Source organism: Anas platyrhynchos, chromosome 5 (assembly GCF_047663525.1).
Source record: "Anas platyrhynchos isolate ZD024472 breed Pekin duck chromosome 5, IASCAAS_PekinDuck_T2T, whole genome shotgun sequence".
NCBI classification, from domain to species: Eukaryota; Metazoa; Chordata; class Aves; order Anseriformes; family Anatidae; genus Anas; species Anas platyrhynchos.
Genome location: NC_092591.1, coordinates 68,275,589 through 68,347,677, shown reverse-complemented (window position 1 = coordinate 68,347,677; position 72,089 = coordinate 68,275,589).

Here is a 72,089-nt window from a genome sequence, read left to right as displayed (position 1 = left end):
GAATTGTGTCACCACAGCACTTTGGCAACAGCTGCCTCTGTGCACGTTTAGCTGGGAGGCACAGAGAAGGGTGCTGGATGCGATGAAACCACGTGAGGATTTGTGGATCTCCCCTTGAGGTGCACAGAGAGGGACCATGCCCTTCTGTAAGTGTTTTGATGCTTGGCTGCGGAAAAAAATGTGGTTTTGTTGTGAATGCTTCATTGTAGTATTCTGTAGTTTGTGTCAAGTCCTTACAGAAGCCTCAAGGTTGGTACTTTGCTCAATGATGGAGCTGCACAGAGTGAGAACAGACCCAATGTACGGGTGAGGGCCTCTGCACGTTCTCTTCTTCCTACAGACGATCAACAAATAAGGGGAGACAGAGAAGAGTGTGCTGTGGTCCTCCCATAGACCGCAAGTACTAAAGCATAAACAAGAGGCTTAAGAGTCCCCCTGTCATGTTAAAATTCAGGACAGCAATGGACTTCCTCACACGGGCTGGCCTGTCGACTAGTGTCTCAGGCTGTGGCGTATGAAGATGCACTCCATCTGCTTTCAGGGTAGCAATGGAAGTGGGCAAGCTGCCTGACCTTAACATTTGTCATTTCTTTTCTCACCTGAGTTTTGGTGGTTCTCCACGGTTCATTCTTGGTCTAGAAAAAAAAAAAAAAAAAAAAAAAAGTGAATTTAGATCAAAATAAAAGGATAAAAGGATTTCCTTTCCATTAATTACATGTTCTTAACTTAACTAAAAAAAGTGAACTGTGATTAAAATAAAAGGATTTCCTTTCCATTAATTACATGTTCTTACCTTTGTAACAGATTTGGTTATTGACTTAGAAGGCAAATATCTGGCCAGACTGCAAGACTTGTGCTCGCAGCGTGGGACAGCTCTCGTAAAGGTGATTCAGGGCAGTTTCTGGAAAACAAGACATCAGATCTCCCAAACAGCTTTCTTTGTGCTAATGTAGGAAGGGTGAGTAAGTGTAAAGGTAAGAGCCCAGATACCGTAAGAAGCAGAAAGTGTGAAGGAAACTTCCTTCTGGCTGATACAGCTCCATATCTAGTTGTCAAGTATGAAGAGAGCAGTGCTAAGTTTCTTGGGGAGAGGTAAAAAAGAAGAGACTGGGAGATTGTAAAAGGAAAAAGTGGGATTCCCTTGTCCTGGTTTCAGTTAGCACAGAATTAATTTTCTTCCTAGAAGCTGGTGGAATGCTGTGTTTTCGCTTAGGATGAGAAGAGTGCTGATAACACCCCGATGGTTTAATTGTTGCAGAGCAGTGCTTATACTAAGCCAAGGACATCTCAGCCTTTTGCTCTGTCCTGCCAACGGGCAGGCTGGGGGTGCAGTAAGAGCTGGGAGGGGACAGACCCAGGACAGGTGACCCAAACTAGCCAAAGGGGTATTCCATACCATCTGACGTCATGCTAAACAATATATAGGGGTGGCTAGCTGGGGGGAGGGGGCCGGACTGCTCGGGGTTAGGCTGGGCATCGGTCAGCGGGTGGTGAGCAATTGCATTGTGCATCACTTGTTTGTACATACTATTACTTTCGTATTATCACCATTGTATCATTATTATTATTATTGTTATTATTATTTTTGTTATTATTATTTTCCTGTCTTATTAAACTGTCTTTATCTCAACTCACGGGCTTCACTCTCCATTTCTCTCCCCCGTCCCAGAGAGGGAGGGGGGAGGGTGAGCGAACGGCTGCGTGGTGTTTAGCTGCCGGCCGGGTTAAACCACGACAGCCTTTTTGGCGCCCAACGTGGGGCTCGAACCCACGACCCTGAGATTAAGAGATTAAGATTAATTCTGTGCTAACTGAAACCAGGACACCCTATTTCAGGAAATCCTAGGAACTGGAAATAGAGATTGGAAGAGTGCTTTAAGCCAAGACAGACATGTTTTAAAACTAAAACCTAGGAGTTGAATGAACCAAGAAATGAATCCCTTTTGATTATGCAGTTGTGTCCAGTGTTATCTTGGGAAATATGGTTTCCACATAAAACGTATCTGGGGCTTGAAGTTCTCCTAAGGCCCTTCTCTGTGTATTCCCTACTGTTTGGTAAGCGCTGAGGTCACACTGCAGACAGCAACACGTCCTCTCCCCACTACTTAGCTGTCTGTTCTCACAACACGTCTAGGAACAGAATGGCTTGGACACAACTGCGCCTAGGACCGAGTTCATTCAAGCTGCTGGACGAGGTAAAAGCTCTGGACAAGCGAAGGGGAGGGAGGGATGGGTGGACATACAATATGATCACTTTAATCTCATTTCTCTAAGAATCCTGGCTGAGAAAACAAAACAAAACAGAATCAAAAAGAACAGAACAGAACAGAACAGAACAAATGAAGCAAGCAGCTAGCTTGCTGGAGACATTGTCTGGGAAGCAGTGAAAACACTTGCAAACAAAAACACGTCAAAGGACTAACTCTTTGAGCTTAATTCTAATCCAACAGCATAACCTCAAAGTCCTGTTTCTGTTCGTAACAGGCTGGTCCAGTAACATGTCCCATTGGATGACTTTGCAGCATAGATGTCAGGAATGCAGCTTGGGATCCCCTCCTTCTACTCAGAGTTCACTTTGAAGGGATGAGCAAGTAATTCTTCCTGGGTTGACGGAAATCTAAAGTCTGTTTTCTAACACTCTTGCAGACGCTTCTCTGTCCATCGGCCTGTCCTGCCAACTCTGGTGTGAGTGTGAAGTTGTGGCAAGAGGGATTTCCCATTCCTATTTGACCTGATGGACACCAGCTTTCCTCGGAAATGGCTGATGTTGCTGAGGAGGCAGCAGTATCAAAGCCCTTGCTGATGAAGGTACAACCAGCTGGGGAGGCTTTGGCATTTCTGCACAACGCTGCTCCCTGACTGTCACTCCAGACTCAGATTCGGAAAGAAGCAAAGCAAGCTAGAGGAAAACTGGATGTCCTGCTAATTTTCTTTTTCTTTGATTTCTTCATTCTTCACTTGTAAGAAAATCTAAATCTTAACCCTTTGTTTGAAAACACGGCTTTATGGAAATGCTTATGGGTGTGCTCCTTCACCTTGTGTGGAACCTGCTTCACCTCGCTTCAGCTATAGGACACCTATGCTCCAATTTATGCTTCCCATGATAAAGCGGTGTTCTTTCGGTGTTCTTTTCTGTGATGCTTGCAGGCGAGGTTGAAAAGAGTTGTCAGTAGGATTCTTCGTTTCCTTTGCAGTATCCAAAGCTCCGTATTACCGTGGATCTTCTCCTCTGATCTGGAAAGCTTCACAGGCCAAAAGAGAATTGAGATGAAGAAGGAAATAGAGAATGCTGACCAATATTGCCAAGTACCACCCGTAAGTTTTGTGAAAGAATCCGGTGCATTTCTGTAGTGGTAGAAAGTTCATAAAATCATCGTCGTGCACTTGAAGGCAAGCAATGCTGTAAAAATGAAGAATGCAAGGCCCTGCTTAAGGACAATCTTCAGGCTGCTTCTAGATCAACAGCTTATTTGCTTCTTCCACAACCTCATCTCCGCTTGCTTAGAAGTTGTGAAGGTCGGAAGCACACTCCGTCTTTTTCATCCCCTCTGTGTATCTTTTCCCTGACAGCAACTTCTGTCTTGGCTCTTCACGTCCAGCCAGAGCAGTTGCTTTGCCTCCGCAACCTGCAGGCTGACCTCTCGTGTGTACCTGTGCTGGACTGAGGGTAATGCTTGTAACGCACACAGATGCTGCATTCACTGTGACTTTTAGAAAAGAGAGCAAGAAGCTAACCTGCACAGCAGACTTTTAGGTTTCTGTCTCTCTCTCTCTCTCTCTCTCTCTCTCTCTCTGCATATATATTTCAGTACTTATTTACTTCTTTAAAGATACCTTAAATAGAATAGATACTTTAAGAAAGCTTACTTGTTCTTCCCCTTTCCTTGTTTTTAATGTTTGCTTTTCTAACCAATCCTTAATGTCACAACATGGGATTGATGCAGTACTCAGTCCTTAGAAGTTCTCAAAGCACATCAGTGATTTCTCTATTTCTCAACCTTTCCATCTTCATTGAGATCTCTCATCTGAATTTAGGTATGAGGTGAAGAAGAACACTGCAAGCAGCTGAAGCCGTATCAGACCCATGCTTCTGCTAGGAAGTCATTCCGAGTGATTCCACGGTGTACTTTAGACAGGTTTGCTCTGGTCCTCTGGACTCAGCATCCCCAAGGGATATTTCAAAGCTCTCGGAAGGACCCGTCATTATCTCTGACACTGCAGCCTCCAGTAGGAAGGGGTAGTTATTCCTTGCCCTTGTGCGAAGGAACTACTCAGTTAGCTGTTTCTAACCCAAATCTCGTTGTTGTCTTCTATTGACAGACACCACCCGGCTAGCCAAGCTAAACCACTGAAAATGGAAGGAGTGGGACATCTTGCAAAGCCTGCTGCTGCTTCTAAGCAGAAGTGCGCTGTAGGTGGGGACACAGCAAGAGGAAACGTCCAGGCCACGGTGGAACTGCAAGGCACCTGTCTGAGCCACACAACGAAGTCAGCGATTCCCAGTTGGAGACTGTTGCTCGACCAGTGACACAGCAGCTGGAGCGCTTCTGGTTGCTGCTGATGGGTTCCCGTGAATCAGCCAGGGACAGGAGCTATGAGAACGACTGAAGCGATTTGAAGTTACCCGAAAGAAAGAAGAGAGGAGAGAAGAAGACAAGAGGGGAGGGAAGGGGAGGGAATAAAAGGAAGGGTGGGGAGGGGAGGGGAGGGGAGGGGAGGGCAGGGGGAGGGTAGGATAGGATAGGATAGGATAGGATAGGATAGGATAGGATAGGATAGGATAGGATAGGATAGGATAGGATAGGGTAGGGTAGGGTAGGGTAGGGTAGGGTAGGGTAGGGTAGGGTAGGGTAGGGTAGGGTAGGGTAGGGTAGGGTAGGGTAGGGTAGGGTAGGGTAGGGTAGGGTAGGGTAGGGTAGGGTAGGGTAGGGTAGGGTAGGGTAGGGTAGCATAGCGTAGTGTAGCGTGTTAGAGGGGAGGGGAGCATAGGAGAGTATAGGGTAGTGTAGGGGATTGGAGTTTAGGGGAGTGTAGAGTAGGATACGGGAGGGGAGTGTAGGAGAGTGTAGGGGAGGGGGGCATAGGGTAATGTAGGGTAGTGTAGCGAACGGGAGTTTAGGGTAGGATAGGGGAGGGGAGTGTAGGAGTGTGTAGGGTAGTATAGGGGAGGGGAGTGTAGCAGAGTATAGGGACAGGGAGCATAGGGGAGGGGGTGTAGGGGAGGGGAGGAGACGGGAGGGGAGGGGAGGGGATGGGGGGGAGTGGAGGGGAGGCAAAAGTGGGGAGAGGATCAAAAGAGGGGAGGGGAGGGGAGGGGAGGGGAGGGGAGGGGAGGGGAGGGGAGGGGAGGGGAGGGGAGGGGAGGGGAGGGGAGGGGAGGGGAGGGGAGGGGAGGGGAGTGCTACCATAAATAAAATTGCCAAATACATGACTCCTCCGTGTTGACTAGGGCTGAACTACTGAAAAAGAATAGAAAATCTATAAATAAGAGTGAGAGATGGTGAATACCCAACCATCTCTTAAAAGCAGGATTTTAAGAGAATAAGTAATTGATAAATGGAGTTAAGATCGGAGGGAAAAAAATCCACTGTTGCAATCAATAGAGTTAAGAAGTTTTTCAAGTACATTAGGAACAAAAATTAGAGTAATGACACAGATCTGATACGGGATGGGTATTGCTTCAGTGAGAAATGATGGAAAAAATGGAAGGTTTCATTTCATAAGTATTTGTGCAGTCTAGATCTTCTACCCTTAATACTTAACCCTGTATCTATTTTCTCTACCCTTGCTGGAAAAGTATGGGTGAATCTGGCTGCCAGAAGTACATAAAATCAACAGAGGAAGGTCAATTTCTCTGGCGATATGTCTAGAGAGGTCCAGTTAACCTGTGTTATAGAGATACTGCTTATACAGAACCAGAGATTCATTGAACCGCCTATGCACCTATAACAAAGTTAAAAGCCCCTCATTTGAATTGTTCTCCTGCTGCCTTCTTTTCTTTTCTTTTTTTTTTTTTTTTTTTTAAAGGAAGCTGAGAAATAGCAGCTCAGACAAAACACACAAATCTGAACTACCTAAATTATGTCGTTGGGATACTGCTACTGAAAGCACATCCCAAAACACCAACTTGCGCTCAGGTCTTGGCTTTGGTCACTCCATGCAAATGTGCTGAATTTCCTCCACCCTCAAGGGGTGTAAAACCAAAGCCCCAGATCTACAAGTCAGGCTGTGCATCACCTCCCTGGCTAGGGCTGCTGAAAGCATCTGGACATGGGAGAGAGAGAAATGCACTCTCTTGCTGAAATTCAGAGAACATTGCTTGCCTGGAGCCTGTGAAGAACCTCCACATGTGTGTTCGGACTGACCACTGCTGGCACTGTTGGGCTGACCACTGCTGACGTTCTTGGACTGACCACTGTTGATATTGTTGCACTGACCTCTGCTGGAGTTGTTGCACTGCCCACTGCTGCCTAAGGACATTCTGAGAAGGGCCTATCCCTGGCCACGTACCTTCATGCCAGTGGTACATCATCTCATGATGTACCCCAAGAAGTCCCAGAAGGCTCAGCAGCTGTCCTGCTTTTGGGGAATGTGAGAGGTGCAGGTTAAGACTGCTGAGGACTGACCAGTGTCTGGGCAAAGGCTCTCACCTGGTTGACTGAGTGCAGTAGGTGACTCCATCTTCAGTTTGGTCAGGGGTAAGGACAGGGACAGGTCCTTTGCTATTTGCAGCTGGAGCCAGGCTGAGATCCTACCTCCACCTCAGATGGCTAGTGGTTGTACCTGGAGCCTTGTTCCTCTAAATAGATGCTGGTAGAAAATTGTGACATGTCAAGAGAACAATGAGTGGAGGAACTATCGTGTCTGTTTTCTGCAGACACGAGGCTGGGAGAGTGTACAAAGAAAAAAATGGGATTCCCTATTTCAGGAAATCCTAGGAACTGGAAATAGAGATTGGAAGAGTGCTTTAAGCCAAGACAGACATGTTTTAAAACTAAAACCTAGGAGTTGAATGAACCAAGAAATGAATCCCTTTTGATTATGCAGTTGCGTCCAGTGTTATCTTGGGAAATATGGTTTCCACATAAAACGTATCTGGGGCTTGAAGTTCTCCTAAGGCCCTTCTCTGTGTATTCCCTACTGTTTGGTAAGCGCTGAGGTCACACTGCAGACAGCAGCACGTCCTCTCCCCACTACTTAGCTGTCTGTTCTCACAACACGTCTAGGAACAGAATGGCTTGGACACAACTGCGCCTAGGACCGAGTTCATTCAAGCTGCTGGATGAGGTAAACGCTCTGGACAAGCGAAGGGGAGGGAGGGATGGGTGGACATACAATATGATCACTTTAATCTCATTTCTCTAAGAATCCTGGCTGAGAAAACAAAACGAAACAGAATCAAAAAGAACAGAAGAGAACAGAACAGAACAAATGAAGCAAGCAGCTAGCTTGCTGGAGACATTGTCTGGGAAGCAGTGAAAACACTTGCAAACAAAAACACGTCAAAGGACTAACTCTTTGAGCTTAATTCTAATCCAACAGCATAACCTCAAAGTCCTGTTTCTGTTCGTAACAGGCTGGTCCAGTAACATGTCCCATTGGATGACTTTGCAGCATAGATGTCAGGAATGCAGCTTGGGATCCCCTCCTTCTACTCAGAGTTCACTTTGAAGGGATGAGCAAGTAATTCTTCCTGGGTTGACGGAAATCTAAAGTCTGTTTTCTAACACTCTTGCAGACGCTTCTCTGTCCATCGGCCTGTCCTGCCAACTCTGGTGTGAGTGTGAAGTTGTGGCAAGAGGGATTTCCCATTCCTATTTGACCTGATGGACACCAGCTTTCCTCGGAAATGGCTGATGTTGCTGAGGAGGCAGCAGTATCAAAGCCCTTGCTGATGAAGGTACAACCAGCTGGGGAGGCTTTGGCATTTCTGCACAACGCTGCTCCCTGACTGTCACTCCAGACTCAGATTCGGAAAGAAGCAAAGCAAGCTAGAGGAAAACTGGATGTCCTGGTAATTTTCTTTTTCTTTTATTTCTTCATTCTTCACTTGTAAGAAAATCTAAATCTTAACCCTTTGTTTGAAAACACGGCTTTATGGAAATGCTTATGGGTGTGCTCCTTCACCTTGTGTGGAACCTGCTTCACCTCGCTTCAGCTATAGGACACCTATGCTCCAATTTATGCTTCCCATGATAAAGCGGTGTTCTTTCGGTGTTCTTTTCTGTGATGCTTGCAGGCGAGGTTGAAAAGAGTTGTCAGTAGGATTCTTCGTTTCCTTTGCAGTATCCAAAGCTCCGTATTACCGTGGATCTTCTCCTCTGATCTGGAAAGCTTCACAGGCCAAAAGAGAATTGAGATGAAGAAGGAAATAGAGAATGCTGACCAATATTGCCAAGTACCACCCGTAAGTTTTGTGAAAGAATCCGGTGCATTTCTGTAGTGGTAGAAAGTTCATAAAATCATCGTCGTGCACTTGAAGGCAAGCAATGCTGTAAAAATGAAGAATGCAAGGCCCTGCTTAAGGACAATCTTCAGGCTGCTTCTAGATCAACAGCTTATTTGCTTCTTCCACAACCTCATCTCCGCTTGCTTAGAAGTTGTGAAGGTCGGAAGCACACTCCGTCTTTTTCATCCCCTCTGTGTATCTTTTCCCTGACAGCAACTTCTGTCTTGGCTCTTCACGTCCAGCCAGAGCAGTTGCTTTGCCTCCGCAACCTGCAGGCTGACCTCTCGTGTGTACCTGTGCTGGACTGAGGGTAATGCTTGTAACGCACACAGATGCTGCATTCACTGTGACTTTTAGAAAAGAGAGCAAGAAGCTAACCTGCACAGCAGACTTTTAGGTTTCTGTCTCTCTCTCTCTCTCTCTCTCTCTCTCTCTCTGCATATATATTTCAGTACTTATTTACTTCTTTAAAGATACCTTAAATAGAATAGATACTTTAAGAAAGATTACTTGTTCTTCCCCTTTCCTTGTTTTTAACGTTTGCTTTTCTAACCAATCCTTAATGTTACAACATGGGATTGATGCAGTACTCAGTCCTTAGAAGTTCTCAAAGCACATCAGTGATTTCTCTATTTCTCAACCTTTCCATCTTCATTGAGATCTCTCATCTGAATTTAGGTAGGAGGTGAAGAAGAACACTGCAAGCAGCTGAAGCCGTATCAGAAACATGCTTCTGCTAGGAAGTCATTCCGAGTGATTCCACGGTGTACTTTAGACAGGTTTGCTCTGGTCCTCTGGACTCAGCATCCCCAAGGGATATTTCAAAGCTCTCGGAAGGACCCGTCATTATCTCTGACACTGCAGCCTCCAGTAGGAAGGGGTAGTTATTCCTTGCCCTTGTGCGAAGGAACTACTCAGTTAGCTGTTTCTAACCCAAATCTCGTTGTTGTCTTCTATTGACAGACACCACCCGGCTAGCCAAGCTAAACCACTGAAAATGGAAGGAGTGGGACATCTTCCAAAGCCTGCTGCTGCTTCTAAGCAGAAGTGCGCTGTAGGTGGGGACACAGCAAGAGGAAACGTCCAGGCCACGGTGGAACTGCAAGGCACCTGTCTGAGCCACACAACGAAGTCAGCGATTCCCAGTTGGAGACTGTTGCTCGACCAGTGACACAGCAGCTGGAGCGCTTCTGGTTGCTGCTGATGGGTTCCCGTGAATCAGCCAGGGATAGGAGCTATGAGAACGACTGAAGCGATTTGAAGTTACCCGAAAGAAAGAAGAGAGGAGAGAAGAAGACAAGAGGGGAGGGAAGGGGAGGGAATAAAAGGAAGAGAGGGGAGGGGAGGGCAGGGGGAGGGTAGGATAGGATAGGATAGGATAGGATAGGATAGGATAGGATAGGATAGGATAGGATAGGATAGGGTAGGATAGGGTAGGGTAGGGTAGGGTAGGGTAGGGTAGGGTAGGGTAGGGTAGGGTAGGGTAGGGTAGGGTAGGGTAGGGTAGGGTAGGGTAGGGTAGGGTAGGGTAGGGTAGGGTAGGGTAGGGTAGGGTAGGGTAGGGTAGGGTAGGGTAGCATAGCGTAGTGTAGCGTGTTAGAGGGGAGGGGAGCATAGGAGAGTATAGGGTAGTGTAGGGGATCGGAGTTTAGGGGAGTGTAGGGTAGGATACGGGAGGGGAGTGTAGGAGAGTGTAGGGGAGGGGGGCATAGGGTAATGTAGGGTAGTGTAGCGAACGGGAGTTTAGGGTAGGATAGGGAAGGGGAGTGTAGGAGTGTGTAGGGTAGTATAGGGGAGGGGAGTGTAGCAGAGTATAGGGACAGGGAGAATAGGGGAGGGGGTGTAGGGGAGGGGAGGAGACGGGAGGGGAGGGGAGGGGATGGGGGGGAGGGGAGGGGAGGCAAAATTTGGGAGATAATCAAAAGAGGGGAGGGGAGGGGAGGGGAGGGGAGGGGAGGGGAGGGGAGGGGAGGGGAGGGGAGGGGAGGGGAGGGGAGGGGAGGGGAGGGGAGGGGAGGGGAGGGGAGGGGAGGGGAGGGGAGGGGAGGGGAGGCGAAATTGGGGAGATAATCAAAAGAGGGTAGGGGAGGGGAGGGGAGGGGAGGGGAGGGGAGGGGAGGGAAGGGGAGGGGAGGGGAGGGGAGGGGAGGGGAGGGGATTGCTACCATAAATAAAATTGCCAAATACATGACACCTCCGTGTTGACTAGGGCTGAACTACTGAAAAAGAATAGAAAATCTATAAATAAGAGTGAGAGATGGTGAATACCTAACCATCTCTTAAAAGCAGGATTTTAAGAGAATAAGTAATTGATAAATGGAGTTAAGATCGGAGGGAAAAAAATCCACTGTTGCAATCAATAGAGTTAAGAAGTTTTTCAAGTACATTAGGAACAAAAATTAGAGTAATGACACAGATCTGATACGGGATGGGTATTGCTTCAGTGAGAAATGATGGAAAAAAACACAACACAACACTTGTGTATGTGTTGTTGGGTATTTGTAAAAAAGCAAACAAACAAAAAAAAAACAGGTTAATGAAAACTGCATGCTCAATTAGATGATTTTTTTGTTGTCATTGGTAGGGAATTGTGTGCTTTACAACACAATATGTGTTATATATATATATTATATATGTTTTTTATATGTTTTATATATGTTTTAATAAAATAAGGAAATGATATTTTTTTCTACGTTTGTGGTTTCCAAACTGTAGTTAATAAACATTAAACAAGATGCAATAGGATCTCGTTAACTCTTTTGTTTGAAAAAACAGTGGCCCTGATCGAGAGGTGCAAGTGAGAGGAGACAATATTCAGTATTTCTCTATGTTGTCATTTATTGGTGAAGATGAAAGTCTGCAATTCATGTTCATTACACTAGCATGACAACATGACCACAAGGGGGACTGTCTGATAGTGAAAAGGAACTTCAGCATGGATTAAAAATCTTTGCCTTTCTTTATTCTGAACTGTTTTTCTTATGGCTGCTAGAGAGAGATTCTCTGCCTTAGAAATAAAACTGCCCAGGCTGTTCTGATAAACCTGTAGGGTTAAGGCACTTCTACCAAAACAGATTTCAAAAGGCAAGAAGTCAAAAAGCAACAATTCAGTAATCTGTGTACGCTTCTATATTAAGTTTTAAGATCACCTGGTTTATATTTAGTTCACACAAATTAACCAAACATAGCAGCATACAACCTAAGAAAAGCTTAAGAAATTTATTAGATGCACAGATAAAGTGCTGTAACAGAGAAACTTGTGTAAATCTATTCTAAAATAAATAAGGTACAGTTAAACCACCTTTGACTCGTTTTAACTCGGAAAGAAATAACCTAAGTTTTAATCATTTGAATTTTAAGGTCAAGGTGAAATATACCATAACTATAACAGTGGTTGTGATCTGTATCAACTATTTGAGGCTCCTGTTCCTCTTGAGGTCTCCCAGAAACAGGAAGGCTATTGCAAAATGTGTCCATTAGACATAGTTCCTTTTACAGAAACATTTTTGTAATAAAGTCTGGTTGCTCAAATACATGTTAAAATATTTAACAAGGAAACAATTTTCTCCTGATCCAGTCAATCTTTTAAACAAGACAATGTATTTTTCCTATGACGCAGCCCACAGGAGGGAACAGAAGTAAACATCCTCCTGAACTGAAGACTGTTTTGCTTGAAGAACTAAACTATTGCATTATTATATGAGAGCAAGAAATATCCATTTGGGTTATCCCTTTCTCCAAACATGGTGCCCAGTGATACATGTATTTTTGCCTTAATCTCAAAGGCCCGTTTGTCTCCAGGTAAGGTACGTTAAAAAGAGATTCCCTTTAAGCATCTTATCACAAGATCTCTTACTGCCTTTCCATCCGGGGAAGCTTGTGTGTTAAACTGCCCTTGGAGTTTTGGATGCTACTAGATTTCTGTGCTCTGTTATCCATAATTTCAGGCACTTCGGGGCTAACATGGCTGTTTAAGTCAATGCAATAATATTACCAATATATTCAACACTCAGAAGAGTCACCACAGTTTCCTTCACACACTCAGGATTTCAAATTCTTCTTCCAATTCAAATAGCTTGTCAGTAGATTCAATGAGTTCTGTAAAAAAAGATAAAGAAAAAAATGCTTCTAAAGACATGCCTGATTTTGTTCACTTAAAAAAAAAACTTTGAAAGACGCATTCCAGAAAAGTACTTTGTAAGAGTGAAAAAAAAAAATCTGTGCTAGCAATTGTATGGCTTGTTTGGATACATGCCTGCTATATATTGCTTGACACTCACAAAGGATAGTTATTCTACCTGTGATTATTCTTTTATTTGCTAACGAGGAACATAACATTGCACAATTAGGCTTTTAATCGGTGCCTTACCTGCTCCTGTGGTTGTCACTTCTGGTTTTGTTGGAGGTATGAAAGGAGGCCAGTGTGGCGGGTGCTTCTGGACCAGCTCAAACATCCGTAGACTCTGCTGCTTTAGAATCTCCTGAGGACAGAATGCTTTCATTTTAAAAGCTGGCTCGGGAGACGCTTCAAACACAAAACGTGTCTGCTTAATTGAAAGTGTTTTTTAATTACGCATGTCCATCAGGAAAAAAAAGTCTTTATACAGACATACTGTGAAATCCAAGCACCATGGTCTCTGTAATACATCCCTAGTTAAAACACATCTGGAAGACAGATCTCTTGAACTGTACTACAAATTATCAGTCTTATCATCTTTTGATATCAGCTTTGATATCTGCAAACCTGTAATTTTGTTTACACGTAGCAAGCACACTAGGAATGTACAATATTTTCTGCTTTTTAAAAGAAAGTTGCTTGCATAGAACTCTCCTCAAGTTTTCTGTTGATCAATAGCACAAAAGACAGATCTATCAGCTCCTCCAAAGGGGGAAAAAAAAAAAAAAAAACGCATCAGATTTTGAAGGACAGGTTTTGGTCAGGAAAAAAGGTGTTCCTGAAGCCAAACGCTATTCCTCTTCAAAGAGAAGTTACCTTCTGTCCTGTATTTCAGTTATTTACAAACTGTTTTCCTTAGATGATTTTTTTTTTTTAAATAAATGCCCTTAGAGGTTGATGGTACTTTACATTCAGACGTCTGGTGCTTAGCTTAACAGCTGCATGCAGAAACATCCTCAAGTCTGTTTCCTGTGGCAGCCAGCACCTTCTGTTCTCCCTAGATCAGCAGGAGCTAGAGGCCTGCAGCACTTACAGAATCAGATCTTTAAGATAGCAGGGACTAACAGTCATAATTAGAACACGCAATCTATTATGTCAAACAATAAAAAAGGATCAGGAAGCAAATCATTGATACATCACTACAATATGGCAGTTAAACCTTAGTCATTTAGTGAGAATTAGAAGTTAAAAGCAAGTGTCACCCAGTAACACCTTCAAGTGTGGATGTTTACACCCATTTTCCAACTGGCAGGGTTTGTGGCTGGTAAAGTGCTGAACAATTTCCAATTAGCAATTCAGTAGTATTGCCTTACCCTGATGCTTTAATGCATTCTTCTCCATGGCTCATACAATTTGTATACAAAGGAAAATGCAAAGGAAAATTTTACAAAAAACAGACAATAAAAACCAGACTTTATAAAGAACAAATCGAGATGCTAAGTTCCCACTCTTACCTTTTGTACAAGACTACACCGGTTATCAAAATCACATTCTTCTTTGCAAAAGAAGCCCTTAGGGGAAAAAACAAACACACAGAGTTTTACCTTTGCAGATGGTAGGTATGTGGTACCAGCAGGTAAGGCGGTTTGACCTCTGATACAGTAATGCCCTGTACGATCAGTAGATATAAGACTCCAAATATGTGGCAGCTCTAGGGAGAGAACCCACGGGGAGAACAAGGCCCTGCAAACCCCTAACGAAATAGTCAAGCAAAAAATAGCAGCAGCTCCTGTGTGCTCCTCCATGGAGCGCCACCCAGGTCCTACAGTCCAGGTATCAGCAGAAGCTGAAAACTTGTAGATGATGGACCACCTAAGGAACATTTCCATTCTGGTATCTATACTGAAAATATTTGCTCTTCATTATGATTTTGTCTGTCTCGTTGCATCATGCCACATTTTGCACAGTTACGTAGTTAAGTATTAAAACAAAACAAAACAAAAAAACTTTCTAAAAAGCAGCAGTATTAAAAAACAGGTATGTGAATGAATGACAGATACCGGTATCTTTACAGATTGTTTAAAGCTTTAGAAACACATCCCACTGGTGACAACTGCCAATCACCCAATCACAGGATACTGGCATGGGATCAGATCCAATTTTTTCAAATACCACAGTACCCCATTAAATTTTGGGTGAATTACAAATAATACATTTGTATTTGTAATTTGGGGTGAAATACAATAATTCCACTTAAACATTTTCAACTTATGATAGAAAGTAAGTTTAAGTAACTTGTCTAGAGGTGACCAAACATAAAGTAGTGATAGAATAAAACACGTAAACCTGTTTCAGTTCCTTGCTCTGACCATTATAATGCCTCTTGAAAGAAGTAAAAGCTGCTCAGTAAAGAAAACAAAGCGAGCTCCTACAGTACAGACAGCTCCCCACTTGCCCTAAGATTCTCCATGTAGTTATGTACAAACTACTATGTGTTGATCACAGAAGACAGCTTTGTGATCTTGGTTCTGTTCAAGGAGATGCATTGCTGCCCTTACCAATGTAGAGAGACATTACTTTGAGATAAAGTACATGCATTCAAGCTTTCCTGACACTTACTAAAGCTACTGAAGGGTCCAAATTCATGATCTTCATTCTATGTGGGGCTTCCTGGCAGTGGAAACTCTCATCGTCAACCGTGCCATTTTCTTCTGAATCTACAAAGCTTTGAGTGGTGTGAGGGTCCAGATAGATCAGCTCATTGCCTGGATGGGTAAAAGCCGTATGTTAAAAACAAGCAAGTGACATTAATAAGCACTTGGTCCAGAACTGTAAAATAGAAATTAGATTGCCATCGCAGTCAGTATAATCTAGACTTTCCAGCTAGGGATTCTTTAAGAGAATCGGAAGGTTTAGACACAGCGTTTCCCACAGGGTATTTAGTATAACTTCCTATTGTCACCTATTACTGTAATTTTTTGGTTGGTTATGTTCTATCTTTGTCACATAATTTTATTTTTCCATGTGAGATCCAGTACTTTTTTTTTTTTTTTTTTTTAATCTCAAGTGTTGTAAACACTAACATTTGACAGATTAAAAGGTACAGGATGTTCACAGATGCAATCTGTAATCCCATTAGGCATTCATTCAGAAATTGGAACAAAAAAGCCTAACTAAAACAGGTTAGGTTTTACAAAAGGACAAAATAGGGTTGCAAAATTTTGGCCCAAAGTGGGGTGAAATCTGAAGGAATGCATTTTAAATTAATTAGAGCAATACTTAATAACAGAAGGTATGCAAAAGGTGAAAAAGATACTGCTATCAGAAACAGTTTTGAAATACAAGAAAATAAAAGTGACATTTGACCAATACACTTGTCAAATGCTATCAGCTATTCTCAGTATGTTGCTCTTGTTGATGTCATCACTTATTTTTACACCTAGCTTTGCTGTTAACTTTCTGCTCCTGTTAAGGATCATCTCATACTGTTTCTAAACTCTTTTAGATATGCTTCTTCATTTATTTTATTCTATTCTCATCTTTCTTTACTTCTAGAGGTTCACGCTTAGACCCCTTACTATTTCCCCTTCAAAAAATGTTCTCTTTTGATCATCTGCACATTTGGAATAAGTTTCTTTTTTCCTTACCTAAAAATCCTATGAAATAAAAGGCATTATTTGGTTTCCCTCCTAATGCTCCCAAAGACTGTGGCATCTTAAAGCATTCCTAGGAGCTCAAAAGGAATAAAGGAAATTGTAATTCATTTCTTTACTGACATCACAGATACCCAAACTTATTTGACAGTAACGAGCAATGAATTGAAAGAAAACCTTACTTTAAATGCATCAATATATACGGGATTTATGTGATTTATCCCTAGTCGTAGAGGTATAATAAGCAAGAGGGCTTTCCAGCCTGTGCAGAGTCCTCCTGCCTTCTTGCTTCGGCCAAGAGCACTTCTGTGCAAATGTGCACTGCTGTGGGACGCGCTGCTGCTCTGAGGAGGGGACCAGCACATTTTTTCTGCGGGAATAAAATTAGAAATCAGTCAACGCACAGAGGAACACAAAGAAGATCTTCCTCTCAGTAGTGAATTAAGCTAGTTTGCCAGGGATCTTTATAGGGCACCCAAGACAAAATGAGCCGGGCATGGCAATTACAGCTATTTAGTAGAAGTAATTCTAGCAGACAGTATGTGCTGGCACGTCCAAGTGAGACGTTAGATCAATGATTGGGGGATGACAATTTAAGACTGCAGTGACATGTCCTATTAATGTTATTAATAGTGTCAAGCTTTGCCTATAAAACGCCAGAGAAATGAAATGGCAGCAATGATGACAGTAGAAATTCTTCAAGGAGCTCTTCACATCCAGTGATGTGAGCACGAAGTTGGCATCAGGGATCAAAAAAACACAACTGAGTTTGTATGTCCTTCTTCCCTCTTCTTACCCTTGCAAGACAAACCCATGGCCCCCCAAGTATTTGTTCATGTTTAGATACATGCTGGCAAATGGAGTCAAATCAGAAACTGTTACCAGAAAACTGATGAGGTGTCACTTCCTGATGTCGTCAATGACCACCGTATTGTCCATAGATACATAAACTGCTAATGAATTCCATTCATCAAATAAAGCAAGCTTCCTAGAAAACATTAAGGTACTAATTAATATAAACTAGTTGGATCAAAAGGGTAGCTTTACACTCAGAACCATTTATTTATTTTTTTTTCTTAAGAAAAAACATCCTTTCTGCATTTTTTAAAGTCTCCATGTAAGAAAAAGAAAACTTTAAACATTAAATGTTTAATATCTTTAGAAAAATAGGTACTGAGTGGTACCAGGAAAAACATATGCGCTGCACCATGTGCAAACTGTTTTGTCTTACTGCTAAGTGCAGTGACAGTAACAGTTCAACTACATCAAGTTTATTACTTTTTATTGCACTCGACAGTCTCTGCACTGGGTTCTTGCCCAATTGTGTCTTTTCTCATCTGGAAAAGAAAAAAATTCCTATGCCAGTTTTGCAGATTACTTTTTGCTTAAGAAATTCCACTGAATTCAGTGGAATTACTTCTGCCTGAGCCTGCGTGCACAGCAGAAATGGGGCGTTAAAAGCTAAATCAGCTAAGGGTTTGGGGCACCAAAACTTCAGTGGGAGACAGCAGCACACAGTTTTATGTCCACTTCTGCAAAATCCAAACCTTTGGGGAAGGGAGCTACACTCTTAAGCTGCACTGGCAGAATTAGCTGTTTCAAATAAGCCAGAAAGAAATGGGGGTGAGCGTTTCACCATGAAAAACTTGGCCATGAAAGATCTGGAGTCCAGGGCATGCTTCAGCTCCCCTCCCTCTTCAGATCATGTGCCTGTTCCAGGGTGTCAAAGACTTGCTGCTGAGCTCGCAGGACCTGTAGCCTAGCCCCTGCCTGAGGTAAGACACCTCCAGGTACCCCTGGAGAACTGAGCAGCCTCAGTTCCTTTCAGTGTGGCTCCCAGACTGAGGAGCTGCCCATCTTTATCCAGTAGCCTTGCTGGCAGAACTGCTGCTCAGAAAGGGAGGAATTGCAGCTCAGTTCCCTCCTCAGCCGAGATGGCTTCTCTCTGATGTTTCACACCACCACTCCGACCTACACGGTGGCACTCTCGACCTGCCAGAGCTGTGCCACTGTGCAGAAAGGAATATACATCTGTGGTGTGACTGGTGAGGGCATGCAGACGGCATAGCAGGAGACTTTCCTGCAGTTTCTTCTCCTCAGGCTCTTCCTTTATTAAAATTTAGAGGTCACCCATTCCCAACTCAGTACCTGCACACCGAGCTGTGGCATGACATTCCATGCTGCACTTGTAAATAGATGGCAAGTACATTCCTGACTGTGGGACAGGGGGAGATGCAGCCTTCAAAACTCTGCCTGGGCCTTCTCTTGGCTGCCCCAGGGGAGTACGTTCTGAATGAGACTGGTATGATCTCACTTACTTTAGTACTTGAGCAACTGTATTTGGTCCAAACCATTCTCCAATTGACTTCCCCTCTCCAACACCCACCTGTGCTGTTTTCATAGTGAAAAAAAGACACACGTACACAAAATCAAAGAAAAATGAGACCATAAAGAATGTGGGAACAATATACAGTAAATACCGTGACTGTCAAACATTCTAGAGTAACTGCAATCTGTATTTAGCAATAACAATTATTTTCTCAATCTATGCTCTTTTCAAAACTTAGGGAGTGCCAGTTTCTTTAATAAACAAAAGGCTTCTAAACTACAATGAGAATTACAAGTTAACAAATGTTAGTGCCCTTTATTACAAATTACAGCAATAAGCTACAAGACTGTCTATTCTAACATTACTGACTCTGGTACCCAAGGCTTACAGAGTTTATCAAGAGCTACATTCTAGTACATGGCTTTATTTAGGTCTCAGGGAATGTTTCTGTACTACTAGTCTTTGCGCCCATCTGCATACCTTTTTATTTTTGTATAAGCATACACCTTGTCTTCACATCCACTTTTTAAAATTATGAATTAACATACTGCAAACTAGTGATTCAACACAGTAGAAATTTCAGTGGAAAAAACCTGAAAGTTTATGTTTGTTCTTACCCATCTGGTGGATTGAATAACAGCAAGCCTTCCTGTCGAGAAAGCATCGTAGGATTCTGTGATATTCTTCTGGTTGTTTTTTGTGTTTTTCCCATTGCCAATCTGAAAGGAAAAATTGATATAGAATAAAAAATGGTGACGTTTTCATTACACTGATCAAATGTCTAGACAGCAGAAAGCTTTATAATGAGATGTTAAAAGACATTTCAATTCATCTCGAATATTTACATTTTGTGTAGAGCTCCTAGAATTCCAAGCTTGTTATTTATCATCAAGCTGCCCTTTATCATCATAGGCTAGATTGTAAAAACAGGGAAAATAAAACAAAACAAAAACATCAACTGCAAACATATTCTGACGGATCATGCTGCGTGTTGATAGCCATTCCAGTATCTCTGAGCTTCCAAGATTATTTAAAAGTACAGGCTGTGTTTAGACCTTGTTGGATTTCTAAGCACCCATTAAATAACAACATAAGATCCATACAGAAAGTCCAAACACTCCACTGGCAGCATCCTGGGATGTGACATGCATGCTTAAGAGCTTGCACCAGGGGGGTTTGGACCTCGTGCTGCTGACAAGTGAGTAGTGAAGAGAAGGGTAAGAACACTGTCCCACGGTGGCAGGTTTTCCCTTGGCCTCAACTTGGGTGTTACACTAAAAGGTTTATAAAATAATGGCGACAGGATTCCCCATTTGTTCTCCTTCTATGCCTATTTCTCTGCTTCAGGCTGGGATGATTTCACCCAGCTGAATATGAATTGATTCATTAGGAACTGTTACCAGGGCATCAAAGAAAGTCTCACTAATAAATTCAGGGTTTGTGCTTTTAATGGAGTACTTACGAAGAAGCGTCTGCAGACAATACCGAAGTTCCCTCAGGACCAGCACTCACCTCTCCCTAAGTGTCTGCAGATCAGTGCTTGGGCCAGCATCATCTGCCCGCATCGCAGCATACATCCCCAGCCAGCGTCCGACGAAGGACCCGTGCCTCCTGTTAGGAAAGTTCATCACAATCAGTGCAGGCTTTCAACTGGGTGCAGCACCACAGAGGACATTTCAGACTGCTAGAAAACAGATAGGGCTGCTGAAGCCTCCATGAACTGTCCTACAGATAAAAGGCACACAGCAAGACTTTGGTTCCATGCTGTTGGTCTAATTCTAATCTCTGCATTGCACAAATAAACAAAATTCATTTATTCCTTGTGGAGCTGACTTACTCTTTTCATTCTTCAAGCAGCATTCACAAACCATTTACTGCATGCTATACAACATGATCACCTGTTTACATACAGACATAAATAAACACTGATTTTAATAATCTTCATGTTTGCATAAACAGTTAAAATGATGCTCAAAATGCGCTGATACTCTAGAAATATTTTCCCAGCCTACGATGCCATCACTTATCTTGCTATTTAATTTAGAACAATGCAGCAAATCTGCAGTATACTCACCAATAGGCAAAAACTTTCTTCTATACGTAAACCACGTTAAACCACAGTAAACCACACGTAAACACACCTTGGCTTATTGTCTGACTTTGGCTTATGGTGCGTCTGTTGCTGTGTCCAGCACAGTGCAGCCCCTATATTGCTACCAAAACCTTGCCACAAACCTCAATCCCCCTGTTAAAAGAGACCCTCTTGTTTGTTGCCCTTCTTTCGACACTCTCTAACAGGTTTATGTCTTTTTCTTATACTGTGGAGCCCAAAACTGCACTCAGTACTCAGTACATGGAATACCAACAGAGACCGCCTGGCATTTTCTCTTCTCTGCAGAAGCTCTGTTGCTAACACTGTCCAGAAATCACCACTGTCACAGACAGTAGTAGCATTCCCTCCTCCCACAGTTTGTTCTTCCCCCCAAGACTTAGACACCACCCAGAAAAAGAAGAATAATAATACTAATAAAATAAAATAAAATAAAATAAAATAAAATAAAATAAAATAAAATAAAATAAAATAAAATAAAATAAAATAAAATAAAATAAAATAAAATAAAATAAAATAAAATAGTCAAAAGCTGTCAGAAAGGCAGTAGTGCAGACTGTGGAGAGCCTGGGTTCAAATCCTTCTTCTGTGAGGCTCTGAACCTATATCCCACCACAATCTCTCTGCTAATGTATGGCAGGGAAAGGAGGAAGAAAGAACATATCTCCTGCACTTTCCATTTATTGTTGACTGACAATTCTGTAGAGTTATAAAGCCTCAATCAGTGAGATACAGGGTTCTTCTCACACTGTCTCACTGTGCCCTAAGCGGAACAGCTCTCATTTAATAGATGCTTCACCACAAAATCATGAGTCATCTGCAGTTTTGAACTTTTCTGGGATCAAGTCCCTTCAGATGGTTGAGGAATCTGCTCCAGCACCTATGTAAACTGGTGCTCTACTAAGCTAGTGAGTGAACAAGAGAGAAATCCTCTGCTAGATGACTTGACAAATTGGGTCTGAAAATAGTGTTGAGGCAGAATAGTCCACGATTTTTGCCTTGGGTGCACAGAGGGATTGGGTGTTGTAGACTTCTTTTATTCTTCATTAAGATAAACATTTTCAAAAATGTGCTTGTTCAACCTTGCTCCCACTGTGTGCATGGGAGGGAGATAACTGAAAGTGGGGAGCGTTGCTTGGATCCTGCAAGTGGCTGAGGTCCAGTGGGGTTGGAGGCTTTCTTCCTCCTTTTGGAAATGCAAAGCAACCCTGCACCTCCCCTGCACTTGCAGAAGGATCGTGACAGCCCAAAGCACAGCGGCTTTGTAATTGCTGCATACACTTCGATCGGATTTACGTGGCAAGGGTTTGGTAGCAGGGGCCTGCAGGGATGGCGTCTGTGAGAACAGTCCAGACAACAGCCAGCTCCAGATAGCTCCAAAAGGGCCCCGGCGCTTGCCAGAGCTGAGCCAATAAGCGATGTTGTTTGCACCTCTGGGAGAGCAGATGTAAGCAGGGGGAAATACTGCTGCACAACAGAAGCTGGAAGAGCAAGGAGTGAGAAGCAGCCCTGCAGCCCCCAAGGTGAGTGCAGCAGGAGGCAGGAGGTGCTCCAGGCTCACAGCAGCAGTTCCCCTGCGGGCTGTGCAGGGAGAGGCCCCTGGTGGAGCAGGCTGTCCCCCTGCACCCATGGGTCCCACATGGAGCAGATCTCCACGCTGCTGCCCCCCTGTGGGTGGAGGAGCCCCCGGTGGAGCAGGTGGCTGTGGCCTGGAGGAGGCTGCGGGCTGTGGAGAGCCCCCGCAGGAGCAGGCCCCGGGCCGCAGCTGCAGCCATGGAGAGGAGCCCCCGCAGGAGCAGGGGGGCTGGGGGGAGCTGCCGCCCAGCCGTGGGGGACCCGTGCTGGAGCAGTTTGCTCCTGGGGGATGGATGGATGGATGGAGCCCGTGGGACGGAGCCGTGTGGGAGCAGTGCTTGAGGAGCTGCTGCCTGTGGGCAGCCCGTGTGGGATCAGCTGGGGAAGGGCGGCATCCCATGGGAGGGACCCCACGGGGAGCAGGGGCAGGGAGGGACCCTGAGGGTCACTCTGCTGAGTCTGCTTTGCCCGTCACGATACTTGTTGAGCCATCGCCCTGTCCTTATCTCAGCCCTGGAGCCCTTTGCATCGTATTTTCTCCCCCTTTCCCTTGGAGGAGGGGGAGTGAGAGAGCGGCCGTGGTGGAACTCGGCTGCCCACCCGCTTTGAACCACCGCAGTTGCAAAGTCCTGGGAAAGATTTCTTTCAAGAAATTAAACAAGGTGTTTAACAAAGAAATGCAGAGTTTCCTTTTGAAGGCTTCCTGGAGAATTGGGCTTCTTTCCTATTCCCAGCTCAGAGGAAGGGAATTGTTGATTTCACCTTCTTTTTTCTGACATGGAAATCAAAGGTGAACTGCTCTACAAGGACGGGCAACGTCTCAGAATCAAGCTCTTTTGCTCTGTAGTCCTTTCTCAAGGAAAAGATTGATCACCCACCTTCCACAGATGTAGGGGAGCAGAGAATAATTTGGGAACTACTCTAATTCAAGTCAGTTTGGGCATAGTGGTACTTCCCTAGCTGTTTCTGAGACAGACGCATTAGCAACAGAGAGTGTTGTGCCGTCACTGGGAGGCGCCTGCGGTGATGACTTCAGAAACAGAACTGAATTGTGTCACCACAGCACTTTGGCAACAGCTGCCTCTGTGCACGTTTAGCTGGGAGGCACAGAGAAGGGTGCTGGATGCGATGAAACCACGTGAGGATTTGTGGATCTCCCCTTGAGGTGCACAGAGAGGGACCATGCCCTTCTGTAAGTGTTTTGATGCTTGGCTGCGGAAAAAAATGTGGTTTTGTTGTGAATGCTTCATTGTAGTATTCTGTAGTTTGTGTCAAGTCCTTACAGAAGCCTCAAGGTTGGTACTTTGCTCAATGATGGAGCTGCACAGAGTGAGAACAGACCCAATGTACGGGTGAGGGCCTCTGCACGTTCTCTTCTTCCTACAGACGATCAACAAATAAGGGGAGACAGAGAAGAGTGTGCTGTGGTCCTCCCATAGACCGCAAGTACTAAAGCATAAACAAGAGGCTTAAGAGTCCCCCTGTCATGTTAAAATTCAGGCAGCAATGGACTTCCTCACACGGGCTGGCCTGTCGACTAGTGTCTCAGGCTGTGGCGTATGAAGATGCACTCCATCTGCTTTCAGGGTAGCAATGGCAGTGGGCAAGCTGCCTGACCTTAACATTTGTCATTTCATTTCTCACCTGAGTTTTGGTGGTTCTCCATGATTCATTCTTGGACTAGAAAAAAAAAAAAAAGTGAATTTGGATCAAAATAAAAGGATAAAAGGATTTCCTTTCCATTAATTACATGTTCTTACCTTTGTAACAGATTTGGTTATTGACTTAGAAGGCAAATATCTGGCCAGACTGCAAGACTTGTGCTCGCAGCGTGGGACAGCTCTCGTAAAGGTGATTCAGGGCAGTTTCTGGAAAACAAGACATCAGATCTCCCAAACAGCTTTCTTTGTGCTAATGTAGGAAGGGTGAGTAAGTGTAAAGGTAAGAGCCCAGATACCGTAAGAAGCAGAAAGTGTGAAGGAAACTTCCTTCTGGCTGATACAGCTCCATATCTAGTTGTCAAGTATGAAGAGAGCAGTGCTAAGTTTCTTGGGGAGAGGTAAAAAAGAAGAGACTGGGAGATTGTAAAAGGAAAAAGTGGGATTCCCTATTTCAGGAAATCCTAGGAACTGGAAATAGAGATTGGAAGAGTGCTTTAAGCCAAGACAGACATGTTTTAAAACTAAAACCTAGGAGTTGAATGAACCAAGAAATGAATCCCTTTTGATTATGCAGTTGCGTCCAGTGTTTCTCTGTAGAGAAACTATTTCTTTCTCCAGAAACTCATCTGAGCCTCTGTTCAGATGCTTTCAGTTAGAGATAGTTTAGATTAACAATGTTGGTTCTGAGTCCTTGATATTACATTTGACTATTCATAACCATCACAAAGGACAGATTATTTTTTACCATAATCCTTTAAGAAACTGTAGGGAAACCTGTCATTTCCAAGGGAAACAGAGAATAAATTGGGACCTCTCCCAGAAGCAAGGGAGCATCACATATCTGGCATGTCAGTGAGCAACAGACACATATTTTTTGTGGTCGAAGATAGACTGCTTAAGTAGCTTTGCATGCTATTTGAGCACAGTATCAGCCTACTAAATGTAGCACTGCTTATCAGAGAGGGAGTTTTGAGTGACCCCCATGCAAGTTGTATCAGTGTTCACCTGCTCATGACAGGCAGTGGTGCCATGGGCTCCCAGTGCCTCCCCACGATGTCCCAGCCTACCCCAAACCAGAGCCCCTACATCTCTTCCAGAAACTGCAGAAAGTTCTTTGTAAATTCCTGTGAAACTTTCTTCTTCTCTTGTGAACAAATCATTTTTAATTAATGTACAGTATCAAAAGCTGCAGGACTTCATAAATTAATGCAAATCTTGTGTTTGTACAGTAGTATGAGTAGGCATATTACAGAGAACCAGTCTGAAAAAAAAAAAAAAAAAAAAGAAGAAGAATCTCATGGTTTGAGTTCAGTGCACAGATGTCTACTCAGTAATGGATTTCTGGCAATCAAATATTTTCTTTAATGTTATAAGACAGCTTGGTGGTATTTGATCATGATTACCCAAAGCATCCCACCGTGTTTTGGGGTGTAATTGGATGGAAAAGTATTCTACTAATTTATTCTATAAAGCAATTGTCCCATGAAGTAAATACTTCTGTTTATGAGATGCAGCTCATTGTCAAGGTTTCATTTCATAAGTATTTGTGCAGTCTAGATCTTCTACCCTTAATACTTAACCCTGTATCTATTTTCTCTACCCTTGCTGGAAAAGTATGGGTGAATCTGGCTGCCAGAAGTACATAAAATCAACAGAGGAAGGTCAATTTCTCTGGCGATATGTCTAGAGAGGTCCAGTTAACCTGTGTTATAGAGATACTGCTTATACAGAACCAGAGATTCATTGAACCGCCTATGCACCTATAACAAAGTTAAAAGCCCCTCATTTGAATTGTTCTCCTGCTGCCTTCTTTTCTTTTCTTTTTTTTTTTTTTTTTTTTAAAGGAAGCTGAGAAATAGCAGCTCAGACAAAACACACAAATCTGAACTACCTAAATTATGTCGTTGGGATACTGCTACTGAAAGCACATCCCAAAACACCAACTTGCGCTCAGGTCTTGGCTTTGGTCACTCCATGCAAATGTGCTGAATTTCCTCCACCCTCAAGGGGTGTAAAACCAAAGCCCCAGATCTACAAGTCAGGCTGTGCATCACCTCCCTGGCTAGGGCTGCTGAAAGCATCTGGACATGGGAGAGAGAGAAATGCACTCTCTTGCTGAAATTCAGAGAACATTGCTTGCCTGGAGCCTGTGAAGAACCTCCACATGTGTGTTCGGACTGACCACTGCTGGCACTGTTGGGCTGACCACTGCTGACGTTCTTGGACTGACCACTGTTGATATTGTTGCACTGACCTCTGCTGGAGTTGTTGCACTGCCCACTGCTGCCTAAGGACATTCTGAGAAGGGCCTATCCCTGGCCACGTACCTTCATGCCAGTGGTACATCATCTCATGATGTACCCCAAGAAGTCCCAGAAGGCTCAGCAGCTGTCCTGCTTTTGGGGAATGTGAGAGGTGCAGGTTAAGACTGCTGAGGACTGACCAGTGTCTGGGCAAAGGCTCTCACCTGGTTGACTGAGTGCAGTAGGTGACTCCATCTTCAGTTTGGTCAGGGGTAAGGACAGGGACAGGTCCTTTGCTATTTGCAGCTGGAGCCAGGCTGAGATCCTACCTCCACCTCAGATGGCTAGTGGTTGTACCTGGAGCCTTGTTCCTCTAAATAGATGCTGGTAGAAAATTGTGACATGTCAAGAGAACAATGAGTGGAGGAACTATCGTGTCTGTTTTCTGCTTCAGAAACATTTCTCCCTGTTTTCCATGGAAAACTCTGATCCTGCCTTATGCAGAGAGCAGAAGCATGCCTGGCTTTTTGTTCCATTTCTATGCAAGTTTCCAGAGTCAGAAGGACAAACCCAAAAAGAAAATCTGACAACTTCTCTGTATTAGAACAAGAAACAGAGGGCAGAGAGGGCAGAGTCAAGCTATGGATGCCTCTCGAATGCTACAGAAACCTGATTCAGACCAGAGGAAGCACACAGCACCTTACAGGATCAAGATCACCACAAAGGTGAGATGCTACAGCCAAGACATCAGCCTGGTTTAGCTTCTCCTTTAGAAGTCTGTGAGGAGAAGGAAATAAAGTATTTGTATAAGTGCAGGTGGAAAGGGACCTCTGGAAGTCTTCAGTCCACGCTGACTCGCAGAGCAGGGCAATCTCCAATATCTGATCAGATCAGCTGTGGCTTTGTCTAGCTGATCCCAAACACCTATGAGGACAGACTATTCCTCCCAGAGTGAGCTGTTTCAAGTCTGTGCTACACTGAAGATTTTCTATATTAAAAAGAGACAAGACACAGGGGAGAAATATTGGTGCACAGAGGCTTTCCAAATGCTGATTAAATCAGTAGATGAAATAATTTGCCAGATCCTGCTGTTGCTTATCTGTTGCCAGATGTTCCCCATAGCTGTGAAACTGGAAGCTCATCTGCTACTCTTCCAGCATGCCCTAGTCAAACCTTACCCAAGCCTTCAGTATATGCAGTTCATCTGGTGTTTGGTGCTGCACAAATCTAGCATTGAGGGCATATCAGTTTTCTCATCTGCAGTTCTCCATCAGAGAAAATGCAGCAAGTGATGGCTTCCTAATCACAGCCTGAGACAAAGGGACTCATTAAGTATTAGAAGTCCCAGATTTAATTATTCTGATTTCTCTGCACCGTTTTTTATTCTTCATAATATTGTCATTTATATTTATGAGATTACGGAGAGATTTAATGTGTTATAAACTTTCTAAATCCCCCGAGTAAAAAAAAAAAAAAAAAGCTTTTAAACAAAAGCCAAGTTGAGAGGTTGAGAGGAGGCAGGAAAGAAGAGTGAGTACTGTTGAGCAGGGACATGTGGAAAAGCAAAATAATTCAATCTTTATTGCAATTTGGGAATATATTTCAGTGAACCTTGTCCATACACGGGATGGGGTCAGCCTATAGGAAGCCAATAGTTCCTCAGGAACTTATTCTGACTGTTCAAAGAGGGCCTGTACATAAGGACTAGTGTTTGGGTTTCCACACAGGGATCAGTGCAGCTGGCAGCTCCCCCACGGAACAGCCTTTTCCCACCATTGGTACTGGCTCTGCTTTGCACCTTGTGGTGGATGGTGGGGCACCATGGTCATTCTTCACCTCTGTGACTTCCCGCACCCAGCAGAGCAGGTCAGCCTGCAGTGACCCACCAAGGGACCTCGTTACATGGCTTTACCCCGGGCCCACCATGGAGAGAAGATATTCAAGGGGATCCACTTGTCTCCATACCCGTTACAGCTCTGCTGTTGGGAGGTTTAGAGGGGGAACAGTGTTTCAACACAGCAGGACACCCCTGACTTACAACTAGAGGACATGGTTCTCTTGGAGAGACTGGGTTTGTCCATGCAAGTTAAACTGCTGGAATTAGTCCCAGCTGCAGAGCAATCTCTCTTGGAAGTAATACTTGGAAAGCCTCAGGTGGTAGCCTCCTGATGTGGCAGCTATTTTTTCAGAGAAACAATGTGCATTCTTACCAACTGCATGATATACAGATTTCACCCCCTGTCTCATTTGCCTTCACAAACTCTTGGACGACTTCTTTACCAGAACTCTCTGCAAAGAAGACTTCCCAGGTCTGCCATGTGCTGCTTCGCTTCTGCCCCTAAATCTGCCCAGGGATTTGGAACAGAACTATGCTAGCCTAGCAGATGATCGGACACTTTGGGATGGGATAGATGACACATAACTTTTTTTTTTTTTACTCAAAGTACAGGAACATTTAGGTCCCAGGCTTGATTTTCCCATCTGTAGTTATTCAGGATATCCTACAAAACCATCCAAAGTGTGGCTTTGACCAAAAACATCTCCTGAAATCACAATGCTGGAGATCAAAAGTCATGAGTCAAATCAGCATGAGATTGCCCACCTTCTCTGGGCTGTGTCACAGCACAGCAGCCATGCCTGGGGAGTACAAGGCAGAGGCAGCCCTCCATGCCTTCTGGCAGCTCGAGGACTTGGAACACAGCCATACGAAGGGAGCCAGGGCGCTCTCATTCCCAGGGTAGACTGAGTTGCTTTGAAGACAGGTACTAGACCCGGTGGAAATCCCAGCACTCACAGAAGTTTTCATGTTGCATCTGTGTCCTGTGGGCATTGATCTTGTTCATCCTTTGCCTTCTGCTGGGGACAGCAGCACTCCTCCCTGCACCTGCTAGCTGCTCAGCCAGCACTCCTTAGTCTGGGCTGAATCAGCCCCTTTATGGCTGTGGCAATATTACGAGCATCTCTACCCGTGCTGCTTCTGGCCTGGCTCTTCTGTCTCCTGCAATGCCTGAAGACTGCAGATCTGTGCTGCCTTGTAAAAATTGCCCAGTTTCTGGCTCAAAGCTTGTGGCAAATAGTACCAACAGTAGCCCTGTTTGAAAGCATGGATCCAGATGGGAGGCAAATGTCCTTTCCAGAGCAGAACTGTGCTTTCTAAACACTGGTGCAGCAACTGCAACCACTTTGTCCACTGCTGAGCCCTCTCACAGAGGCGTCTGTACCAGCTTTTCTCCCTAGCCTTGTTTAATTATTCTCCTTACCTTGAAATAACCACAATATTTGCAGAAATAAAAAGAAAAAAAAAAAAAAAAAAGCCTTGCTGATGAAGGTCCGAAAGGAAACACAGAAGAGTGATGCAGAGAAAGCCACTGCTGGGTCCCTTCTTCAAGGGATGTTTAAGGGAGCAATGAGTCTCCATGTGGCCAGGGAACATTCTCCTGTCTCCATCCACACATGAAAAATCCTACTAGCACCTGTAGTACTTTCATATGACATGTGACTTTGCCGAACTGACAGATAGATTTTGCACACACTCAGAGGTGATTTTCAGCCAAAAAAAAAAAAAAAAAAAAGTTAAGATGCAAGAGCAAGAAAACTGTGTCAATGGTGTTTGGCTGTGGCCCAAGCCCAGTAACACAGCAGGCGTGGGAGCTCCCTTGGATGTTTTTGCTTGACGAACTCCCACTTGAAATGGCTGATGAATTTCAATATTTGGACAGATGGCTGGATTCCCAAATCTGATTCTAAAATACACATTGAATCTCCTCAGAGACTGCAATATCCTCCTTTGCAGGTTGTTATTTGCTTGGAAAAGATATTCTTCCTTTCTTGTTTTGGTGACTATAGTTGGTATCTTCTTCCCACTAGTAACTTCACTAGATCTGCGATCATGTTCTTGCTCAGCGTCTCTCCCCATGATGTTTGGAAGTGTTGTGCTAAGGTTTATTGTGTTTACAATAGATAGATTCCTTCTGCAGTCAAGAAGGGCTCTGGTATTACCAAGGAACAAAGACTTGCCTCCATCTGCAAAGATAGGATGAAAATCATAGAATCACATTATAGTTGGGATGATAAAAGGGAAGTGAGAAAAACAAAACCAAAACATGATAATCTTAATTATAGTCATTTAGCCTTCCTCCAAATCAGTGTCATTCTTCTGAAAATCTTCTGGCATGGTCTAGCCTCTGCTGTACCCTTGCTAAAAGCAAGGCACCCACAGTGGAGAAGACATTCACAGTGGCCTGGGTGAGAGCATAGTGTGGGTCAGAAGAAGAGTCAGCATTAAAAGAGAAATTACTGACATCCAGAAGTCCTCATCTGGCCACTAAGGGAAAAAGGGAAAAAAAAAAAAAAAAAAGGAGGAGAAGGAAGTTTGTGACACCAAGTTTAGATCTAACTTAGGGTCAGGAGAGACCTCCATGCTGGTCAAGGGTCCATCTTCACTGTCCAGGTGCTACCAGTCCAGAAAAGACTTCTGTCAATAATCAGGCTAACACTATTTCTGGTTACTTCAGAGAGAAAACAAGGATGCTGAAGTCTCCTTGGTGGTTGGCAACAGTAAAACATCTGCAAAGCCCAGATGGAGGAAGAAAAGGAGAGGATCTCCTGGAAAAGCAGGAAGTCTTCTTAAGTTCGTGCATCACAAAAGGGGCTGGCTCCAAGTGATGAGTCCAGCAGAGGTGACCATGCTCTCCTGATGGGGCTTGACATGGCATAGCCCTGGATCCTACCATGGATGTCAGTGCCACGGTGTCACACATCCCTTGGGACATTGCCAGCATGGAGTATGAGCATTCAAGGCCATAGGCACTGCTCCTTTCTCACAATTTCTGCTTGAGGTGGCAGGCTCCTCACTCAGCTGGGCTGTTCTTGCTTTAGACTTGTCCACGGTTGTGCAAATAGAACTTTTTTTTTTTTTTTTTTCCCAGCAACCAGACTAGGTTGTTTTACTGACAGTGATTTATGAAAGGCTCTCTTCTTTGAGGATATGGTGTTAATTAATTGCTTCTGGAGTACTTGGATAAAAAGAATATTTACTTACACAGTACTCACAAACTAAATATTTTGTGCTTTTCACAAACATTTCTAATATGTGTCCACAGAACAATAGATCAGCCAAATGAAGCAGCTGCAGAAGAGACAGATCATACATACTTCTGAAGTAGTCAATTATTTAAATTAATTAATGAGTAATGACTATGCATGCATTTTGCATATAATTTGACTATTACAATGCCAGAGCATTCAGCTGGAGCCGTAGCAGTCTGTTACTACGCCTTCAGCAGAGACAGACTTCACAGCAATCACAGGGGGTGCTGCTTTACAGAAACTTCAAGGTCTCCCTCCTGGTGCTGCTGCCTGCCAGGAGGCCTTGAGAAACTGAAACTGCATCTCTGTGGATTAGCAGAGTCTCCTGTTTAAACTGGTTCCAAGGAAGAAAAATATGTGTAGGTATCTAACAGAGTAGGTAGGCATCTATTGAGATTCATTCTGTAAAAGGCTAGGCACCTAAAGCTAGATTCTTATCTGTATTCAGGTGCCTTCCTCCCACAAAATTGCTAGGGATTATGTGCTTTTAAAATTCCTACTGGGTGCTTATTTGCATCCATATGTGCCCAACTACATTTCAGAAACTAATCCTGGCAGCCAAGCCTGAATGAATCCGGGGGGAATCCCCTCCCTGCTTTGGGCTCGCTCTGCAGTGCGGGGCATGTTCACATACCCTGCAACAAACACTCTGCTACCCATCGCTCATCTGCCCAGCCTTCCAGAGGTCCGTTGTTGTCTGTGTAGGACCCTTTCCTGCTAACAACCACCAATGCCCATTTTTTTGTGTCCTTTCACCCTTTTTTCTGGAAATTTTCATGAGCTACACAGCTGTAATAAAATTTGTATGGAAAACTCTCATGTCACCTAAATAACGTAAATAGTGGTTGACATACGAAGACCCATTTTAATGAAACTGTGCCCGGGGTGGTGGGGGAGTCTAGTATATATATAGATTTATTTATTTATTCATTTATTCATTTATTTGTATATAAATGTAAGTTACATGTATAGACATTAATATATAGAGTCATTTTTAATAAAACAAATGCTAAAAGTGGAGAAACAGTACTCTACAGTTTGTTTAAAATAATAATAATAATAATTTAATTTATCTTGTATACAGACCATGCTGACAGCAGTCAAAATACAAAGGACATATTGCATGGAGCTATGCAATAACCCTGTTGGCTTTGTTTTGCATTACATCGTTGAGATCTTGTTTTTTTTTGTTTTTGTTTTTGTTTTTGTTGTTGTGTTTTGTTTGTTTGTTTGTTTGTTTTTGTTTTGTTTTGTTTTGGCATGTAATTGGGTTAGGAATTTGGAAGATCTGATGCTGCAGCACACTCTCCCTGTGTATTTACAGTGGTGGATTTCTTAGGTCCCTGTATACCTCCCCCATAATAGTGGGAGGACACCTAATGACTAACACTTCAACCGTTCAGAACTGCTACTCTCAGAGGTAACCATGGTCTGAGTGTTTTAGACTAAACACCCCAAGGATTCTTTCCAGTCCTGACTTTGGTGCGAGATAGCTAGTACAGCCATACAGCCAAACTCTGCAAAAAGGTAGCTGTTTCCCCAGAACTCCATGAAAATGGTCCCTGGTCCACGCTAACCCCCGAGGCATTCTGGTTAGTACAGCTCTAAACTGTGCCATGAAGCATGCTTCTGATCAGACACTTTGGGCTGCCATGCCCCCCTGACTTTGCTGAGCTTCTTAGTCTGGATGTAGACCCAGGCTCCCCAAGGCAGGCTGCTGTTATCAGCTTTCAGTGTACTGAAGCCCATCAAGCAGCCCAACTGAGACAGAGATATGCAGGGAGACTGCTTAAGCCTTATCTTTGCTAAATATCATTCTGGTTTAAAATGTTTAAGAAGCAGAACTGTACCTGAAGGAAATCTCCAGAAAGATTTGCAAAGGGCTAGGGAGCAGCGAGACCAGACAAAAGCTGTTTCTTGTAAGCCTGTAAGCCCTGCCTTGACATTGAGTGTCATTCAAGAGGAAACCATGGAGCTGAACGCCAAGGGCTCCTCAATTATTTTGCAGAGTCTGAGTGGGAGGGTGGCATAACCTTCCAGACCCTCAATAATAACTTCTGTCCCCTGCAGGCAGGGAGGAGTTTTATAAATGATGCAGGTGTCATGGAGACATGATAGTGTCAGAGGAATTAAATCAACTGGAAAAGCATACTGAAAGTGTCTTCCTGGACTGAAGTGGGGCATTAGCCCTTCTGAGTCCTGAGCCAAGGATGGCAAGCACAAATATAAGGGTGCCAACAAATTGGCCATGCTCCTGGGGCTACAGAACCCCCCAAAGAAGCCCTTTGTCCCCATACCCTCTATACAGAGAACCTGGTGACCTGCCATGAAGGCTCAGAGGACTGAGTGGCCTGTTTTTTTCTCCATCCTGGTTGTTGGCTGAGCATCACGTGTCCCTTGGTTGCTCCACAACCTGGTCTCAGCTCTCTGCAATGACTCTGGGGATTTGTCTGTCTGTTCATTACAAGAAGTTGAGCCTTGGGGCAATCTTGGGCAAAATCCTCTCTTTCACTGTGAAGAAAGGACCTTCTTTAGTGTGGAGAGGTGTAGATGGAGCCACTGCCAAAAAAAGCAGCTATACTGGAGATGCTCAGCTCCTGAGATTCATCTCTACAAGAGCAAGAGCACCAGCAGAGCAGCAGGTACAAAGGCCTTCCTGGTGGGCAGATGCCTATGTCAAGTGTCCATGAAGAGCTGGGGACACCAAGGTGAGTGAGAAGCCAAAGGGCTAATGGATGGCCTCCAGACTGCCATTATTTATCATAGAATAGAATGACTCGGGTTGGAAGGGACTTCAAAGGTCATCCAGTTCCAGCCTTCTGTCACGTTCAGGGCCACCACCCACTAGATCAGGTTGCCCAGGGCCTCATCTAACCTGGCCTTGAACACCTCCAGGGATGTGGCATCCACAACCCCTGGGCAACCTGTTCCAGTGCCTCACCACTGAATTTCCCCTCTTACTTGTTTCCCAAGCTGTGTGCATTGGTGTAGAGGCACTTCAGTTGGGCAATCCGTCATATCATGTTTCCAGAACAGTTCCTGATTACATTGGGACAGTTCACAGGTATTTCCCTGTTGCTGCTTAGAGTGATAGTGTTCTCAGATATGCTTTCTTCACTCAGAGAATTAGAACAAAACCAAGAACCCACCAGGTATGTCTCAGTGGCTGGACACAGGGGATTACAAGAAATCAAAGCTGATAGAAGTGGAAAAGGCTAAAGATTTGGAAGACTAATTCTGTATAGCCTGTAGGCAACCATGTTTATGTGGCAAGGAAGAAGCACTGCCTTCTCAAGAGATCACCTCACAAGATACTAAAAGGTTAAATTTTGAAGTGTAAGCCTATGATAAATAAAATACAACTGAAACTTGATGACTGCACAAAGAGCTATGGGTTAGCATAGCTTGGAGTGAAATGCGAGTCTGTGGGAGTGTGGGGAGAATGTTATGCACAGTATGCTTGGCAAATACTTTGGATTGTGGAAGCAGTTAGAAAAGGCTTATGGAGAGTCTTAAAGACTCAGTAAATTTCTCCCAGCTGGACATGCATGGGACACTGAATTCAGGAGCACTCAGGACCGTACGTATTGGTATGGTTTCAAGGCTGAAAGCAAGATGTAGCCCTGCTAACAGTTGGCACAAGTGTTAACTCTGAAGGTGCATTTCTATGAGGAAGAGCCTTTGAGACTGACAGCCCAGCTGGCCTAGGCCACAGGAGTGGTGCTAACGTAATCCCTTTCCTAGGCAGTCATGCCAGTATCAGCTCAGGGGCATGTTGCAGCAGAAGCAGTCAGCTGGCATGCACATTTCATCCTGTCCCAAAGCAGGGTAGCACGTGCTGGCACCCCCACCGCAGTGCTTCACAGTCACATCTTCAGCAGCATCCTCTGCCACATCCCCACCACATCGCCATCGATGGCCTTGAGCAAAAAGCAGTGTGACAGGGCAAAGTGTGTGGGCAGAGCTCTGGGGTCTGGTTCCTAATGGGATCTCCTCATGGGCACTGCAGTGTGCTGGTGGGATTGGTACCCCTTGAAGGGGCAGCTCTAGTAAGATGGAACATCTGCTTTCATAAGGAAACCCACATTGTAAATACTTTTAAGCTCATTTTACTTTGCTTACAGGATGAACCAAGAGCTGAAACACTGTCTGCAACCCTAACTCTGTGAAGGAGAAGTAACTCATTAGAGGAGATTACAACAGGTGAATTTTAAGGTAATTCATTAAAGCAAGATCATTTTTTCTTTGCTGCTTGCACCTCTACAAACCTCCACTGCAGATCACTGTGTTTCTCCTGCAGAGCTGCATGGTATTGCCAACATCACAGAGGAGCTCCGTCCCTTTCAAACTGCTCAGGGAGGAGATGTTTTTAGTGATTGCTTCTTCTTCTTTATTTTGTTTTCCTTTGTTTTCCCCACAGATGAATGACAAGACAGCCCAGCCTCCGCAACTTGAAAGAATTTTTTTGTCTTTCTTATTTTTTGCATTCAGAAATAATGAGTGTCACATGGCTGGAGAAACAGCGAGTGTGAAGGGCAGCAGAGGACAGTCCAGAGATGTAGGCAAAAAAGATATGTGGCTGAAGTAGAGATCCACAGATACTGTGAAGTGAAAGATCTCCTTGAAAAGTTCTTTGCCATACGGGAAAGTTCTCTTTCAATTTGCTGGAAAGAAGGGAAGATCTAGAAGGAAACACAGAGAGAAAACAGAGATCAAAGTCCAGAAAGTACATCGTTCCATCTGTCATGTGCGTGAAAACGGGAAGGACTGAGCTGGTGCTTCAGGAGCTGGGGTTTCAGGACATCCTCTTGAACAAGTCACCAAACCCCTCAGCCCTGGGGAGTGGGAAGACCTGTGATGTGCACACACCCAGCCATGAGATGACAGCAGGGTTGGTGGCATGGTGTGAGGGGATGTATCATTTATATTAGCAGCATGCCACCCTGAGCACTACTGATAGGTTATGAGCATGATGGGGTCTTCTAGCTGCAAAATGGCATTTGGTTGGAACCATGAGCCACAGGGTGAGTTTGACCTCGTGGTACTCAGTGTGAAACCTGTTGTTTTGGAGCATCACTTGCAGAGTATTGCTGAGCTTAGGAGTAAGAAGAACTGTGGCCTGATTAAACTCAAGGCACTTGGGACACTTTCACGTGCCAGGAGCTCTCTAAGAATCACTCCTGTGTGATTCTGAGTGATTGCAAGAGGTGCTTGGAAGCACTGCAGCAGAAAAGGAAGTAATACAGTGTACCAGGTCTGGCTGGAATGTTAACTTTCCCGGCAGCAGCCCATACAGTGCCGTACTCTGCACTTGTAGCTGGAACAGCAGTGTTATCACACCAGGGTTGTGTCTACTGCTGAGCAGTGCTGGCACAGCATTGGGCCTCTCTCTAACCCTCCTAGGGGGTGGGCAAAAAGTGAGGAGAGAAACATCACTAGGGCAGCTGATCTAAACCAATCAAAGGGATATTCCATACCATGTGATGTCACACTCAGCAATAAAAGGTGGAAACAGGAAGAGGAGGGGAGGGGTGGGCTCTTGTTGTGAAAACATCGTTCCTCCTCCCAAACACTGGCTATGTGCATCTAGGCCCTGCTTCAAGGACATGGTCAATCATCGCTCATTTGTGGGAAGTAGAGAGTAATTTCTTTCCTCTGCACTTCCACATAGCCTTCATTTGTTTTATTTGTTTGTTTTCCTCCTTTTTTTTTTTTATTTTCCCTTTCCCCCTCCCTTTTCCCCTTCCCCTTTTTATTTCCCTTTAGTTAAATTGTTTAGTTTATAATAGTCTTTATTTATTTATTATTATTATTTCCCTTTAATTAAATTATCCTTATCTCAACCTGTGAATTGTTCTTTGCTTTACTTCTTCCCCTCGTCATCTAAAGAGGGGGAGTGAGAGAGCGATTGTGGGGTTTAGCTGCCCAACACAGTAAAACCACCACATACAGGAAGGGAGTTTTCAGTCCCTGATGACTGAAGGAACCCACGGAGACACGGACTCTCTAAGGCAAGATCATTTCACTTCATTCCCACTACTCTAAGAGTCCTGCCCAAGGAACTGCCAACTTGACCAACAGGAAGAAGAAAAAATCAACCTCTGTACTCATTTTGCTGGAGCCTGTGTCATCTCCTGCTTGCTTCCCACAGCAAAATAGGGAACAGTTGCCAAGTGGACTTGCTGGGGTTGGTCCAAGCTGTCACTGTGCAGTTTGCAAGGGGAGCTGAAAAAATGCAGTTGTCTGCAAGCCAGGAAACTTTCAGCTCTTTTATGATCTTCTTGAAGGTTTGGAGCTTTGTGCTAGTTGAGGAATGCAGGTGCTATAGCAATTAGGAGTCAACACATTTTCATGAAGCCATTGAACATCGCAATTATACTGCGTTGACAAAGGCTATATTCACGACCACATCTGTTATTTTGACTTACAGGAGCTCTTTTGTAAGCCTAGATATGTATTACTCTTGGCTAGCTCCTCTGGGAAATCTGCTCGTCTCACTACCAGCCTTATGATTGCCCAATTACTTTTATTCCCACCTTTGCCCTATCCCATCCTATTGATTTATCCCCTGCTTTAAGGGTGGTTTTATCCAGTCCCCCAAAGTGGAATAGGCTGCCAGTGCTGTTAGCAATTTGTCAAAGACTAAAGGTTCTTGGATCATGGGAAGAAGATCAATCCTGCAGAAAAAGAGTCTGGAACAGGTCTTAAGCCCCAGCTTGGAGAGCACTATTAAGGAGAGCACCATGCAACAAGGCTCCTTCATGCACGAGGTTCTGTAAGCACCAGACCCCACTGACAGCAAAGCCAACAGGGGTATGTGTCAGACCTGCTGGTCACCAAGACAGCCTGTCCCACTGACTCCCAGACAGGCAACCCAGGTTCCAGCACTGCCTTGCAAATGAGGGAGATCCAGGAAGGGCTGCAAAGGGACATCAGCCACTGTTCTGTTCACTCCTACAGTTCACTGCTCTTTGAGTCAGGCTTGACCTGTTGGATGAGAATAGGAGTAGTTATCTGAGTAAGAGGAGTGAGGAATATGCTTCAGTGAGGTTTCTTAATAACCTCAAGCTCTACATTGGCTTTCTGAATTTTCTGGCAAGTGACAGTTGGGATGATAAAGGAGCAGTGCCACTTAAAACACAATTTTTTATTGCTCCACGGAATAATGCAAATGATGAAAGAAATCATGAGACTAAATTCTGTCAAAGATGTCTGTTTCTTTCCTACCCATCATTGCAACAGCGTGAGTCTTCAAGAGGCATCTCTTGCCCAGATAAGAGTCAGCAGTGCTACCACCCACCTTATATGGGATGACTCCAGTGAACTGAGGGCAGAGGATTGGTGGATGATAGAAAAAAAATATGAAAAATGGATATTGAGTACCCATCTAAACACAATCACAGCATGGACAAAAGCAAAATAAATTTATTCATATTCCCATCCTCTCCTGGGCTGCAAGTGCTTATATCTGAGACCATTTTTGTGCTTTTCATGGAGATCTGGTCTGTCATTTTGCAGAAATATTAGGTACTCACTTCATCATCTTTGTGGCAAAATGTTCTTGTGTTGTCTTTGTTCTCCTCTTCTTTTTTTTCTTTTTTTTTTTTTTTTTTTTTCCTCATTTATTTCCTCACTAATTGCTTTCTTTCCTTTCCCCTCCAAGCAGAGCTGGCTGGTATGAATGCTGAGCTAGTTCATCTGGGTGTGGAAGAGTGATCTTCCAGACTTCTCCTAGCAGCAGACATGTTGTCCTTGCTTGCTTTAGCGATCTTTCCCGGATTCTTGGCTGGTTCTGTGGACTGACTCTGGGATGGGATTTCCCTAAGCAGATGTCACAGAGCTGCCCCACTTGGAGGCATGAGAGTGCAACCATAGAACCATGGGTTACAAGTTGTTCTTTATACTATGCAGACCTCAAATGCGGCTCAGTTTTCAATTAGATGAAGCATCTTCTTGCCTGTAAGCCTTGGAGTCTGAGAGTTCCTGTAGTTTCCCTTCTCATGCATTGTTATAAGAGGCCTGAAAGCCTGAAAAAGGGACCCAAACACCAAACAGCACTGTTGGACTCCTTTGAACTTTCAAGTCATGTGATACCCATAGCTCCAGCATTATCAAGGAATTTAGGCAGGTTTCAATGGCACCAAGAAGAGTAGCCAGCATTGCCTTCTCTGCTAGCAGTGTGCCCTGACACACTCATTTATGGCTTTATAGAAAGCCATAAAATGTTCTTCTTTTCACCCCAGGAAACTAGTAGGGCTTAGAGGACAGGGAGGTGGGTCCATGGAGCTGATCAGGTCCATTTCTCCAGGTGTTTTGAAGAAAAGTTATGCACTTTGATTTCCTTCAACGATCATCACAGTAGAGATAATCTGTCATCAGGCTGATGTAGTTTGGTTCAATACCATCAGTGGAAGGCCCAGAAAGGAGTACAAACTCACATCAGAAATTACTGTTTCCCTTGTCTCATTGCTGCCTTGCACCAGCTGCCTTTCTGGGGCTGATCTGATAACTTTCACCATATCCTGCATCACCTAGGCTGTTTGGCTCTGACACAGAGCTGTCCCAGAGTCACCCCAGCAGACATCAGACCTTGGTTTGCCTCTTGGAGTTACTGAGAGCACTCTGAAGTTAAAATACATGAAGGATGCAATTGTCCATCGTTTTCTATCCCAACAGAGCACAGCTACATCCAGACAGGGAAAAGATAAATGTGGGAACTGTGTTGGAAGCACCCTATAGAAACAGATCCAAATGGTTCATCAGGAAGTGACTCCCACAGGGGCCTTCATAAGATGGGACCCATGGGGACATCCCTGTCAGCGCTGACCTGCAGAGGGACCGTGCGAGGAGGGTAGCACAGGAGTGCAAAGGTGGGGTTGAAAGAACATCTGCTCCACCACACAGGCTGTGGTGCTGGTGCCCTCACAAACGCAGCACAATGCATCAGGGCAGCAGCAGTGCAAAGGTGCAGAGCCTGTTGAACAGGGGTAACCAAACTCAGGCAGTTACTGAAAGGCTCCCCAAATCCATATGTTGGACCCTGACCTGTCAGGAAGCAACAGCTAGAAATAAATCCCATGTGCAAATCTGTGTTATGGTAGTAGTAGAGGTGCTGTTTGTGCTGGGTTTGGGTCACCTATTTAGGGGTAAAGAGCTGTATTCTGCGCTGAGTATTCCCTGCTGCTTTTCACTATATGGTTGCATAGACTGAGGCCTTATCATCTAAGACCTGTCTTAAACCTAGTTTTCATACAGTGTGGCTTCTGCTGTGTCATTTATTAAAATGTTGGTCCAACCTCTACAGGGGAAGAATTCAGGAGGAATGAGACAATCTGGAAAAGCTCCCTTTTAGAAGTTGCGAAAGGCACCGTCAGATCTGGGTTTGGTATTTTTAGTGTTTCTCCTGGTGGGTGGGGTTGAGTGGTGGGAAACAAAAAAGCTGCTCTTCAGGATAATAGGTAGGGCAAATGCATCTTTTCCTTGTACCCCTTGCCAGGTTTGCTGGATGAATGCAGTGCAAGTACGTATTTTTAGGTGAGAGGGCTTATCAGCTCTAGAAAAATATTACCCAAGCTGATGTTCAAATGAAGATTAAAGCATGAAACCTAGCCAGAAAGGTATCACACACACAATTCTTCCTTGCAAAGCACTGGTTATCTTTCTTAGTGCCCACGGTCTCTTCTGAGAACCATCATCCAAAGTTATACCAGTTAGTCCAGTTGGCACTAGTAACGTTTTTAGGAATACATGAGATGAAGAATCCTGAAGGTAAACAGTTAAAATATTGCCAGACCATGTCCTTAACCTACCAAGATTTTCTAAAGTAGATAGAAAAATAGATGTTTCTTTATGCTCCTTTTATCTATTACCTAAAAGACCCATGACGAACAGTGTAGTCCTTGATGTTGCATTGATTTAAAGCTTGTGGGACCACAGAAAATGCTTTGGGATATATCAGTTAATTAATAGTGAGTTTTGGAAAGACATTTCTTCTCTGCAAAAGAATGGATGCTGGACAGAAATTAAAAGAATTTGTGAAGACCCCAAGGCAGAATCCAATGAGTGATGGATCTGGTTTATGTATTCTTTGCAGAGGACCAGTTCCCTTGTCACTATTCCCGTAATGCTCTGTTAACTCAAATTCAGCTTTATACTTCATGCATAAGCTCTAAAGGAATTAGTTCGTGAAGGAGAAAGACACTTTTGTTTATACACTACACTCATGTCTGAATGATTTTTCTCAGGTTTCTGCCAGTGGCATCAGCAGCCTTCGTCGACACAAATGCAAGGGACAGGACTGTGTGATGGGACTGCTGAGGTGCTCATTAGATCTTGTTTGTTTCTACCATAAAGATCAGATTTAATTTAGCTGTTAAGTTTCATCTCTCGGTCTCACCTCAATGACTGGGCAGGATGTGAAAACTTTCCCTAGTGCCAAGCAGTTTTCACAGCAGTTTCAGTTGGTATGTCAAGATCAAGCAGAAGGAAGTGGAAACAGAATCCAAACAGGACTACAGGAAACCAAGTGTGGGACTCCTCAAATTTATTTGTACATCAGTTGCTGATTCAAAGTTGGTCTTCAAGGTGAAGATAAAGGCAGATTGAATCAGCCCAAGGAAATTCGTTTAGTTTATCAACTAAAGCTATGCACTGCAAGCAGTTCTGTGAGAAGACCCTGATATACCAAGGTGCTGAGAGACTCCTGGAGAAAACTGACAGTCCATTCTCTGCTTGGGTTGCATAGACAGTCTCTTCACTAAAAACTGCCATCTAGTTTTCTATCATTGTGTCTGAGTCAGTTGTGACATAGGGTATGTCTGTGATTCCCTGGTTTCTGAGACATGTCTCAATGGGGCCATGGAATTCAGGGGGTGTAAAAAGGAACAGATATGGGCATTTTTCTCAGAGCAAGATCTATGAATTAGACAGGCAAAGGAAGAAGTAAGAGATGAAAGTGGGGAAACAAAGCATAGGAAGGGGTCAAAGGGAATGCAAAGGCCCTTAGAAGTAGAACTTAATGAAGGAATTGGACTTGATTATCTTTCTGGGTCCCTTCCAACTTGGGATAGTTTTTTGATTCTGTGATTGTATGATTAGAAATATCTCTCAAAGAACAAATGCATGATGGGAAAGCATTGCTACATAAGAAGCAGAGAAAGTAAGTGGTGGGTCTGTCTTCCTCCTTGGAAGCTTTTGAGAAGGAATCCAAATCGTCCATAAAGAAGAAGATGAAGAAATGACAAGTGCAAGGAAGGAAGTGAAAGGGAGAGAGGAGGACTTGGGCAAGCACCCTGCCTGCAGATGGGCTGGTTGATGAACTGATGGTGTTTGTAACACTTTGCTGCAAAATACATGGACAGCTGAAGGAAGGCAACTATGTCTCTGCCTCCCAGCAAGATATGAGATTTCTACACCCAGAGGCTGATAGATGCCAAGAAGATGGAGTGAGTTCTTAGAGGAACCCCTGTTTGATGCAAAGATTGCTTGGATAGAAATGTCAACCATGGATAACAGAGGTCACTCACAAGGGCATCATTCACTAACTTTGCAGTCCCTTCACGCATAGCCAGGTGGGTCAGCTCAGTACAAGCTTACCCAGAACCAAGGAATGGACAGGCATGGGATGCAGGAGTTCTTGAAGTGCTATCAGGGGTCCCAGCTAGCTCCACCTGCTGCACCAGAGAAATATGGGGTGACCCCAGCCTCCAGTGTCACATCTTCCTGCCCCAGAAAGCTGTCTGGGACATGCTGGCCTTAAAGCCAGGTCCTGCCCTTGCCTTCTGAGTGCCCTTCACTCACCCCGTGGGGTCTGAACCAGGACCTCCCAGGACAAAGTGAATCCTGGTTTGGGGACCTGTGTGGGGAAGAATGCCAAGAATGTGCACGTCTCTGTCATATAGCCTTTGGTCCTGTGTCCTGAAAAGAGGGAACTAACAGACACTCCTACCTGGGCTAAAATTATCTGTCAAGCCATAAGTAAATCGTTCCAAGTAGGTTTTACCTTAACACCACCAACAGTCACAGCAATCCCATGACCTGCTCACACTTGTAATAGCTGTCTGGCTCAGAGGGACCTGCCCACCACATTCTGTGACATGTTTCGGGTAAGACAAAACAGCACACGAGTTTCTTCTCTGTTTTCATTCTGGTTTTCATAAATTTCACATTTCCAGCACTTTGTTCTAGACATATAGATTTACTTCTCTGGTGACAAAAATATTTTTCAATTTATAGAAATGCCAGTTCAATACATCTCTATAGAATATGATGAGACTGGAATTGAATTTCCTGCTTGTTCAGTTTTTTATTAGTGTTTCTTTATCAAGCAGTCTGGCAAAACTAAACACATTTACTTTATATATTCAGTGTCACCATATCTCCATTTACCTTCTGCCTTTGAAATTGAGAACAATAATGCTATTTAGTTCTTTCTGAAGTGGACCCAGACTTTCCGGGTGTGCTTGCCTGAATGTCAGGTGGGCAGATGGGCTCTGGGGTATGAATTCAACATCTTCACCTGCACTCAGAGGGAAGGAGGAAGGAATACAGCATACAGCACTGTAAGCTGGCATGAGTGATGCCAGAAACAGAGTTACCATTGGCAGGACAGGAGGCATCACAGCAAAAAGCTGGGCCATAGTAACCAGAGGGGATTTCTGATAGCACAGTTTTCAAACACCACGATCTGCAATGCTAGAGGTAAACGAAAGAGATGTCATGGAAGGACAAGTACTGTGCTTTGCTACTAGCACAGTTTTCTTTGGTCATCTTAGAGGCAATATGCATAGCAGCACCAAGAGAAGGAGGTGGCAGTGGGAGGAACAAGAACACTTTTGTGATGCCAGGTCCCAGAGCAGACTGGCAGCTGGGGAGACCAGCAGAGTGGGGACAAGTCACCTCAGGGAGGACAGTCTCCAGGATTATTTCTCATCTTCCTGTTTGTTTGCTTGTTTTGCTTGTCCCTGCTATCACACCCTGGTTCATGCATTCACTGGAGCTGGGCTGTCATGACTGGCTGTGTGGGGGCAGCTGTGAGGAGCCACCGACCTGCGAGAGGTGAATGTGAAACTCAGCGACTGGGGTGTTGGGGTGTGATGTGCACCTTGCCAGACCCTAGAGGGGAAGGCTGCCATTGAGATGATAAAGGAAGACATATGAAATAGTTCTTCAGGCTCCTCTGGCTTTTTACATCACAAGAGCAAGTGTCTCTTGCAGCACTGGGGTTCCTCAGTCACCCTAATGAAAGCAAAATGTTGAAGTGTTGACAGTTGCTTTTGATTTATTTCATTCTTTTTTTTTTTTTTTTCTCATCTGTTTTTTCTTGTCTGGTAAGCAGAGCAGGGAGCATTAAACAGACATCCCTGGCACTGCAAGTATGGAGCAGAAGACTCCTTACAGCTGGTTTACACACCTACTTCTCAATACCTCTCAAGGCTTCCTTGTGCAGTGATGTTTGTGTGTCTAACTGGAGCCACCTAGCACAGAGCAAGGCTGTTCACCCAAAAGCAGGTTGCATGGGTTTAGACTGACACACTTTCTGCTGGACTGTGATTAAAAGCCTGTCCTGCAAGAACTAAAGAGTGTGTGTGTGCACGTGTGTGTTCTGTATGGAGCAGCATGGCAGGTTCTCACCCATGGAGGAACAACCAGAGTATGGACCTGTTCTTATGGGGAAGGAGTCCTTGTCCCCAGCCCTACCTACCTGTTCTCTTGTATTCCCAACAAGCTGGCCCAGGACTGGAAGTGCCAGGAAGCCTTGGCTTCTGTCTCACTGTCAGGTGCCCTTTATAACAAGTTCAAGACGTATGGGATGCAGCTGGAGAGCTGAGTGCCAACCCAACCACTTCATCCCTCAAAGACCCAGCTCTGGTCTGTTGTGTACAAGCATTTTCTTCTTCTCAGTTGACTCATTTCCCTGGGTGCGTGGCCTAAGCACCAGAAACACCCTGACTGCATTGTTAGGTCAGTATCTTCCAAATTATTGCTTTCTTTTTACATCTGACACTTTACATGAACACCTGGAGCTGCCAGAAGGCTTGTCAAACTGACAGTGGCACAGAGCAGCATGCGGTGGGTGCCACAACGCTGCCAGGGAATTCAGCCCCAGCACTGGCCAGGGCTCCTGCTAGACTCCTGCCCAAAAGGCTGTCTTTGACCTGGGTTTCTCTGGCAACAGCTAAATAATAAGCAGGCAGACCCTTTTGCAAGGAACAAGTACAGAGAGTTCAGATGTGTCTGGATCTGTTCGGAGCTACAGGAGTCCTGGAGAATTTGGCATGCTGCTGCTGATTAGCCTTTAATTTGCAATGCTGTAATTAAGGCCAAGTGTAGGGAATTCCCAACAATGCTGTAATTCTCTAAAACCAGGAGATGTGAGCAAGCCATCTCTTTCTGTGCCAGGGCCGTAGTTTCCCAGTTTAGTGGCAATTCAGACTTACTGGTTCTGGATCAAAGGGGAAGCTACTGATGCTGAAAGATAAAATAAGCTTTGGTTATTTTCCTGCTCAGAACAGAGAAGAGCTGCTGCTGTCTCCTGCAAGACTTGCATGCCCAGGGTGTGCTGTAAGCTTTGAGCCAAGATTCCTCCCTAAGTGTGGTACATGACTTGTGTGCTTCATATAAAGGGGGCCACTGATGGAGCACTTCCAGCATGGTTACCATTGAGGCCACTTGTGTGGAAAACAGAGCAAGGGCTGATGATCATCTGCATTCACTGGAGAAGGCTGTGATACATGCAGTGATTGTCTTTTCCAGAGCTGTTTTGTGTCTGCAGAGTATGTGGCTGGTGATCCCAGTAAAGTTGGGTTTGTTGTTGTCTCCATCCATCGTTCCCAATCTCTGTGCACAGTGACATCCTGAGAGGTGACAGGATATCTCAGGGAGGAGAAGGAATTACCCCTGCAAAGATCAGTTACCTGTGTTTGTAGGCAGTGTGTATTTAATATTTAAAGTATTATTAAAGTATTAATATTAAAGTATTTAATAATTAAATATTAAAACCATTGCTCCAACTGCGGCTATTTAATTCCCACCAACTATTCCATTCACAATATCCAAAACTGCCATTTAATGTTTTTTCTAACATCAATATATTGACAATACACATAATGCACAAGAAAATTTACAAATTACAAGCGAAGACTCCATATCCTGAAGTTATAATTGCACAGGACTTTAAAAACAAGCATTTCTGTAGGTTGCATTTCACCTGTCCACATTTTGGCACTGACGGGAACAATTCAGCAAAACGTAATAAGCCAAAACACACTCTCCATCCAGCAAACGTGATGTGCTCCACTTCAGTTTGCCAGAAGTCTCGTTTACAGGACATCAGAGTTACCGTGGGCAGAGTTACCGTGACACATTCGTTGTGGCTCAGCACCCGTCCTGCCGGGCACCATCGGGCTCCGAGCCCCGCAGGGACGGGTGCTGAGCCCTCCTTGCTGGTCCCGGCTTCGAGGGCTTTGCGTTTTGTTTCAGTTTAGGCTGTGGAGAACGCGGCGGGGTGGGCGCGGAGAGCGCGGTCCGTGAAGGAACGGCGAGGGGAAGGAAGGGGGGCGCTGAGGGGAGGAAGGGCTGCAGAGGTTTTAAGTTTATTGTTTGGTGTTTTTTTGTTTTTTTTTTTGCTTTTTTTCCGCGTCAAGCGTCCCCATTCGATGCGAATGGTGCAGGAATGCATCGCCTAACACGAGTCGGAGAACCTCAAAGCCTTCGCTGAGGGAACTGCAGCCGCAGAGCAGGCAGCAGAGCTCAGCTGCTGAGCACAACGAGGCTCGCTCATCTCGGCGGCTGTGTGGCCTCAGCCGCTCCCGGTGCCTAAAAATAAAGCCAAAATAAAAATAAAAGTAAAAAAAAAAAAGCCGTATGGGAGCTCAGCGGCCCCGGCCGGGGCTACGCACACGGTCCCGGGGCTGCCTCAGCTGCCCACCCGCGCACCAGCCATCAGGAGGGGAAATCGTGGGAGGAAAAAAAGCCACGATGTTTTGAAATTAACACGTGTGTTTTGTTTCTCTGTCGCAGGGTGCTCTCTCCTCCCTTTCTGCCTTCCCCCCCCCCCCCGAGGAGCACGTCTCCGCAGCACTGGAGGCAGGAGCCTGCTACACGCAGGTACGGTGGAGGTAAACGCCTTGGTAATGCACCTGTGTGTAAAAACTTACACGGTCGGTGTGTAAACCGACTCAAAAGCCCCTTTCCAGTCTTCTGGAGTTGTCAAGTGGTATTACCGCATCATGCCATGAAAATGAGCGAGGTGCATTTACGGTTCCTTAACTGTGAACAGATTCTCCAAACTAATCTGTGATAAAAGAGCATTTCCTATAAGGAAAAATAAAACTTTCACCTATCTATTTCACAACAATGAAAGGTCCGGGAATCTAGTATTTCCACAGCTCAAAGCCAAAATAGATTACTTAATTATTCATTTCTCCAGATCTTTTTGGTGTAAAATCTGAAAGTAACTCAAACAACAAAATCTTCAGAATAAATTAGGGCATGTGTTAGAACTGAGAGAAAAAATCACAAGAACAGACTTTCACATGTTTTTCAGAACACCTACAAGTAAGTATCAGTTGGGTGTGGTGGCATCCTGTAAAATACCTTTTGTTAAACAGATGGAAATGAAACTTGTGTGCCATCAGCCTCTTGTGGTGGCATGTTGAGAAGTAGCAAAGCTAGTTAGAAAATAATACACATGTACAGATTTAAGAAATGGACAACGTTTCACTGTAGATGTTTATTCTAGTAACAAAAACCTGTGAAGTCCCATATTTTAATGTACAGTGATATATTTTGTCCTATAAAATACAACTTACAGAAATTTCTATCAAGTAAACCTAAACAAACACACTTGCTTTTTGCATACTTTTACGTGTATCTTTAAATTAAAAACATCTCATTAAGAAAAATCTTACACCATAGTAGATGTTTGCATTTAATACCGCCTCTTTGCATTTTAACATTTTGTCTACGGGTTCAGAATACAGACCAATATTACTAATAATTAATATTACTAAATAATTAATAATTATTAAAATTACTCAATAATTAATAATTAATATTACTAATACTTAATAATTAATATTACCAATCTTCTTTTCAAACTTAATGCAGTTTTATACCTTTTTCAGTGGACAGTCTTATATACGCTACCAGCATAAGCAGGGTCTGACAACAGTGACACTTTTTTTTTTTCTTTTTTTTTTTTCAGGAGCAAAACACTTTTAGAGTGGAAAGTACAGGACAATGGAGACATTTCTTAAATTTCCAGCAAAGTTCTGCCAAAAGAAAACCCAAGAAATGTCCCACATAATTAATTTAAATCGAAGAAATAAATTCCATGGCCCATTTAATAAACTTCTTTTATTTAACAAACTTCTTTTTCTTTCCTTTGGTATACCAATTCATTTGTAGTCTTAGCTCTTTGCCAATAGATGTCTGATTTTTTTAATTTTTTTGCTGGTTATAAAGGTGCTACTTTTATATACTCTTTAATTGCAGGTTTGTAAAAATGTGAAATTAAAAACCCCTCATCCACATGAAAAACTAGGTACGTTTTTTTTCGTTGTTGTACACTTAACAGATGGATTTCAAAACACAAAATACCTGTATATAAAAAGGAAGATAGTGCACTTTAAGCTTATAACATTCCATTTTCAAATCCTCCGTCCAATAATCAGTAACACTGTTCTTCTGCAGCCTTCTCCTAAATACGCATGACCCTTGCATTGTAAAATAAACAAGACAGCAATATTTGACTCCTTGTTTAAAGCGTGTGCTGTGGGAACAACTTTGACACCAAAATATCACATACATGAGATGTAAAGGTATGGCTCCTAAGGTCTTGATTAAATTCTTTTACAAAATTACAATTCAAGTTACTGGAAAACATAACTTTATAATTTTAAAAAGCAATATGGGCTCTTCTTAGACTTTTTCCATTTCTGTACTGTACATGGAAATTTTAAGGTAAAGATGCAAGTAGAAAAAACAAAATCTCAGAACAGGTAACGCTGTGAATTTTTATAAGAAAAACATTATGCACAAAATGCAGCAAGTGAAAGTCCAGTATGTTCTTGCCTTTTACCTATTTGAATATTGTCGTTCTCAGTTGTTCAAAAATTGCTAATTTGTCAGTACATTTTGTAAGGCTAGATTTACAACAGCATTTTTGCAAAGGTGAGAATATACAGTATATACAGAAGACATTGACTCAGTCCTTGCAGTGGTGTATATTATCTATGGGAAATATAACAGCAGTTATAGTTCTATGACTGATTAGTGGAAGATGAAGCTTCTGCTTCTGTTGGTTTCTGACCTTCCTTAGGTGTTTCTGGCTTCATCTCTTTACCGATCTCCCTACTTTTACTCCGATCTTTCCGATCTTTTCCTCTTTCACGATCTCGATCTCTGTCTCGATCTCGCTCTTTTTCCCTGCTTCGATCCCGGTCTCGGTCTCTGTCACGATCTCTGTCTCTGCTTCTTGATCGTTCTCTGTCACGTTGGTTTCTGTCTCTGTTTTTATCCCATTCTTTGTCTCTGTGTCTCTCCCAGTCCCTGTCTCTGTTCCAGTTTCTGCCACGGTCTCTTTCCCAAGGTCTGCCATGTTCTCGATCCCTTCGTCTTTCCTCAAAGGGTCTGCTTTGTCGATTATCTGCTTGCTGAGGCTCTGGCTGATCTAAAACCTTGTCTTTACTTCCTCCTTCGTATCTCTCTCTCTGTCTCCCTTCAAATGTCTGGCCTCTAAATTCAAGATTTTTGCCTTCTTGGAAGTCAGATCCTGACCACTGTCCTTCTGACTCGGGCCCTTGCCCAGGAATACCAGAAAGAGGTGCAGACGGCCCAGCTTCCTCCCACATCTCCTTTCTGTGGCCTGGTGGATGACTGGGAAGGTCCAGGAGTGGTCTTGGGGTTGGCTTCATATTTTGTGGCGACTGTGGTCCATGCTGTGTAGAAAATAAGGAAGGAATGGGACTCTTTTGACTTCCAAATCTTCCAGGGGCAGATCCTCTTTGTCCATCGTTATTTGGAGAAACATGCTCTTCTGAGAACTGTGGCGCTGGGCCTCTAAAATTAGGTCCATGAGGTCCTCCGTGTGCATTGAGCATCAGTGGTGCTGGAGGTCCTCCTTTCTGCCCAGACAAAGAAAACGGACCTCCAGCTCGGTTCTCCTCAAAGTGCTGTGGGAGAGGTCCACCCTCACCCTGAACTGGTGGAGATTCAGTTTGTTCTACAAATTGATGAGGCTGAGGGTTTCTTTGTTCTTCGTATTGCACCGCAGAAAGACCCCTGTCTGGTTCAAAGTGACCAGGTCCCTTTTCCTGAGAAGTAAACATTGGATTTGCCTCGTTTGACCAGGATACTTTGTGCATATCTTGCAAAGACTGACTGTCATTAGATGTGGAGAAATTAGGCTGAAAAGACGTACTTGGAGGTGTCGGAAGCAGCACTTTACGTAAAGGCCTGGATGTAGAAGGTTCTGCAGAAACTGCTTGACTCACATTTTCCAAAGTAACTTGAACAGTATTTTCAAATTTGCTATTAGGTGCCTCTTTTTGGAGCACTGCAGGAGGCTTTTCACTGGAAACCCAGTTATCACCACCGTAACTAAGCTGAGTAGCAGGAATTAAAGTTTTATCTTCCTGACCAAGTGAAGTCTGCAAAGTGTTTGGAAAACTCGCTTGAGGGTCACAGCTCTGGTTTAAAACTTGTGCTTGCTGATTGGAAGATGAAGGTAAATCTACTTTTTGCGCAGCCTGTTGGTCCTGATGGAACATTTCAGTCTCTATTAGGGAAGATTTTGGTGGAGGTGACATTAAAGCATCAGACACCGAGAAGTGAGCCACTGAAACACCAACAGCTGCTCGTTGTTGTCTGAGGGCTTCTTCTTGCTCCTCAGTTTGTCGTTTCTGCTCTTCTAATTGTTTGTTTAATTCTTCTAACATTTTTTGCAGTTCCACCAAGGATGAAGACGCAGATAAATCTGGCACATACGAGGCAGGTGTTTCCACGGAAGTGTTTTTAGTGTCTGTATACATTTTGTTAGGTAAATCATCAACCGTAACTTTTGCTTCCTCCAAGATAGTTTTGTCTTCCAGATCATAGGCCTCATCCTTTAGTTCTGCTGTGTTACTGGGCTTCTCCACACTATACAGTTTTTTGCTTTCACCGGTCTGCATTTCAAAAGCTTTCTCTGGATCATATTCTTCTTCGGTATCGTATGGCCTGTCATCCTCCTCATCTTCTGTAGCTTTGTCTTTTGACATCTGTCCAAACTGTTGTGCAATGGGATCTAGCAAAGGAACAGCTGACACACCTCCATCCACAGCTGCTTTAGCTTCCTGATTTGAAGACTGGACAATTTCAGTCTCCTTAGCAAGAGGTTCAAAAGTCTTCTTTTTACCAAAAAGTGTCTGGAGGATGTACTCAAGAGGTGTGGTAGTTTTTGAGGATGAAGAATGCGTAGCAGTAGCACTTGTAGAAGCGGTAGCTGAAACTGGTGGTGGTACAGTACTTGTGGTTCCACTCTTAATCAAGGACGGTATTTTTAATACTGAAGGTGTAACTGATGAGGTTTCTGGAACGGGAAGTGGGGGTGGAGGTGGAGGAGATCCAGGTAGTGTTGTACTTACAGCTGAGTCTCCCGAATACAGTGTGTATTTCGGAGTTTTCTTTTCTTGTGAAGAAGCTACTGGCCCCTTAGAGTACAGCGATGTTTCTGTTTCCTCTTGCACCTGAATTCGGCTGCGCTTTGTCTCTATTTTGTCTGTATCCATGGTAGTAGCAGGACGCTTCCCTTTCTGACAGATAACCAATCCAAGAATTAAATTCGGACGTGAAGACTCGAGACCTGAAAGGAAACACAAAGATTGCATATGTAAAAAAACTACTATTTTTTATCTGTGTTCTCAATAGGAACTTATCATTTTATATAATGGCAGCTATGAGTCATAACAGTAACAGTTCTTCTAAATTTCATGCAGTGACATTATCCCATAAGCCTATGTGTCTATATTTAATTACTATTTATATAAATTTGTATACAGTAACTAAAAATGTTTTACTTCTTTCCCTGATATTTTTTAATATTGCAGGAACAGGTGAATCTTACTGAAAGATGTCCTTGTAAATGTCTCTGCTGTTCAAAAATTAAAGAAAGTTTTCCTATTTTTGTATTATTACTTTCTACTTATTATTGTCCACTTCCTCCCCCAATCAAATATTTCCTTTCTAAATACTTTGCAAATACCTTATATACACAGAGATACTGATAAGTGAGAAAACCTGGACAAGCAATCTAACTTTCTGTAGGGCTACGTTGGAATTGAAGAACTAGAAATAAAGAGAAAAAAACTAATGCTATTAAAACAAACAAACAGACAAACAACAACAACAAACACTTCACTTTCTGTTACAAAGAAAGCACGAGGCATTGTTAAACTTAATAATTACATTTCTGTTCTAATCTGTGCTAAAATACCGGACTGACATTTACACCATTCCATCAAGGTGACTTTTAACACTGTTGTAGAATTGAGTTTGATGCCACAGACCCTTCCCTAAGTAAGAAATGTGAGCAGAATTACTCCATTGTGAAAGCTTCAGGCTTGAATCCCTGGAGAAGCATTTCCAGAAATGACCAGAAAGTTTCCCATAAAGAGGAAAAATGCAAACAGCTGAAGGTCCGTTTCACATTATCGTATTCCTTCCTTGTACATTCACATTTCCCACAGGCACTCGTGGAAGACAAATACAACCAGAATAAAGAGCAGGGAATAAATCCTTTAACATACAGTCAGTGGCAAATGTAGAAAAAACATATAAAGAGAGGATTTTAACTTCTGGATTTAGTGACTTGAGATCCTCATTTGGGAGCCATATTAATATTTGCATCCAGCTAGGAATCAGGAATATAGAAACGAAACTAACAGCAAAGAGATTTACTGTGGTTATACGATGAGGACTCTAAAACCTACACTGTCCCTTATATTCATGACCCTTAAGTAAGAGTTTAAAAGAGGTGTAATATATGAATTTATGTATATCTTTAGTCTCTTACTAAACAAAACCAACTGCTCACTAAGGAACAACTTATAAATAACTAATTATTGCCACTGAAAACTTCTTGATACCAGCAAAACCCCAAACTTCCCATAGTTGCAGATAAATTCTATTTGCCATTACCAGTCATAAGTATGAACCTTTGCTGAAACAACTGAATTCAAAGTTTTAAGGGGGCTCCTAAATTTACTATCTTATGAGAAAATTACATCAGCTGTTTTTATTTGTATAGCTGAAATTATATTCACGTACGCTAAGAAAGAATTAAATGAGGTAAGCCTATTTCTTAAGTTCAATGTGAGGTTTCCTCAGCAAGAGGATTATAACCAGGTAAGTCAAGACGATGACTTCTTCAACACAGCTTCATTAAGCATAAATATTTCATTAAGCAGTAACCTGCCTAAATTCTGAAATTCTGTGTTCTTCTGACTGTGACTGGTAATAGTACAGCACGCCTGTTTTAGCCACATAATGGAGAGACCAGCAAAATCTGGTTACTCACTAGAAGGTCTTTGCAAAAAGACAGAAAAAATTGAGGCCAATGCAAAATCTACTTGAAGTTTCCTATCAGAAGCAGCTCTCATCTTAAGTATTTTGAAAAAAAATAACACTGAAATTTGATTGAATGCATTCTAGTTCCACAGCTGATTTCAGATTACTTCAAAGTTCAGTGTTTGAGTTTTACATAGTTCTGTGGTTGAGAGGATGTTGGCCATGTTGGTTTAAATAAACTTCTATACTATTTCCTACTTGTACATTTAAAACTCAGTGCCAAGTTTTTTCCTCCAGATATAGTATTTCAGTATTTTGTGTTGCCAATTTTCACTTTCTTCCATGGTTAGAAATATATATATATATATACACACGAATCATAAATGCATCAAGAAAATGACCTAGCTATACTAACCAAAACTAAGACTTGCTTATAATTTAGTTTGCTTATAATTCTATACAGATTGCCCTTGTGAGAGGGCAGGGACGGCAAGATGTACAACGAAAGGAGGCAGGACAGGAACTAAACAAGTAATTATCTTTGGTGAATCTAAGATTATTTGGAAAGGATCACAAATCCTTGATTCACCCAGTTAAAAACTCCTTTCAACCCACTGCCTAAAAGCAATCCTAGAAATTCTGATCACTATAGTTTACTACCCCAGATGAAGTTACATTAATGCATAACATCAGGGCATAGCTCAAAAGACAGCTTACTTGGGAAGACTGTGTACACTCTGAAGAGACTCAATAGTTAGGTATGATTCACTCTGAGTGACTGCTTTACATTTTTTCTTTATCAGCATGTGAGTAATGACTCCACATTTGGTCAGCATCGACCCGTGCAGAGTATCTCTCAAATCTGTGTTCACCCTAAAACTCCTCGTAAGCATTCACTGTTCTTCTGTCATTAACGTATTGGTTATCTGCTCTTCTGCAGAGACCTGTGATTTGTCCAACTAGTCACAACATGCATCTCAAACATTGACTAATTGAAACGAGCAGGTTTCAAAAATCTATTGGACTGTGTATCTAAAATTAACAGCAAAAAGTTAAAAAAAACAGTTCTGAATCCCTGTAAGAGACAGAGATCATCGCTAATAAAAACAGAGTAAAACTTAAACACACGTTCAAGATAAATTCCACATGAAAGTGTAGAGATGAAAGTGCTAAATAGTGTTGTGTGTATGTGAAACGAGACAAACAAATTCACATACAGTAAACTACCAGAAAAAAAAAAAAAAAAAAAAAAAAACAAACAAACAATGCTGAACATCCCACCAACACATAATATCTGGTAATAAATATCTGAGGTGGTTGAAGTGAATAGATGTGAATATCCTTCCATGTACCTCTATATTTATATCACCCATGACAAAGTTTTGTAGATCTTCTAGGCACTACAGCAGGTCAGAGGTCCCCAGTTGTGTTCCAAATCCAGTCCATCAGAAAACAGGAGAGATTCATAATCCGTATACACCTGATGGAGTTGGTTGAGACAGCTGGAATATCTTCCAACTAGGACTTCTGGAGTGATGGGATTATTGTCCTCTCCCTCCTCCCGCCCCCAGTCATATTTATCAAAGTATCTTACACTGTCATGTTTTTTGAGTACTTGCTAAACACTATTTGAAGGTACACAAATTTAAGGAGATAATGACCACTTACCAAAAAATATCTTTATTGGGTATAAAAAACAGTAAATTCCATCAGATGTCAGTAACAAGTATGTATTACAAGTCTTTTACGCTGCGGTATTAATACATGCCTGCAAGTGTTTATACCTATGTTTCTTCTGGGCAATTACCTCCAGTTTTGAAAGAACTTTTCCTATTTACATTTTGTAAAAACCAGCCTGACGTGCCTCATTTCTATGCTAACAAGTCTGTCTACTTTTGCCAGGCCTCCACTTTAAAAGCTTCATTTGAAATGAAATCTACAACAGAAATATAAAAGATAGTGTACAAGGACAGCCTATGTTTGCTCAAGAATGCAAGGAGGGGAAGATCATTTAAATGCTTCCCTAGAGCAGGTTAAAAGCACAGCGGAAGACTGCAGATGTAGCCAATTCAATGGCAAACTCATTCTTATATGTTACTGTCCAGAAAGGAATGTATTTCAGTTATTCGGGCTGGAAAATCTAGCCCACAGTTTAGGACTCTGTCTGCCTCCCTGTGCCAAGTGTTAACACTCATATGTTCTTGTTTTTTGGTTATGAAACAGGAATAATAGTTTTTGCCTACTTTTCAAGAACTGGGTAAATTAAAGACTACCAGGTGCTTACATTCAGCTTATAGAGACTACATGATGACTTAAGGTAGCAACAAGCCTGCCTTTTTAGCTGTAGCCTGAAAACAATGACGTAGACTGTGCACTGTTCAGGGATGGATAAGACAGGCTCAGAGTGTATGAGAAAAATCTTGTCCAAGAACACAAAGCAAGCGCCCTTTGCAATTTCATGCAGGAAAGAAGAGTATTTTCCTAGCATTACATTACTTGTTGGTGGTGTTTTTCTGTTATTGTTTTTTAAGTTGTATGCCATTAACATGTGAAAACCTGGCCAGGCAGAAGACACCTCTGTTTATGAATATAAGCCCTGAGAATGCTTTATTGAGTTTAGTCCTAAACTTGTATTTGGGTAGCAGAGGACAGTCAGCTTGTCAGAAAGGTCAGCTCCTTACATGTTTTAATGTGTAATTATTTTGCGCTGTTTAGTATTTTGCAAACCATCCTTACAACAATGAAGTATTGCCTTCATTGTAACCTGTAGCTCTTAAGCTCCTCAACCTGTTACTCTATATGAAAAAAGGTACTTATTTGGAAACTAAGCATATGCACCGCCTCCATCCTCAGATGAAGATGACTTCAAATTTTGTAATATAAAGGTGTTTCACATCTGAACTCATTCTCATTTCATTCTGTTTCCATGTTCAATGCACAAAGATGGAGCAAATTCAAGCCATACATTACTGCTGATAACTCTAACTAAAAATAGAAGAGCGTAATATATACCAACCTATACCACCTACTGTCTGCCACCTACGCAAAAGGAATTTGCCTGCTCCCAGGCAAACCAATGTTCTGAAGTCAGTGATTTGTCTGGAACTTGATCCAGGTAGCACAGAATATTTCAGACCCCGTGTACATGCATATTGCATGCACAGCGTAATACATACCATGAGATAACAACAATGTAGTGAAACCATAAACGTTACCTTTGTCTTCAGAGATTTCTTGACTGCTCTGTGGGATAAGAGTCTCCTATGTGATTCAGGGGACAGCACATGGCTTGTAGGGACCTAAAACTTGGTGGATTTATGGGTTGTTGAAAGTAGGGTCGGTTGAATGTTCTGATAGTGTTTGCTTGTTTGTCTCAATATAGTGGCTGTTCTATGTACTCCATTTTATGGGTAAACAAATCCTCCTAACAGCAGAGATTTATCTTGTTGGAAAGGCTATGTGAGTTTCAGACCATGTCACCTTGAGATGATTGACTTTGCAATTTTTTCCTATATGCACACTTTTAAAATGTTTTTATAAAATTATATATTTTTTAATTATGCTTACATTAAACATTCAAAACCAATTGGTCTCTGATTTACTCGTTTTGTAATTTGACCTAGCAGTTAACCTCCCCTAAATTTTGTGCTTACCTGGTCCCTCAAAGGGCAAGAGGTTGGAAGGAATTGGGTCCTTAGAACTCAGTGGGATCAGGTAGAGATTCTTGACATGTCTGTTGTTATTAGTTACAACACCAAAACAACCACGTCTGATAAAATAGGAGTAGAGAGAGATATAGGCAACTTCTTCTTCTTCTGTGGCAGGATGGAAACGAATCAAACGAATCAAAAACAATTCCTGAAATACAAAATCAAAGTGGAAAAATTCAACCTGTAACACATCAGCAAATAAAATTGTTTTCCACTTTCATCCAATATAGGATGAAAGTCTGGAGCAGCTTTAAACCAAGATTTAAGAAAATACTGTCATTCAATTGGTAATATTAAACCAGAATCAATTTTGTCATTTTCAGAAATACCAACTATTTACGTATCTCACATCAAGCTACACCTCTTTAGGTTCAGAATATTCAAATAATTATGAAAGAAATGGAAAATTCTTAGATTATATTTGCATACTGTGCTTCATTTTTACTAAATCCATAAGGGTTTTAGTAGTAAAATTTATTACATACACTTACTAATAATTTCCTAGTCTTTTAAAATTGAATTTCTATCTTCAGTAACTGAATAAATAGATTGTTTATATTCAATCATTAAAAAACAATAGGTTGTATGAATGTTTAACTACTACACAGGGGAAAGACGATTGGCAGCTCAACAGGCAAACCTGTTTCTTCAATAAATCAAAAATTTCAATGGAATAAGTGGTAGCAGTAGTTTTCTAGGTATGATCGACATCAATATAAATTAGTAACAAGGAAATTCTATCAAAAGCTGCTGTATATTTCTTCCTGGTTTTCCAAAGGATTTTAAGTAAATACCTTACAAAGTGAAGATCTGAGTTTGCCAACATAATCCCAGACTGCCTTCGGTGAGATCTTCCCACCAATATGAATCGTGTCTGGTAAATCCTAAACAAGAAGCATTACATGGTCGTATAAGAAAAGGAAAGAGAGGCTACAGTTTTGAACCAGCACAGATTGCCCCATCCCAGTAGCTTAGGCGATAATACAGTACTATGTTTTACTAAACTTGCACATATACATTCCTAATTTCAGACAGGCTGTTTCCAAAATGCAAGGAGTTCATTATGGCATATTACTGGAAGGCTGGCAGTACACACAAAACAGAAAAAGCACTGCCTGACGAAGATAGCAGTGGAAGGTCAAATACTTTTGTATGCCTATCAGCCGATTCTATTTGTTAGCTTTGCTTTTACAGGGAACCTGTTATATGTAGTATAGCTTTTATCTACGCTTTCAATTTATCTGAAATTTTTGCACCCATATGAATTCTAGTTAGCTTCCTGTCATGATGACAGTGAAACCTGTTTTAGCAAAAACAACAAGAGAGCCACCAACCCTCCTAAGAAAAGACCTAAACTACATGCCTGAAACCCTCAATCACAACAAATACACTTCTTCAGAGAAGTTAAATAACTGCTCAGTTGTTTCATCACAAGCTGTCATACTACCTAATTAGTTGAATGTACACCCTCCCAAAATATAAAAGCAGTTGCATCAAAGTTAATCAAAGGATGATATTTTTAATAAATGGCCAAACTTTTCTAATAGATCACATCAGTGATCCATCCATCTGTTTGTGAGCAGAACAGGGCATCTCTTTCAAAACACAAGCTGATGATGCTTCTCTTCAAAAACTGATCTTGCTATTATCAAGCTATTATTCTATGTTAGATACTAACATATATAGAAACATATTAACAGACATGAGAATTCTTCACAAATACGTGAGGAATTTTTTTTAAAAGGCTTTCTCTCCTCCCCCCTGCCTCAGGCTACTGTTCCTATTACTAAAGGAGATTACTAAAGGGATGCAATTTTTTTTTTTTTTGTTACACGTCCAATATAACAACATACACAGTGACCCCAGCCTTTCTAACAACAGGAACTGCAATACATTCTAAACGCATAAACATGTCAGTGCTAACCTCACTAAGATAATCAAAGCACCCAGAGACAGGATATGCTTTAGTGATAAATTTGGCCACACTCTGCAGATTAATAAATCCTTTCCAAATGGTGTTGAGGCGAGAGAGGAAGAGAGAAGTATCGCTGCCTTGAGGTGAGCGTGGCTCAGCAACACTGCAAAACAAATCCAAAAGAGAAACGTTATAGAGCACAGTAAGAATGCTTCCTTCTTCTTCTTTTCTTCCCTCCTCTTATTGATCAATTACTTTATTTTAAAAAAGCAAGTAACAGAAGCCTTAGTAAATGCTTTGTTAATGTTTTCCACTTTCATCCAATATAGGATGAAAGTCTGGAGCAGCTTTAAACCAACCCTCACAAACACTTAATATATTTGAATGCACATGCAGATTTAAAGTCAAATATCTTATAAGTTTTATTTATCTGTTAAAACACATTGAAGAATTTTTACTGTCAATATATAACGATGCTCAGAAAATTTTACCAACTAGAGAAGTTAAACAAGGAGATGACGAATTAAAAATTTAAAGTTCAGGTGATCGCATTTAAAGTTGAACATGCCTTTTGATTATTGGCAGGGGAGGGTAAGAAGCAAAGGGGGACAAACAAACTGACCATAGCGAGACCAGAGATTCAGTGGCTTAGCTTACTATTAAATATACACACCTGATATTGGGTGACTGATGAACAGCTAAGTATCTTGGATCTGGTGAGGACGATGGCTTTGTTAATATTGATTTGGGAACAGTCATAACTGGTTTTGACATTTCCTGCTTTGTCTCCCCTGTTAAAACTTCACCAGATGCAGTACCAGAACGCAGGGCTGTCGTCGTAGTACCAGAGGAGCCGCTCATTGGTGTTCTAGGCTCTCGGCCAGAAACTGTTACAGTTGTGACAACTGCACCAGTGCAAGAGGCAGGAAAAGTCAAAGGTTCTTCAGATGAAGAATCTGTGTTGTTATGGCCTTGGGTTGTAGGAATGTAAGTTCTTTCTAAGCTTGACTGGGAAACTGCTTCTGCTGCAGGTGCAACTTTGGTTTCCTCTGTGTTTTCAGAGGCTGCCTCTTTAGCAGGCTCCGCTGCTGCTGATGGTGCAGAACTTTCATATTTTCTCTGAACTTCTGGTTTAGATTTTGACACTGCTTTTTTAGCAGAAGCCATTAATTTTATCTTCTTCGGTGGTAATTCATCTTCAGATGCTGAAATCTGACCTACAAAATTAATTTTAAAGTGTTTTTGATTACTGTTTAACAATGAAAAGGTCTGAAGAGAAAAACAAGTAAGCAAGCAATGCTCTTAATAATTCTTTTACTTCAGACAAAGTCAACACTGTAGATACCTGTACAGATTTTGCAGTTCAGGTCAAAAAGATGGGCTCGATGTTCATTTGTTGTATCCTTCAACATACTGCTAAAAACGTCTAGAGAAGGAGCACTATTTACATTTTGTACAGTTTGGGTTGACTTCTGCTGCTCCTGGAAATGAACAAACACAGAAAACATTCTGGTTGATTGCTAAATTCAATCATAAAAAAATACTTTTGAAACCGTTAATTCCAGTTCTTTAAAAAGATATTAAGGGCTGTGCAGAACTACTGCTCTGAGCAGCACTTACAAAAAGATGGAATTTTGAAATATTCTTCCCCTTTTATCATTTGTTTAAGAATATCATGTCAAACAGAGTTCTCAAATAGTATTTGTCCTCATTTCATTTCATGTAATTCCGAAGTAGATACTATCACATTAACTGCTTCCTGAGAATACAGAATTGTAATACTGATCACATTTTTGGGGGGGGAAAACAATTGGCTAAGATTTTGCTGTAAACTGAGGCAAAGGTCTGAAAAACACGCATCATCTGATATTTTAGAAGCACATGTGATATATGCCCGATATTAGGTTGTTGCATTCCTTCAAACCAAAAGGAAAATGCTCATAGCACACCTACTAGGTGATATTCTTACAGTTCATTGAAACAACCTGCATTTCTGATACAAAATTTGAGGCCCTAGTTAGCATTTATCTCCCTTGGCACCTCCATGCTAAAGCAATAGCTAATACTTATATCAGAATCAGACACCGGGGGAGAATCTTCCATATTTACATCTGGCACTTGTTCCCGTTTTACAGCTGCTTTCTTGATCTCGTGTGATTTGTTTCTTGACTCTAACATCTGAGAGAAACAAAAACACTTTAGTAACAAGTCTGCATACTGATTTTATAATTTTATTTTGTATTTTCTTATCAGTTGGCTAGTGGAAGAGAAAAAGCTTACGTTATTCATATTTCATTAGGAAGAAAACAATATATTAATTATGGGTGGTAAGGGCTGGTGAAGTTACTGGTAGTTCATATCTAAGGACACACTGGAGAATCGTATTGCTTACCGCTTTGGCTGGTTTCTCCTTCCATACAGACAGTTCTTTAGATAAAAGTTCTTCGGGTTTCATTCTCACTAGTTTTGACACTGAGATTTCTCCACGAAGAACACGATGAAAAAGTCCCTAAAAAAAAAAAAAAAAAAAAACACACTTTGTTGCCATGCTGAATAACTTAAGCAACTAACATGATTTGCAGTGCTGGACTGTCAAAACCCTTTCAGGTTTCTTAATTCCCTATTAAAAATGCCAGTTAATCTTAAGAAAACTTAGCACGGTGCAGCAACCAGAAACTAATGATGAAATCATCATGAAGTATGAATTTTCGACATTACCATAAAATAGACTATCAATTCTACTGAACAGGAATTTTGAGAGATGAACTGCCACTCCTGTTTCATATCTATAGTAGAATATTTTTTAAAAAAATTACGTTGTCTAGTCACTATTCCCATCTGCACCAGCTTCTTTTTCCTTTAAAAGATAAATTATCATGTACACAAGTGGTCTCCCATACAAACCACAGAACGTCACAGAAGAAAAACATTTATTTTTTTTCTAAGAATGCCATTCAATAAACAAATATTTCACTACAAAGGCCAATCTTAATAAATACACGCGATCCAACTGGACTTCCATTCCAACTGGATTATTTAATATTTGAATGGCTTTAAAACAATTTTTAGAGCATAATTCATAAGTCTCTCTCTTGAAACTACATATTGATGTATTATTTAAAAAACAGAATATATTTCAGTACGTTTACTGTTTAAGTAAATTCCAAACCTGGTTTTTTGGGTCCTTGAGATTGAACATGATGCTGCGGTATTTACTCTTGTATCGGTTGTCCGTAACTTGAAACAAATTAAACATCTCCTTTTCAATATTGAGTGCTACTTTCCCTACTTCACTCTCTGTCATGACCAGATCATCACTATCATTGACTCTGTCAAAAACAAGAAAGGGTATGCGCATTTACGTTAGGCACAAATTCTTCAGGCAGCATTCATAAAAACTAAATTTTCAGAGGAAGGAGTTAACCACGCTTTTATTCACTCAGTGAGGACTTCCTTAAAACACATTTCAAAGCCAAAGTCTATCTCAGGACCTCAAAATGTCAACAATGGCAACCTTTTGCTACTGTCTACAGAAGACCACGGAAGACAGCCTTAACGAACTGAAGCCAGGTCAGTCCTTACAAATCCTCCTACTCATGACACTGCAATTAGTTTTTTGTTGTTGTTTTTTGTCATGAGCTACTGAGGGAGCTAAAACACTTCAGTTTTAATCTTAGACCCTCCACTGTGAACAGCATTTCTATTTCAGAGACACTACCAGAGCACAGTGGCCTAAGTCTTGACAGCTGACAAGAGCTTTAATATTTGTGGGACAATGTTTCAGCTTTTTTTTTTTTTTTTTTTTTTTTTTAAAAAAAATAGTAATACAGTTGCTAACTTTGGGAGAAGAAGGAACCTCTGCCTCAGCAAGCCCTTCCAACCTTTCACTGTGATATTCCCTACACTATGCTTCGTACAACCCCTACATCTCCAAACACCACCATTGCCAGATATCAGCTTCAGGTCACCTGCATTATAAACATCTCTATGCTGTGATTTAATTCTTCAACTGTAATTGTCTCTCACTACAAATGGGATAGTGACTTTTTTTTAAAGGCTTTTTCACATGCCCAATTATTTGGCATCAGATTTTTTATTTTTAATAAAGCTCTAATGCTAAAAATACTTGTAGTAATTTCTAGCACAAATTAAATCCCTTAGTATCACTTAGCAAGAAAGAAACAAAACTCTGCAGGCTAACCCTTTACTTCTAGTTGTAGTTTCCTATATAAAATAAGTGCTTTGAATTCTCACCCACCTCTTCCATAACATTTCTTTTAGGGACTGACGAATATGTTGTCGAATCTGTGAGTTGGGCTGCGACTGGATAGGGCTAGCTTGTGTTTTTGCTTGTCTACTTCCAGATGCAGTAGAAACGGAAGACAGCGAAGGCCTTTTGAGTCCTCCAGCCAAACTGGATGCAGCTAGTTTTTTGGAAACTGGCGAGTCATGAGAAGAAGCTGCTTGTTTTGAAGGAACGCCACCTGTTGAAGGCCATGGTTTCTTGGGAATTTCACCTTTGAAACTCCCAGCAGGTTTAAGCGTCTGCTTCATTAGCGATGTGCTAGACATGGAAGGGGACTTCTTTGGAGAAAAATTTTTAGTGAGGGAAGATGCATGTTTCTCCACCATAGATGCTGAAGCAATAGCTTTCTTTGATGCCCCTATAAACTCTGTCGCTTTATCTTTTTTTCTCTTCTCTTCCTTTTGAGCTGTTAAAACAAAGAAGAAAATGCAGTATTAAATGCTTAACATTATAACTTCCTGTTTATGAAGACCAGCTGCCAACCTATAAGGAAGTCTGTGAAATACCTCTGGAGAACTACCAAGTATATAATTTAAGCCATTCATTTTTAAAGCCTTTTTAAAGCCTTTTTAAAAAATGTGTAAAAGTTGACTTTTTTAAGAAGAAGTTTGCCTTTGATCCTGCAGAGAGCACTTCTCAGAGACTGTCCGAAGAGTTTAAAAGAGTTGCATTTTGGTTGTAAAGGTTGAAAATCTCAGTCACAAGCTATGCAAGAAAATTAAAAAAAAAAAAAAAAGACACCACCTTCAAAGATTCCTGAGTTGGACTTCATGATTAAGCTTCAAAACAAACAAACAAACAAACAAACAAACATTTTCACAAAGTCTTTAAAAAAAAAAAAAAAAAGCAACACAACCCATATCTCACATTTAAGCAGAAATCCTCGCTCCAAACTTTCTACTTTAAGGAGCAAGCAAAGAGAGTCAAGTTAAACAACAAATCAATTGCTTAAAATTTTAAATATACGTTCAAGCCATTTGGTTGCTAGTATGAGTATCACACTGTCGCTATAAACTATCAGATCTTCTCATTTACTTTCCAGTTAAACTCTAGATTTAATACTATAATATTTAATAATTAAATATTAAAACCATTGCTCAAACTGCGGCTATTTAATTCCCACCAACTATTCCATTCACAATATCCAAAACTGCCATTTAATGTTTTTTCTAACATCAATATATTGACAATACACATAATGCACAAGAAAATTTACAAATTACAAGCGAAGACTCCATATCCTGAAGTTATAATTGCACAGGACTTTAAAAACAAGCATTTCTGTAGGTTGCATTTCACCTGTCCACATTTTGGCACTGACGGGAACAATTCAGCAAAACGTAATAAGCCAAAACACACTCTCCATCCAGCAAACGTGATGTGCTCCACTTCAGTTTGCCAGAAGTCTCGTTTACAGGACATCAGAGTTACCGTGGGCAGAGTTACCGTGACACATTCGTTGTGACAGCACAAAGGTTCCGAGGGAAACCAAGAAACAACTCCTGAGATGAAGTTGTTCTGATTAGAAAAGCTAAAGTTACTTCCCCAAAAGTCTTTTTTCTCCTCATAAATCTGCATTTGACTACTGACCAGTTTGTGATTTCTTAATTTTTTCATTATTATCTGATGTTTTTAGCTAGCAAGGTTTTGTAATCAGAATTAGTCCCACAGCCCCATCTGCAGAGAGCTATGTGCTTCCCGGGAAGGATGCAGAAATTTAACTTTGGTTAATTTCACCACAAACCAAATGGACCCTTTTGGTCTTCCATACCTGCTACAGTGAGAGCAGACATTATCAGGAAGGGTCTAACAACCGATTTTTCTCAGACTTGAGGGGGACAAAGGTAGGGAGCACCCTTCTGAAGCCCAGTTCGCCCAGTTCAAGAAATCCTATAACAGCATACTGTTTGAATAGAAATACACCTCAGAAAGGGGAAGATTTGGATTACCTGAGAAACAATGTCACTACTCATTTCTGAGTGAAACAGCCTTCCCACCTTTGCCGGTCGTTAAATTCTGTTAGACGCTGAGCGTTTGTAGTAGGCACCTCCAGCAGAACGCAAGCTTGTAACGAGCTGCACTACACTGCCTCTTACTGCCAGCATGTTTCACCACCAATACACAAGCTGGTGGTTAAGATGAACCATAAAACCGATGCTGTACCTGAATTTTCATAAGGCTAGGCAGAGAAGCAGGTGCTAAACGTTGCCTGGAATACAAAGTGAAGAGGAGGATGCAGAAGCACTAGCTATGTGGATCCACTGTGAGTGGATGCCTTGCTAAAGGTTTCTGAGTGAAAGTTATCTGAAGTGTAAGATGAAACACACTACATTAAATCATTCCAAAGAGCGTGAAGATCTTACTAGAGATTAAACTTCTTGTTCACCCACTGTTCCCGTACTTTTCCCTAGGGACTGGTCTCAAGTACTGACAAACTGAACACAAACCCAGGGGGATGTTGAGCTGGACTCACACGGACTTCTCTTCTGTTTCTATTATCTCCCAAAGCCTACCCCACTAACCTTACACTATCCGTCAGGAGGCATTGAGCTATCCCAGGAAGGAGAACAGGGATCAGAAACTATCAGTGACATTTTCAGTTTGGTCTAATGAGGCACCTGGAACTTAATACACTGAGGTAAAAAGCTGAACTACTTTGAATGAACAGTCTTGAAAAGCTAGAAGATGAATATCCAAAATATGTGTACAATAAGGTTGTGAGAATTTCTCTACTTCTGGTTCCTGGTTTATCTTCTGCCCAGACTTGTCTCTTCAGGCCGGTGGGACAGCGCACCTCTGTCTCACTACGGAGCGGCAGGACAGCACAGCTCAGGGTTCAAAATGACCACAGTACAATTCGGTCCTCGGTGCTATGATTTTAGTTCTTTTGGGTTGCAGCAGAAGTACAAAACATGAAATACTAAGCTTACATTCCATACTTACAGTTTTATCATCTGTTCAAATTAGTTAACAAGCACGCTGATAGAACTAAGAACAGCAGTTAAGATATTGTGTATATAAAAAATATATCCGTGCCCCAAACCTTCCTGTGTTCCAACGGCTATATCATGGTAAAACTATATACATGTAAAATAAATAAATAAATGGCACTAGCACAAAGGTAGATTGAAGTTCCCAGGGTTGATAGGCAGCAGCATCAGTATGGGTTCAAGAAGAAAGATGCACAAGCATCCTTTATTCTGCCAGTTCACGTCATGGCTATTTTGAAATGTTTCTACAGTAGAGCACAGAACTCAATGCTTCTTTAGCCAACAGAAAATGAGCAGATATTTCAGCCTCATGGAAGTCTAACAGTCTCACAAACTAAAATACTACTTTATAATTACAACTGTCTACCTAACTACTTGCTGGCAGGGATTCTGCATGTAGTAAAAGATACCTACACTACATAGGCTATTCGGTGTTTCAGAACACCTGTGAAGTACTTTCTCAAATCTGCAGGACACCTCACTACATTTGAAGGATAGTGAAGTGGTGTGTGTGTTTTGACAAAGTATTGAAGGTACTTACATCCTACATATGTTAACAACCTCATCTTAAAAAAAAAAAAAGAAAACACCCTCATATCCCATTTTGACTATGACAAAATGGATAGGCCCTGACAGATTTTTTTGGTTTACTGACAGGATTAGTGTTCTGCCAGACAATCCAGCTGCACCAACTCACGCTGTCCTTGCACAGCTCTTGTATCCAATGCACAGGAGGGCAGGAGCACACAGCTGAGCGCGGGGAAGGAGCAGGACTGTTGGCGTTAGGTCAGAGGTTGGACTCGATGATCTTGAGGTCTCTTCCAACCTAGATATTCTGTGATTCTGTGATTCTGGCAGCAGCTCACCAGTCCATTGCCTCAGCTGCAAGGCGAGCATGCCCCCCAGCCAGCACCATCTTCTGATGGGCGCTGTTTCTGGTGCGCGTTTGGAAAAGTTACCAGAAGTGAGTACTCTTTTCAGAGAGCAGTATGCCAACACAGGAGGGTCCCCGCCACCCCTTCAGCCCACCCTAGCGCTGAGGGGACCGAAGGCTCCCCCCAGGCAGCTCCAGCCCCGCAAGGCCTACCGAGGAGCCGCCTCCAACAGCCGCTCCACCGCCCCCCTCCCTGCGCCCTGAGGGCGGCTTCGCCAACCGCCATGAGGGGGCGGCTCGGCCCCTCGCCGTCCTGCCGGGCACCATCGGGCTCCGAGCCCCGCAGGGACGGGTGCTGAGCCCTCCTTGCTGGTCCCGGCTTCGAGGGCTTTGCGTTTTGTTTCAGTTTAGGCTGTGGAGAACGCGGCGGGGTGGGCGCGGAGAGCGCGGTCCGTGAAGGAACGGCGAGGGGAAGGAAGGGGGGCGCTGAGGGGAGGAAGGGCTGCAGAGGTTTTAAGTTTATTGTTTGGTGTTTTTTGTTTTTTTTTTTGCTTTTTTTCCGCGTCAAGCGTCCCCATTCGATGCGAATGGTGCAGGAATGCATCGCCTAACACGAGTCGGAGAACCTCAAAGCCTTCGCTGAGGGAACTGCAGCCGCAGAGCAGGCAGCAGAGCTCAGCTGCTGAGCACAACGAGGCTCGCTCATCTCGGCGGCTGTGTGGCCTCAGCCGCTCCCGGTGCCTAAAAATAAAGCCAAAATAAAAATAAAAGTAAAAAAAAAAAGCCGTATGGGAGCTCAGCGGCCCCGGCCGGGGCTACGCACACGGTCCCGGGGCTGCCTCAGCTGCCCACCCGCGCACCAGCCATCAGGAGGGGAAATCGTGGGAGGAAAAAAAGCCACGATGTTTTGAAATTAACACGTGTGTTTTGTTTCTCTGTCGCAGGGTGCTCTCTCCTCCCTTTCTGCCTTCCCCCCCCCCCCCGAGGAGCACGTCTCCGCAGCACTGGAGGCAGGAGCTTGCTACACGCAGGTACGGTGGAGGTAAACGCCTTGGTAATGCACCTGTGTGTAAAAACTTACACGGTCGGTGTGTAAACCGACTCAAAAGCCCCTTTCCAGTCTTCTGGAGTTGTCAAGTGGTATTACCGCATCATGCCATGAAAATGAGTGAGGTGCATTTACGGTTCCTTAACGGTGAACAGATTCTCCAAACTAATCTGTGATAAAAGAGCATTTCCTATAAGGAAAAATAAAACTATATATTGCTTGACACTCACAAAGGATAGTTATTCTACCTGTGATTATTCTTTTATTTGCTAACGAGGAACATAACATTGCACAATTAGGCTTTTAATCGGTGCCTTACCTGCTCCTGTGGTTGTCACTTCTGGTTTTGTTGGAGGTATGAAAGGAGGCCAGTGTGGCGGGTGCTTCTGGACCAGCTCAAACATCCGTAGACTCTGCTGCTTTAGAATCTCCTGAGGACAGAATGCTTTCATTTTAAAAGCTGGCTCGGGGGACGCTTCAAACAGAAAACGTGTCTGCTTAATTGAAAGTGTTTTTTAATTACGCATGTCCATCAGGAAAAAAAAGTCTTTATACAGACATACTGTGAAATCCAAGCACCATGGTCTCTGTAATACATCCCTAGTTAAAACACATCTGGAAGACAAATCTCTTGAACTGTACTACAAATTATCAGTCTTATCATCTTTTGATATCAGCTTTGATATCTGCAAACCTGTAATTTTGTTTACAGGTAGCAAGCACACTAGGAATGTACAATATTTTCTGCTTTTTAAAAGAAAGTTGCTTGCATAGAACTCTCCTCAAGTTTTCTGTTGATCAATAGCACAAAAGACAGATCTATCAGCTCCTCCAAAGGGGGAAAAAAAAAAAAAAAAACGCATCAGATTTTGAAGGACAGGTTTTGGTCAGGAAAAAAGGTGTTCCTGAAGCCAAACGCTATTCCTCTTCAAAGAGAAGTTACCTTCTGTCCTGTATTTCAGTTATTTACAAACTGTTTTCCTTAGATGATTTTTTTTTTTTTAAATAAATGCCCTTAGAGGTTGATGGTACTTTACATTCAGACGTCTGGTGCTTAGCTTAACAGCTGCATGCAGAAACATCCTCAAGTCAGTTTCCTGTGGCAGCCAGCACCTTCTGTTCTCCCTAGATCAGCAGGAGCTAGAGGCCTGCAGCGCTTACAGAATCAGATCTTTAAGATAGCAGGGACTAACAGTCATAATTAGAACACGCAATCTATTATGTCAAACAATAAAAAAGGATCAGGAAGCAAATCATTGATACATCACTACAATATGGCAGTTAAACCTTAGTCATTTAGTGAGAATTAGAAGTTAAAAGCAAGTGTAACACCTTCAAGTGTGGATGTTTACACCCATTTTCCAACTGGCAGGGTTTGTGGCTGGTAAAGTGCTGAACAATTTCCAATTAGCAATTCAGTAGTATTGCCTTACCCTGATGCTTTAATGCATTCTTCTCCATGGCTCATACAATTTGTATACAAAGGAAAATGCAAAGGAAAATTTTACAAAAAACAGACAATAAAAACCAGACTTTATAAAGAACAAATCGAGATGCTAAGTTCCCACTCTTACCTTTTGTACAAGACTACACCGGTTATCAAAATCACATTCTTCTTTGCAAAAGAAGCCCTTAGGGGAAAAAACAAACACACAGAGTTTTACCTTTGCAGATGGTAGGTATGTGGTACCAGCAGGTAAGGCGGTTTGACCTCTGATACAGTAATGCCCTGTACGATCAGTAGATATAAGACTCCAAATATGTGGCAGCTCTAGGGAGAGAACCCACGGGGAGAACAAGGCCCTGCAAACCCCTAACGAAATAGTCAAGCAAAAAATACCAGCAGCTCCTGTGTGCTCCTCCATGGAGCGCCACCCAGTTCCTACAGTCCAGGTATCAGCAGAAGCTGAAAACTTGTAGATGATGGACCACCTAAGGAACATTTCCATTCTGGTATCTATACTGAAAATATTTGCTCTTCATTATGATTTTGTCTGTCTCGTTGCATCATGCCACATTTTGCACAGTTACGTAGTTAAGTATTAAAACAAAACAAAACAAAACAAAACAAAAAAAACTTTCTAAAAAGCAGCAGTATTAAAAAACAGGTATGTGAATGAATGACAGATACCGGTATCTTTACAGATTGTTTAAAGCTTTAGAAACACATCCCACTGGTGACAACTGCCAATCACCCAATAACAGGATACTGGCATGGGATCAGATCCAATTTTTTCAAATACCACAGTACCCCCATGACATTTTGGGTGAATTACAAATAATACATTTGTATTTGTAATTTGGGGTGAAATACAATAATTCCACTTAAACATTTTCAACTTATGATATAAAGTAAGTTTAAGTAACTTGTCTAGAGGTGACCAAACATAAAGTAGTGATAGAATAAAACACGTAAACCTGTTTCAGTTCCTTGCTCTGACCATTATAATGCCTCTTGAAAGAAGTAAAAGCTGCTCAGTAAAGAAAACAAAGCGAGCTCCCTACAGTACAGACAGCTCCCCACTTGCCCTAAGATTCTCCATGTAGTTATGTACAAACTACTATGTGTTGATCACAGAAGACAGCTTTGTGATCTTGGTTCTGTTCTAGGAGATGCATTGCTGCCCTTACCAATGTAGAGAGACATTACTTTGAGATAAAGTACATGCATTCAAGATTTCCTGACACTTACTAAAGCTACTGAAGGGTCCAAATTCATGATCTTCATTCTATGTGGGGCTTCCTGGCAGTGGAAACTCTCATCGTCAACCGTGCCATTTTCTTCTGAATCTACAAAGCTTTGAGTGGTGTGAGGGTCCAGATAGATCAGCTCATTGCCTGGATGGGTAAAAGCCGTATGTTAAAAATAAGCAAGTGACATTAATAAGCACTTGGTCCAGAACTGTAAAATAGAAATTAGATTGCCATTGCAGTCAGTATAATCTAGACTTTCCAGCTAGGGATTCTTTAAGAGAATCGGAAGGTTTAGACACAGCGTTTCCCACAGGGTATTTAGTATAACTTCCTATTGTCACCTATTACTGTAATTTTTTGGTTGGTTATGTTCTATCTTTGTCACATACTTTTATTTTTCCATGTGAGATCCAGTACTTTTTTTTTTTTTAAATCTCAAGTGTTGTAAACACTAACATTTGACAGATTAAAAGGTACAGGATGTTCACAGATGCAATCTGTAATCCCATTAGGCATTCATTCAGAAATTGGAATAAAAAAGCCTAACTAAAACAGGTTAGGTTTTACAAAAGGACAAAATAGGGTTGCAAAATTTTGGCCCAAAGTGGGGTGAAATCTGAAGGAATGCATTTTAAATTAATTAGAGCAATACTTAATAACAGAAGGTATGCAAAAGGTGAAAAAGATACTGCTATCAGAAACAGTTTTGAAATACAAGAAAATAAAAGTGACATTTGACCAATACACTTGTCAAATGCTATCAGCTATTCTCAGTATGT